The following is a 72,089-nucleotide window of genomic DNA, read 5'->3' as shown; positions in this document are numbered from 1 at the left end:
TTTTTATAAATTGGTTTTGGATTTTTAAACTGTTTCCTGTGTTTTATTTAATTACTGTTTTGTCATATTTGAATGCTTTACACTTTGTCTCCTAAGTTAAGCCTTGACGCTCGTTGCCAAGCTACCAAGGGTTGAGCTGGGATTAATTTACTGAGACCTAACTGTACCTATGTGGAGGTTAGTGGCTTGTTGCTAGGTGTAGGTACCTACCTGCCCTACCAATAACCCATTTTCCAACATAATTGGAAGCAGCGACGGGATCCTGTACTTGTGTTCAATATCACGTTACAGTTTTAGGTAAAACAAATTAAAAATCCTTTAAATTGTCCTAGTGCAAAAATTGTTTTTAATTTTAAATTTGGATTAATTTCAATTATTGCATTTTTGTAATTTTTCTAAATTCTTGTTTCCAATTTTTGCAAAAAGTTTTTGTTGACACAAAACTAGGGAACCATGGAGCTTGATCTGGCTAGCCTACCCACACTGACAGTAGTCCAGCTTAGGGGGTTGTGTATTGAAAGAGGGTTGCCTGCAACCACTGATCTCAGGAAGCAAATCCTGATCCCATCCCTGACAGCATGGGCTGAGGCCCAAGAGGTAGAGTCAGAAGAAGCTCCAGAGGAGGGAGAAAGAAGGGAGGATGCAAGCGCTAACCACTCAGGGGAGGGAAGGCATCTGAGCCCAAGTGAGGATGAGGAAGAACGGTCCTCAGTAAATACAGTCACTAGGGGCAGATCCAAAGCTAGTGGTGGGAAGGGGGTCCTTTCAGGAGGAGAGAACCCATCCATCAGAGAAAGAGAGCTGGAGGCCCAGCTAGCATACACAGCTTTGGAAGCAGAGAAGCTGGCCCTAGAAAAGAAAAAGTGGGCATACAAAGAGAAAAGAGATGGAAGCAGCGATAAAGAAGCTGAGGTGTCCATGGGTGGGGGAGTTTGCCCCAGATTACCCAAAGGGGTGGTTCCTGCCTATGTAGAGGGGGATGACATAGATACGTGGCTAGGGGCCTTTGAGAGGGCACTCCAAATGAGAAGGGTTAGGCCTCAATACTGGGGTTCCCTTTTGTGGGAGTTGGTCCCCAACTCAGGGAGGGATAGGCTTCTGACCTTAAGGGGGGAGGAGGCAGATTCATACCCTAGTATGAAGAGGTGCTTAGCCAAGAAGTTTGGTCTGACCCCAGAGCAATATAGAATGAAGTTCGGGGACACCCAGAAGGTCAGTACCCAGTCTTGGGTTGACTTTGTGGACATTTCACTAAAGGCACTAGAGGGCTGGATTATTGGTAACAAAGTAGATACTTATGAGGGGTTATACAATCTGATCATGAGAGAGCACATCTTGACTGTTGGACTTTTGCTTATGCAGGGTCATCCCCAGTCTTTTTTCGCCTCCTGCCTCCTATTTTTTTCTGACATGTTGTTGTTGGCTTTTCAACTCTGAGCACTTTACCACTGCTAACCAGTGCTAAAGTGCATATGCTCTCCTGTTTAAATTGTATGTAAGTGGTTTATCCATGATTGGCATATTTGAATTACTAGTAAGTCCCTAGTAAGGTGCACTAGAGGTGCCAGGGCCTGTAAATCAAATGCTACTAGGGGGCCTGCAGCACTGGTTGTGCCACCCACATAAGTAGCTCTGTAATCATGTCTCAGACCTGCCCCTGCAGTGTCTGTATGTGTATTATTACACTGTAAATTCGACTTGGCAAGTGTACCCACTTGCCAGGCCTAAACCTTCCCTTTCCTTACATGTAAGGCACCCCTAAGGTAGGCCCTAGGTAGCCCCAAGGGCAGGGTGCAGTGTATGGATAAGGTAGGACATATAGTAATGTGGTTTATATGTCCTGACAGTGAAATACTGCCAATTTCGTTTTCACTGTTGCAAGGTCTGTCTCTCTCTCATAGGATAATATGGGGGCTACCTTTAAATATGATTAAAGTGTAGATTCCCCTAGAGAGTAGATGGACATGTGGAGTTTGGGATCCCTGAACTCACAATTTAAAAATACATCTTTTAGTAAAGTTAATTTTAAGATTGTGCGTTTGGAAATGCCACTTTTAGAAAGTGAGCATTTTCTTGCTTAAACCATTCTGTGACTCTGCCTTGTTTGTGGATTCCCTGTCTGGGTCAGTTTGACAGTTGGGTTGTTTTTCACCTCACACCAGACAGTGACACAAAGGGAGCTGGGGTGTGATCTGCATTTCCTGATTAGCCATCTCTGCTAGGAGGGAGGGGTGGAGTGGTCACTCTCATCTGAAAGGACTGTGCCTGCCTCTGACAATGCTGTCTCCAGCCCCCTGGTGTGTGTCTGAGGCCTTGCCTGGGCAAGGCAGGATTTCACAAGAAGGTGTGAGTCCCCTTTGAAGAAAGGTGACTTCAAAGACTAAAATGGGTATAAGAAGGGCACCCAAACTTACAAACTTCAGAAACACTTCTGGAACCAAGAGGAACCTCTGCCTGGAGAAGAGCTGATAGCTGAGGAAAACGTGCTGCCCTGCCTGTGACTGTGCTTTGTGGAGCTTTCCTGCAGTGCTGCTTCTGCCAGAGTAAGAGGGCAAAGACTGGACTTTGTGTGCCTTCCATCTTGAAGAAGAAATCTCCAAGGGCTTGATGTAGAGCTTGCCTCCTGTTGTTGAAGTCTCAGGGATAGCAAAGACTTCTTCCTGCCAGCACCTGGAGTCTCTGGAGAGACCCCTACTCTGCTCTGTGGTGCCCTTCCAGTTCCTGGGACCCTGAAAGGAGAGGCTGGCAGCCTAAGGACAAAAATACACGCACCGAGCGCCGTGCGGAGAAAAGATCGACGCGAATCCGATCGCGGCTGAGAAAACGACGCGACGCCGGTTCCGCAGCTGAGAAACGACGCCGCAGGAAACGCGACCGAAAAACCGACGCCCGGAGCAGGAGAAACGACGCGCAGCATCGCTGACGGAGGCTGAGAGATCGCACCCTGCGCCGCGGGACTTTCGGATCGTCGTGTGGCTGGCTTTTTCAACACGCACCGCCGTGCCGAGTTGTTTTCGACGCACACAGCCGTGCAGGGTTACTTTCGACGCACACCGCCCGTGCGGGGTTATTTTTGACGCAAACCAGGTACATTTACACGCTAGCAGCGCTAGTGTGTTGTTACAACTACCTAAAGACTCTTTTTATTTTAAACCTTTAAAAAATCATAACTTGACTTGTGTATGTTGGATTTTTGTCGTTTTGGTCTTGTTTTGTCTAGATAAATATTTCCTATTTTTCTAAACTGGTGTTGTGTCATTTTGTAGTGTTTTCATTAAGTTACTGTGTGTGTTGGTACAAATACTTTACACCTAGCACTCTGAGGTTAAGCCTACTGCTCTGCCAAGCTACCAAGGGGGTAAGCAGGGGTTAGCTGAGGGTGATTCTCTTTTATCCTAACTAGAGTGAGGGTCCTTGCTTGAACAGGGGGTAACCAGACTGTCAACCAAAGACCCCATTTCTAACATTGGTGACCAGCGGTCGGGATTGGACTTGTATTTGTACTTGACATACAGTAATTAAGTGTACACTACTGTTTTGATCTCAGACCACTACGTGACCACATACTACTTGTTTGGTGATCTTTTGATTTTTCTCTTAAGGACTCTTTTTATTCTACTTCCATGATTTTGCTGATCCCTTGACTGATTCTTTTTACTTCATTGGGAAATTATTTTTTTCTGCCTTTTGGAACTTTGCACTTGTGACCATCATGTCTCAATCTGGAGATGCAACAGCTGGAGCTGTGTTTGAAATGGAGAAACTGAAGGAGTAATCAGTTACTCAATTGAAAGAGTTCCTTAAAGATCTTGACTGTCCCACTGAGAGCTCCACCAGGGAGGGGGAGCTGCAACAGGCACAGAGGGCTTGGGTGACAATCAAGAAGGCTGGAGGGCACACAGAGGAGGAGAATATGGGTGGGGAAGTGCAGAGGATACACAGTGGTGTAGTGGAGGAACCTGTTACGCCTGGGGGGAGGGTCCCCAGGAGGGATGGCAGGGTGTCACCCAAGGGTCTGACTCCTGAAGAGTTACAGGACAGACAGGCAGAGAGGGAGTACCAATGGGAGCTGAAAAAGCTCGATTGGGAGTTGGAAGAAAGGAGGAGGAACTTAGAGATTAAAAAAATGATTTATGCTTACGAGCTTAAATTGAAAGAGCTGGAAGTCATGAGGGCTGAGTCCAGCTGGAATGGTGGCAGCAACAATTGTATATCCAGTGATGCTGCAGAAGTGCACATGCCCAGAGAGGTGGTGCCCTACTTGAAGGAGGGAGTTAACACACGCCAGGAGGTTCAGGGGTATGAGGTAGCTCCAGTGATGCACAGGGTCCCTGAGGTGGATTGGGGAACTGGCATGGGGAGTCATATTCCTACTGGTGGGAGGGACACTCTACTGACTCTAGGTGAGAGTGACAGGGAGAGGGGTTCCCCCCAGGTAGAAGTCCTGGTTATGGAGTGTGAAGACATCCCAGAAGAGTGTGGGTTGAGTGTCAGGGACAGTCAGGTACTGTCTCACCAGTCTCCGGAGGGTGATGTGGGGTGCTTTGTCAAAGCAGAGTCACTGGATGGTTGGGTGAAGGGTACTTTGGTTAATTCATGTGAGGGGCTGAGTGATGTAATTGCTGGAGAGCATATGTCTAGTCCTTATTTTCCAGAGCTATGCCAACACCAGGTGGAGTGTGAGTTCTCTGACCCCAGGGAGCTTACAATGGAGGCAGACTTCTGGGTGAGTACCAGAGAGTCTGAAGAGGCATTTGGGGGTGCTCCTGAGAGGAGTGGTCTAGGTAGTTCCCAACCAGGTGAGGTAGGGAAGGATTGTAGTGTCCCAGGTAGGTCCCAGTGTAGTGGGATGGGTGAGGGACCCCATGTCCAGTCTCAGAGGAGAGGGAATGGGGATGGGTTGAGGCCCAAGGTGCCCGAGATCCGGTCCCAGGTCCTGGAGGGTTCCCTGCGGGAACACCAGGAGGGGAGCCTAGCCTGTACCATAGGGCCATCTGTTGAGGGAGCCCCCACAGTGTCAGGAGAACTTGGGGGGGCGGCTGTAGCCAGCGTCCCACCAGTTCCGGTGTCTGGCAGTACCACTCCTAGTGAGGGGGTGCAGAAGTCCAGACAGAGGGTTGAGGGGGGGTTGCGGACCCCAGTGGAGAACCTGGAGGGTCAGGGGTCAGCTCTGAGAGCAGAGCCCCCCATGAATGACCTTGGTGAGACCATTTCTGGGTTGGGGGGAATCCAGACTCTGTCAGATGGGCAGAGGTCAGGGGACCTGCACCAGCCAGACTCTTGTGTGGCCCTTCGGGACAGTGTGTCCCTTGAGGGGGGTAAGTGTGCCCCCCTGGAAGTCCTGGTGTGCCAGGCAGTGGTTCAACCGCAGGGTGGTGACCCTAGGTTGGATGACCAGGTTCAGAGGGTAAACTCTGACCTGGTAGGGGGTAGGTATGCCCCCCAGGAAGTCCTGGTTTGCCAGGCAGTGATCCAGTCTGTGGGTACAGACCCTGGATTGGGAGGCCAGGTTAAGGGTGTCCCCCCTGACCTGGAGGAAGGGGCTACTGCTAACAGTGCCCCTACCATGTTGTCTTCTGGGGGGGCCACTCCTAGTTGGGTGGTTCAGGACCCCAGAAGAGAGGGCAGGGGGAGGGAAGCCTCACCCCTGGCCCTGGTCCAACCTGAAGGTACAGACCCCAGGTTGGAGGATCAGTTGCAGGTTAACATCCCTGCACTGGTGGAAGAATTGTGCAGGACTGCTTCTACAAGCACCCTGACAGTTTTTGACTCTGGGGGTGCCGCTTCTGCAGGGAGGGTACAGAGCCCCAGAGGGGAGGACCAGGGTCAGGTTGTCATCCCTGACCTGGTGGAAGAGAGAGTGGTCAAAGGGTGCCAGGCACCTGGGGCTACCACCCCCCACTCTCCACAGTCACAGTGGTTAGAGAGGCCTGAGGTCGGGCTCTCATCCCTGACAGTTGTCTGGGGCCACTGTGGCTTGCTGTCCTGGTGGACAGAGTTGCCCCTGGGGGGGGGAGGACGAGAGTCACACCCCGGGGGTGGAGTGGGCAACACCACTGTGTTGGCCCTGGTGGTACTATCTGCCCATTGCAATACATCTGTGAGCAAAGTAAAGTTAGGTGTTGCACAGATGGTGTCTGTAGATGTGGAGAAGGGTTCCCCATGGGTTAGCTTAGTGGGCCCTGAGAGTATGGACAGAGGGATCCAACTGGAGTCAGGAAGGCGTAGAACTGGAACATGCCCCTGCTGTTGTGGGCCTGGGTCCCTGTTCTATCGCCCCAATCAGGGAAGTACATCAAGGTATTGATTGTTCTCCCCTGGCTTTAGGCTGGTAGGGGGTCGTGTTGGACTTTTGCTTATGCAGGGTCATCCCCAGTCTTTTTTCGCCTCCTGCCTCCTATTTTTTTCTGACATGTTGTTGTTGGCTTTTCAACTCTGAGCACTTTACCACTGCTAACCAGTGCTAAAGTGCATATGCTCTCCTGTTTAAATTGTATGTAAGTGGTTTATCCATGATTGGCATATTTGAATTACTAGTAAGTCCTAGTAAGGTGCACTAGAGGTGCCAGGGCCTGTAAATCAAATGCTACTAGGGGGCCTGCAGCACTGGTTGTGCCACCCACATAAGTAGCTCTGTAATCATGTCTCAGACCTGCCCCTGCAGTGTCTGTATGTGTATTATTACACTGTAAATTCGACTTGGCAAGTGTACCCACTTGCCAGGCCTAAACCTTCCCTTTCCTTACATGTAAGGCACCCCTAAGGTAGGCCCTAGGTAGCCCCAAGGGCAGGGTGCAGTGTATGGATAAGGTAGGACATATAGTAATGTGGTTTATATGTCCTGACAGTGAAATACTGCCAATTTCGTTTTCACTGTTGCAAGGTCTGTCTCTCTCTCATAGGATAATATGGGGGCTACCTTTAAATATGATTAAAGTGTAGATTCCCCTAGAGAGTAGATGGACATGTGGAGTTTGGGATCCCTGAACTCACAATTTAAAAATACATCTTTTAGTAAAGTTAATTTTAAGATTGTGCGTTTGGAAATGCCACTTTTAGAAAGTGAGCATTTTCTTGCTTAAACCATTCTGTGACTCTGCCTTGTTTGTGGATTCCCTGTCTGGGTCAGTTTGACAGTTGGGTTGTTTTTCACCTCACACCAGACAGTGACACAAAGGGAGCTGGGGTGTGATCTGCATTTCCTGATTAGCCATCTCTGCTAGGAGGGAGGGGTGGAGTGGTCACTCTCATCTGAAAGGACTGTGCCTGCCTCTGACAATGCTGTCTCCAGCCCCCTGGTGTGTGTCTGAGGCCTTGCCTGGGCAAGGCAGGATTTCACAAGAAGGTGTGAGTCCCCTTTGAAGAAAGGTGACTTCAAAGACTAAAATGGGTATAAGAAGGGCACCCAAACTTACAATCTTCAGAAACACTTCTGGAACCAAGAGGAACCTCTGCCTGGAGAAGAGCTGATAGCTGAGGAAAACGTGCTGCCCTGCCTGTGACTGTGCTTTGTGGAGCTTTCCTGCAGTGCTGCTTCTGCCAGAGTAAGAGGGCAAAGACTGGACTTTGTGTGCCTTCCATCTTGAAGAAGAAATCTCCAAGGGCTTGATGTAGAGCTTGCCTCCTGTTGTTGAAGTCTCAGGGATAGCAAAGACTTCTTCCTGCCAGCACCTGGAGTCTCTGGAGAGACCCCTACTCTGCTCTGTGGTGCCCTTCCAGTTCCTGGGACCCTGAAAGGAGAGGCTGGCAGCCTAAGGACAAAAATAGACCAGCCTGCACACACCTCAACACCCAAGGGAAGCTCATCCAGACATAAGCACCACACATCACACAAGCATTCACACCAGCAACATCCACATGCAGACATACCAACAGCCACTGCCTCCACTGTGTCCCCCTCCTCCTCGTCTCCCTCCTCCCTCCCTGTGACGTCTCCACTCACACTTGCATGCACAACATCTTCAGCCACTACGTCCATCACCAGCACACCCACCAGAACACTCGTGCAGTCACCACCCCCACTACCATTTACACGTCCCCTGTGTCCTCTCCCAGTGTGTCTGTCACCCCTCTTCCAAACTACACAAACGCAGGCAGCCACCCACCTAACAGCCATCCACCTTACAACAGCCTCCAGCCCAAGCACCTGCACCCAAAGACACCAGACTTCACACTCCTACAACCACATCCTCTTCCTCCACTCCCATACCCACTACACCTACCCGTCCCTCTCTTTCCAAATTGCTTTTTCTTGCCAACCTTAACCTCTTTCCAACAACTCCCCCACCCCGTCCATCTCATAAGACTCCAATCAGCACCTCAGCCACCACAAAACCGGGACCTGTGAAGACTGTTGTCCATGGACTGTGGAGTCCCCCACCCTCAAGGGCATCCAGTTCAGCTAGGAGCCAAGGCACGGCCAGCCCACCACTGGAAAAGCATCCTTAGATTGCCAGTGCCCGGCGCGAGCGACCAAAGACCCCAGGGACAAAAATCCCTACATTGGCTCCGGCAGGAAGTCGGGTGGCACACCGCCAAAGGTGGGAAAGGGCCCCAAGCGTGCAGGGAAGGGTGGGAAGGGTAGCACGCCTGACAAGTCCGGCAGCAGGCCAGCTGGCCAGGAGGGCCCCACCAGCCCCATCCCAGGTGTGCAGGAGGACACCCACAGGCCCGGTACTGCAGCCCAGGAGATCCCCGCAAGCCACGTCCCAGGTGGGCAGGAGGACACCCAGAGTCCGAGAACTGCAGCCTAGGAGGGCCCCGCAAGCCACCAGACAGATGGGCAGGAAGGCCGCGCCAGCCACATGTCAGGTGGCGAGTGACATCCATGCCTGGGCCGGATCCACTGACCAGGACACTCATCTCAAGCACCGCTCCGCTGGGCACCGCCATCTCAAGCACCGCTGAACTGGGCCCTTCATCTCAAGCACCGCTCCGCTGGGCACCGCCGTCTCAAGAACCGCTGAACTGGGCCCTTCATCTCAAGCACCGCTGAACAGGGCACCGCCGTCTCAAGCACTGCTGAACAGGGCACCGCCGTCTCAAGCACCGCTGAACAGGGCACCGCCGTCTCAAGCACTGCTGAACAGGGCACCGCCGTCTCAAGCACCGCTGAACAGGGCACCGCCGTCTCAAGCACCGCTCCGCTGGGCACCGCCATCTCAAGAACCGCTGAACTGGGCCCTTCATCTCAAGCACCGCTGAACTGGGCCCTTCATCTCAAGCACCGCTGAACAGGGCACCGCCGTCTCAAGCACCGCTGAACTGGGCCCTTCATCTCAAGCACCGCTGAACAGGGCACTGCCGTCTCAAGCTCCGCTGAACTGGGCCCTTCATCTCAAGCACCGCTGAACAGGGCACCGCTGTCTCAAGCACCGCTGAACAGGGCCCTTCATCTCAAGCACCGCTCCGCTGGGCACCGCTGTCTCAGGAACCGCTGAACTGGGCCCTTCATCTCAAGCACCGCTGAACTGGGCACCGCCGTCTCAAGCACCGCTGAACAGGGCACCGCCGTCTCAAGCACCGCTGAACTGGGCCCTTCATCTCAAGCACTGCTGAACTGGGCCCTTCATCTCAAGCACTGCACCGCTGGGCACCACCGTCTCAAGCAAAGCTGAACTGGGCCCTTCATCTCAAGCACCGCTGAACAGGGCACCGCCATCTCAAGTACCGCTGAACAGGGCCCTTCATCTCAAGCACCGCTCCGCTGGGCCCTTCATCTCAAGCACTGCTCCGCTGGGCACCGCCGTCTCAAGCACCGCTGAACTGGGCCCTTCATCTCAAGCACCGCTGGCCCATTGGCGGAAGCGGCAGGCCCGCATCTGTGTCGGACAGGGCTGCACGAAGCACTCTGGGCACTAGTCCCCCTCCAGTACCAGTGGAGACTGTTATCCACTTGAGAGACTGTGGCTTTGCACTCCCCAGGATGGCACAGTGGGCAACCCACCCACTGTAAAGACTTGAGAGACTGTGGCTTTGCACTCCCCATGATATGGCAGTGGGCAAGCCACCCACTGTAGAGACTTGAGAGACTGTGGCTTTGCACTCCCCAGGATGGCACAGTGGGCACCCCACCCACTGTAGAGACTTGAGAGACTGTGGCTTTGCACTTCCCAGGATGGCACAGTGGGCAACCCACCCACTGTAGAGGCTTGTGAGACTGTGGCTTTGCACTCCCCAGGATGGCACAGTGGCCATGGAGGTCCCTCGTGGATCTGGCGTCGTGGACTCATCTGGCTGAGGTGCCCCCCCTTCCCTTCCCCCTGAGGTGCCTGTAGTTTTCCTATCTGATGCCCCTGCAGTGTTCTCTCCGTTTGAGGCAGGTATCCTGTGTGGGCTTTGCCCATGTTTTTTGGCCCAGTGGGCCACGAACAATGGCTGATAGACATATCGGACTGGACAATTTATGTATATAAAGTTATAGATGTGTGATATATTTTATACTCAGTCTTACAATATAATTCTATATTTATAATCATTTCCTTTTGCCTTTGCATTCTTCCGGGGGGCTTGGGGGTGTAACTGTGATGTGTTGCTATGCATTGATGTGTGTGTTGTAGTGGTTGAGGGTGAGGGTGGGTGTGTCGCATATGTGTGTCCCCGTAATTTTTTTACCTCCCCCTCCCCTGTGTCGTAGGTGCAGTACTCACCGTTGTCTTCTGCGCCGGCATTCGTGCTCCTGGTAGAGGAGCAGGAAGACAATGGCTCGTAGGATGTGTAGTTCGGGTTCCATGTTGTCCAGATTCCTCGTGGGGTGTATGGAGGTGAGCGTTTTCCGTTTGAAATGGCTGTTTCCGCCGTGTTTTTATCGGTGGGGCTACCGCCCCGGAAAAGGTGGCGGATTGGTGGGTTGTGATAGGGTGGGCGGTACATTGTCTCCTGCCTGTCTGTTGGCGGTGACTGCCGCGCTGTTTGTTTGTCCCGCCGTGGCGGGCGGTGTGTTAAAGAGGCGGTCTCTGTTGGCGGTTTCCGCCAGGGTCGGAATTGCATTTTTTTTACCGCCAGCCTGTTGGCGGTTTGACCGCCGCTTTAACACCGACCGCCAGGGTTGGAATGACCCCCAAAGTGTGCAAAATCACCATGGTATGCTGCATTTTACACAACATAGCCCTGCAACAGAACATTCTATACATTGCAGAGAAGGGAGACCTTGATGAGTCACCTGGTGAGGATGTTGAAATGCCAAATAAAGATGATAGCGGTAAAGAGGAAGGAATAGACTTATGTCAAGATGAGTGTAAGTATACATTTACATATATTACATTAAGGGCCTCAATACCAGTTTTTTTTTTTTTTGGAGAGTTCACTGCTGCCGCAAAAAAACCACCAGAGTTGTGGCTACCAAAAGATCACAAGTGTTGGCAGTATTCCACCCTCCGTACTAAGAGTCCTCAATGAAGACCACCAAAAAACAGCCACAAATCTGACACCCCAGGACACTGGCGGGCGGGAAAGATGTGGTTCCACCACCAGCACCACCACGCCTACAACATTCCGTCCACCATAGTACGATCTACAAATCAGCAATACGGTCCTTCAATGGCAGAAAACCATTGGCGGCCAAACCTGGGCAGACACAACACACTCCTTTAAGAACAAACCCCACATTGGACAGTACGAAGACCCCACACCTGACACACATACACACACTCACTAACAGCACTATATAGCACACCCACACACAACCCACAAGCCTTTTTGACTAAAACCACTGATCGAGAGTCGAGAGAGGCCACAATCGCTAAGCTAGCACCTACACAAAAGAGGCACATATACACTTCACACTCACCACACAACTACACAACCAACACAATACACACATCACAACTACACACAAACACCACAACCTACCAGCAATCACAAACACCCCCACACAACCAAGCATCCTACACTGCACCCTACACACACAACACACCCCCCACCCACAACACAAGTGCCATGTCACATCAAAAACACCCATGCTTCACTGACGACGAGTTGAGGGTAATGGTGGATGAAATCATCACAGTAGAGCCACAACTCTTAGGAGCATAGGTACAACAAACCTCCATAGCCAGGAAAATGGGGTTATGGCAGAGAATAGTTGATAGGGTGAACTCAGTGGGCAACCATCCACGCACAAGGAAGGACATCAGAAAGAGCTGGAACGACCTAGGAGGGAAGGTGTATTTCATGGCATCCAGGTACAAGCTGGCGTACTGAAGACTGGCGGTGGGCCCCCACCTCCTCCCACAGAGTTCACATCATGGGAGGATAAAGTCTTGGACATACTGATGGCCTGACTAGAGTACCCAGAGGACTGGGCTCAGGTAAGTAACTAATACTCTCCTGCCACTAATTCGTCCTGTCAAGCATGCTTCCTCACCAACCAAACACTCCCCAAATCAGCCCATCTCCCACATCACCCACCTAGTTAACAAATGCCCCTCTCTTGCATGCCACCCCACCACCCACCCCCATTGCCCACATACACCCTGCCAAGTGCACGGATGGCACTGCCAAGTACTATTACTATGACTCCCACAATGCACTAACTCATTCACAACAAAATTTGCAATGTGCATGTCACATCACACCTCATGCATGTATGACTATTGCGCAAGCAACAACAACTGGACGCTCCAACTGAAGACCACTACATGGCAATGACAGCAATGCAATGGCACAACACAATCACAAACTAGTCCAAACACAGACAAAGCACTGGTACCAATCCTAAGGGCCAATAATCCAGGTCTACTACCCTGAAATTGACTAATCTTGACCTTCAAAGTAAGAAGGTATACTCCATGTACAACAGGCACAGACAGGACAAACTACCTTTCACACAGATACCCTCCTTCCATTAGTACACCATGCTGCAATGTACAGCCATTCCCACTCCCATATACCAAGCCAGAATGCCCACCAGCTAAAGTGATCAAGCCTGATTCACCACAACCCGAAGGAGCATGGTACACATGCCAATATTTACCAACCACAAACAGTGTCAGCTGTGCTGCACCTGTCAATGCCATTGCTGGAAATCAAGTCAAGCCACTGTATGCATCTGACTCACAGACAACCCTACATTCCTTCAACATTTAATTCTCTCTCATTCCATCCACAGATACCCCTGCCACAGCCACAATGGAGACGTTACCAGAGACAGCTAGCCTTCCTCAGGGTGAAGGCCCCAGTGCGGATAATGCCGACACCATTGCAAGAGACAGTAACCCGTCCAGCATGGCATTTCCCAGCACCTCCTCCACCCCTCTTCCCAAAACACATAAACGCCGCACTCACCCATCCAACAGACACCCAGCACACACAAGCATTCCATGCAGACACCTGCACCCAAGACACCCACAAAGATACATCTAACCTCCACTCTGAAACTCTTTTGCCATGACTGCCCGTATGCCAAAAGAAACGTTTTCTATATGAGTTTTCCCTGTTCCTTACCCCTCTCTAACATCCCCTGAGTGTTCTGTGTCCCTCCCCAAGCCGAGCCCTTCCACCTCCAAGTCCTTCCATGACACCCCTGCAAGTAACCATGCCCCTCCCACTGCCAAAACATCGACTCCCCCCAAGGCCAAGGACCCTCCTCCCAAGGCAAAACCCAAGGACCCCCATCCCAAGCCCAAACCCAACCCACCCCTCCTAAGCCAAAACCCAAACCCTAGGACGTCCCTCCCAAGCCCAAGCCCCCCACCCCTCCACTCACCACTGAGGTGCCTGCCTGCCCCCTTGATGCCCCTACTCTGTGGAGATCAATTTGCAGACAGGAGTCAAGTTGGGGCACAGTGAGATGCCTGATGTGCCTTTGGCCTATGGCCAATGTTGTACATAGTTCAGATTTATTTCTTTATTTGCTCAATTTAATAAATCTGGGCCAACAAGATATTGGCATCCATCGAACACTACTTTTCCTACCTTTCTTTCTTCATGTCGGATTTGTGTTTGTGGTCCTTAGTTTGTGGCCTGCATGTACGTGAGGCCCAGCCATCAGTCCTGCTGTGATGGGTGTGTATTGTGTGTGGGGTGCGGTTGTGTAGTTTCATGCATATGTGTAGCTATATTGTGTATTGTTTCTGCTGCGATGTGCTGTGGTGGTGTTGTGTGCCATTGTGCGGTTGTTGTGTGTGTACCCGTGTGTGTGGTGAAAGCTATGTCATATGCGTTGCGTGTTCTCTGGGCGTAGTGTGACATATGGTACGTTGTGTTGGTGTGTAATGGTGTTGATTGGTTGTGAGTTGTCATTCCGTGTTGTTGTCAGTATTTGTTGTCATGTGTAGGTGTGCAGTGCATTGGCTTGCCAACGCGTTTGTGTAGTTGTGGTCATGATGTCATTGTGTGACATACGGTATTGTGTATGTGTGTGTTAGCCAGTGGCACTGATGTGTGTGTGCGGGATGGTGTGTGGTTGGCATGTGTGTGTTGGCCGTAGTGTGTTATTTTTGGCGTGCATGTGTGTAGTTTGTGTATGCACGTGTGTATATAGCTGTGTGTGGGTGTTGGTATGGGTGTGTGGTTGCGTGGGTGTGGCCATTGATGGCTGTCCCGGCTGTGTGTGTTTTGTGTGCATGTGTTCTAATGGCTTTTCCCCCAGTGTGTGCTAGGTGGGTGTACTCACGGTTGTCTTCATAGTCGATTGTTCTGGATTCATAGTGGGAAGACAGGAGCAGTGGGAGAACTTCGAGTTCTGGTTCCAGGGCGGCTCTGAATGTGTCTGTATTCCTGAAGGTGAGTGTCTCCTTTTATTGAGTTTGTTTCCACCAGGGTTTTAGTGGTGGTGCGACCACGACTGAAACCCTGGTAGTGTACAGCCTTCTAATGTGTCCGGTAGAAACATGGTCCCCACCGGTCTGAAGGTTCCTACCGCCGTCAGTGACGGCCGAACCTCACTGGCGGTACTGGCGGTGTATTGGTTGTAAACTGTTGGCAAGACTGCCATGATCATAATTTGGCGGTCTTCAATGCTGGGCCGACAGCGGGGCGACCGCCATCGCCAACATAGCGGTCGGGTACCACCAAATTCGGAATGAGACCCTAAATGTTAAACCAACTTTTATTCTAATGAGGGCAAAAGTCTGTGCTGGACATTTTTTCAAAAGAGCAAAATATAAAAAATCCGGGGCAAAGATGTTTGTTGTTCAAAGTTTTGATACATTGACTGCTATGTTAATTTACAGTGTTTATCTTTGACTGACCTAATGTAATAAATAAAAGAAAAACTATTTTGTTTTAATCTGTTATAGGTTCCTTCCCCTTGTCATCCTCATTTGGGCTTTTCAAAGTTGTTTTATTTATTCATGAGTTGACCATATTGTTTTTTTACATTTGGAAATGCATGATGAAGGAAGACAAATGGACAAAAGTAAGTAATACAACACCAGTCTTGGACTTTGTTATTTTTTTGTTGCAAACATCAAAATCAATTAATGTAAAACAGAATGAAGGCTGAAAACCAAACAAAAAAAGCAATCATGGTGAAGTGAACTATTATAGAACCAAAAGTGTTATAAATCCAATGTACAAAATACAACTCACATCAAAAAGGTAAATGTGTTCAGAAAGTACACAGTGTGAATGGTAGTCACAATCTGGAGGAAATTAGGTTCTGTGTGTCTTGCTGGTGGTCCGGATGAACGATCCTTCCTGGTGGGGGCTGGTGGATCCACAGTTGCAGAGACTGAGGTGGGTGCAGGTGTTTTCTCTTGTGGCAGGACCTCTCTTTCTGTGGCTGAGGCAGATGTAGTTGACCCAAATGCTATTAGACCATAGAAAGGAGAAATGTTTGCTGGAATAGCACTGCCAATATGAGTAAAACAATCATGTAGCACCCCAGCCAGGGTGCCCAGATTGAATTTTAGATTTTCCTTCTGTACATTGTGCTCCCTCTGCAACTGTTTCATCTAACAGAACTCTCAAAGGACCTGAGCCATCATGTCATGGACCTGATGGAGGGATCCCAAGGCTTGTTCCATGATTTATTGAATGACAATGAACCCAGTGGCCTCACTTGGCTGTCTCGCAGATTGCCTCCCACAAACCCTACCCCTATTACCCTGTGCGCTTGACCCAGTGTGCCCCATCCCACTAGGCCCTAGCTGAACTGGAGATGGTGATGGATCAACAGCAGCCAGGACAAAGGGGCACAAGATTTGGGTGATGTTCCTTTGAACACAGGAAGTGGAGTTATCCTGAGGCTGAGATGTGGTAACGACTAGGGTGGGATATGTAGGTGTGGATCAAGGGAGGCTCAATGGAGCTGTCTCCCCAAGCAGACCAGAGGGACCGGGCTGCTCCCCATCATCCGATCTTGCAGCAGTGGAGTCCTCATTGAGGGCTTGTTCCTGTCTGGAGTGGAGGTATCCTCAGTAATAGTGACAGATGGGTTCTACGTACTCTGGATGATGGACCCATTACTAATTACAAACAACATTGTAAACATCTTGATTATACATAAAATGAGTTTGGAGGCAACAATGAACCAACCTAAAGGGAAAATGAAAACAAATACGATGATTCTACCTTTCAGAGGTATTAGTATAAATCACAAAAACATTTTAAATTACACACAAAACTACTTTGAAAAACAGGTTGAAATATGTCCTGAAATGAAAAACATAATTAGAAATTATACATAAAATATGTTGAGCATTCAACACAACAAAGTAGAGAGGAGATATGTCAAATAAAACATTCCAAGGCCTAGTATGCTACAATTCTGACAATTGATCAACTTATAAGGATAAATAGCACGGTCCTCACATCCACATTGCAAAGTACATTTCTTATCAATACAACTTATATTCAACATACAACATGACTTACATTACATTTTTTGATGCAACATACTTTGAATTGTGAAAAAAATACATTCATTCAATACAATAATAGGAAACTGACAGCATACAATATTAACCTCAACCATGACATTTTTGAACATAGCATAAAATACAGATTGAAAACTACATAACACTTTTAAATTAGTGAATATATGAAAGAAAGGAGAGCATGATCAACATTGCATTGAAATATTCTATTCACAAAATAAAAACAAGGCATCATGGAAGTTGTAGAATTTTCAAATTTGACATTAAGAACACTTGCAAAATGGTAAGATGAATATGCCTGGTAAAAATATGCAATGGAAATGAACAGACATTTGCAATATAATACACCTATCTGTATTATGTTATTAGGTGAAACAACACAACATAATTGCATGTGGCATTATAATGGAGATTGAAACCTGAAATATTAATTACAACAAAATAACATTCAAGCTAACAAACAGACAAGGCAAATACAACAAATAACACATGAATAAAAAACACATTTTAACAACACATGTTGACCATTAGTAAACGAGAGATAGAACAATGATGCTATGCATTTCCTTTGAAACATTGATAAATAAATTTAAATATGGATTTGTATGTTTCAAAAAGTTTCAAATCACATTATCAACAGCTAAATTAAGAGCAAAAATGACATTTAGGTTTAGTGACACATTCAAAAGTATAACCAATCAGTCTCCACTCCACCAGGGATTCCTGTAAGACCCTCTCCTTCCAGGGATAAAATTGTGACGGGGCTGGGTTAAACTATTACCAGTCTTCTCGGCTTCTAAGTGACACTTGGAGGTCAGAGAGCACACCTCCCCCTGACGGTCGCTCCACCTCTTCCTTATTTCCACCTGTTTGCACAGGTTTTTTGCTTCAGCATTCACTCTTTCAACTTCTGGATTACATTTGCCTTTTCGGAGCTCCAGTTGTATCTTGTCTCCAAACTATTGTAGCTCTACTCTACTAATTTCATCCAACATGGCTGACAATTTTTTGTGAAATGTGGATTTCTCCTCCCTTCCATAATATGGAAATTAAATTAAATAATTTTGGATACCCACAAGTTTAAATAAAGAAATGTTAAATGAACAAGAAACAGAGGGAGCAAAAAAAAAACGGTATTCTCTGACAACCTTTTCCAGGAAAATGTTGTACTGCAGTGGAACTGCAAAGAATTATGGTCTGAAATGGAGTGTGTTTTATATTGTGTTATGCAGGTTTAACCAATTTACCAAGACACATCAGGTGTGTGTGGCTAGCATCAATTGAAAAGCCACAGGCATGATACAATGTTGAACGTGTCCTGGGATGGAATCCTGCCATCAGAAATCTGCTGCTAGAACACCCCAGCACAACTGTGAAATTTAAATATGCTCTGCTCAATCTTGCCACCATGACAGCAATGGAGTAACAGTAGCAAGCAGAGGAGTCCACCGCATCGGCGACAGTGTGCCACTTACGTGACGGAAAACACTCTGTCAATGTGAATGGATGTTCAGCTGGCTTACATCTAAATAGGGCCCTTAGACTCTGTCTAAAATCCTTTCTAAAAGACTTCACCCTTACATGCAAAATATAATTTCACCATTTCCCCAGAACAAACTGCATTTATGACTGAGCAGTCTACTTCTGATAACCTTTGGACTTCCTTGCATTAACACAGCAAGTGGACCCTGACTTTCTTATTGTTGCAATATTGCTGTATGACTAAAATGCATTTGAACCCCTCTCATGGGCCTATCTTTTAGAAATATTATCCCACAGCTGATTTGGAAACAGTCTCATGGGATGGATTTGGTTGCTTTACACTCTACCCACAGCAAGACTATGAATTAATGAGCTCCTTTATCCTCCACATGCTATAACATGGGACATGTGTGAGGGATGCCCCCTATCGCCACTTCGATTTGCTATAACAACAAAACCTATAATCAGTATAATGAAAAGTAACCACTGACAATGGGGAAGTTATGGAGCAGGAATAAACTACCTTATGTCTCTGTATGCGGATGGTACAATATTGTGCACTAAACACCCCACTATGAATCTCAGTCTTGTCATAAGAGAAATAATTAAATTTGGCCAATCCTCTGGACGAGATAAATTGGAATAAATATTTGGTGGTCCACTTAACTGCCTCTACCACCCATTCAACAATTGAATTCTCCCTTATATGGAGCAAAACTCCGACAGGGTATCTGGAGATACAGCTATAATGAGACCAATTCCGGTATTGCTAAATAAATGATGATTTAGTAGTCAATACATTTAGACAACAAGTGCAACACTGGACTCTCCCCATCCCTTCATTGTCTGGCCGTTTTGCTGTATTAAAAATGGTCTTCCTCCTGAGGCTATTTTACTCATTGATAAATATCCCATTACTACCTACTAAATGTGTTTTCAAGCTATTTGTTCCATTTTCATCGGTTTCCTCTGAGCCAATAAGCAACCCAGGATAAGATGGGCTACATTGACACAACCATACTCAAATGGTGGATTGGAGGCTTTCATCCCAGAGTGTTACTAACTGGTGGCTCAATCTAAATATTTTCTTCACTGGATATACCCAGCCTTTTGCCACCTGTCCAGTGATGGCCGAGCCTGTGGTCTAGGTAGGGAGCCATGTCTTCTGTTTTGAATGTAACTCAAGGACTAAGGAACCATATCTGATGTGTAGGTCATTCCAGACTTTGAGGATTAGGGGCCTGATTAGACGTTCGGTGGACAGGTTTCACCATCCACCGAACCTCCCATGGGGAGGTTGCTGCCACACTGGCTACCTCCCCGCCGGATCCATTAAGAGTTTTCCGCTAGGCTGGCTGGTGGAAACCTAGGTTTCCGCCAACTAGCCTACTGGGAAAGACACTACAGCATTGCCTCCGGCTCGTAATTGAGCCGGCAGAAATGCTGTAGCCAGCACCCTCGCAATGGTCACTGTCTGCAAAAGAGACAGTGAACATTGTGACGGTGTTGGGCAGGGACGCCCCTGCACCTGTTCTCTGCCAGCCTTTTTATGGCGATTTAGCGCCACAAAAAGCTGGTGGAGAACGAGGTCAGGATCTGCAGGGCATGCAGCGCTGCCCTGGCATGTTAGGATCTCCGCCAATGCCAGACCACCGGGATCCAAGATTGTGGCAGAGCTGGCGGTTCCCTGGTGTTCGGACCACCTGAGTTATTACATAGGTGGTCCAGACTGTCACCACGGGTATGGCGGTCGTAAGACCACCACACTAGTAATGAGTCCCTAGGTATGAAAAAGCACAATCACCGGCTCTGATGTAGGAGAAATGACAAATTTCCATTGCACATAATTTTACATAATTTTCTCAGTTTTGCAGAGTTACATGAATATTGCACACTTGTGTATATGCACTCAAATATGGCAAACATTAGAACACTTTAAATATATCTACAAGTAAGCAATAGACACAAAAGGTTCAAATATAACTTTTTATAAAAATCCAAATAAAAAGGGTAAACAAAAATCTTCTTGCATCGGGTTGACTGAAGTCTTTAAAAAACAATTTAAATCAAAGTCCTGGTTTGGGGAAAAAATGTTGTCCTTTCAAAGTCTGAATTTTAGACTTGAGGCTTGTCTGCCTATACATCGTATTTTCAGTGTTCTCCTAAAGGGGCTTTCCATTCATCTAGAGCAGATGTATGTCTGAGCACCTCCTTTATGGGATGCAGTGAGGTTTTCTGAAATTTTTAGGGGGGCAGGGCTAGAGGGTTCTGAGTAGAAATTACATTGAGAAAGGTGAGGTTTTTGGTTTGGGAGTGTTTTGGGGTATGGTATGAGTTCTGGACAAATGGAGTTTTGGAGGGAGGAGGGGAAATTGGACCAGCAGGAGACTTTAGGGTGGACTTTGAAATAGGCTAAGGGCTTTGAATGGGGGCAAGTGGTGAAGAATTGGTAGGGCTTGGAATGGGGGCAGAAGGAGTGTGTGTTCCAGAAGCACAGGCATTAGTGAGGCACTGACAGAACTATGATCTCTGTGACAGGCAGAAAAATCAGAGTGTTTGACATCAATAATGTCAATAACTTGAATGAGTTGCTGACTGATACTCTGGAGAACAATGTTGTCTGCACCACAGAGAGGTTCTTTTGAACATCCACTGCCTCCACTGACACCAATGCCGGCGGGATTGGAAAATTGATAGAGGTTCCCAAAGCAAATAAGCTCCAGTGCATTAAAGGACTGGGTGTTGGCTTAGTAGTGGAGAAAAATAAGTAAGGGTGGTGCTGACCACAAGAACAGGTTTTGTGAATGTGTTGTTTAGGCTGCAACCAGGAGGAACTGGCCAGAGTCAGAGACCTCAGATTCTGATATGCACACATCAGTTGTATACTACAAAGATCAAGTGCAAAAGGTTCACACATCAGAGAAGTCCAAGGCTTAGACATTTTAGCATGCTAATCTCAATCTCAATTAAGGTTACACAATGTAACATCACATCATAAAGGGAATGATTTTGATTTTGGCAGACAAGGTGCTCCATCACAAATACCATGGATATTTCTATGCCTTACTATAATATTATCAACATTATATTACATAGCACTTGTAATAAGGTGTATTGGATATCTGTCACTTTTGTGAAAGACTATCAATATGCAAACTCAAAAGTCATGCACATTACCTGTAAATATACTTATGTCAGATTAACCTAATATTCCCTTAGTAAGCACCATCATCATCCGAACTTATAGGTTGAGTTGCATATATACACTCCATCACAAATATGGCATACGTTTTGGCCAACACATTATAAGATAAAACTCAATTTTTAGACACACAATGTGCATAAAAATGTGCATTAAAAAATTGTTTAGCAGTTTGTTAGACCTGGCATCCTTGCTGTGTTTTCCCCTGTCTTTTTGCCTCTGCTTCCTGTATTTTGGACAGTGGGCTACACTTCATTTTTGCTGGTTTTGGTACTCTTGGCACTTTACCACTGCTGACCAGTGCTCTCTATCTAAATTGTGATTATGATTGGTTTATCCATGATTGGCATTTTTGATTTACTGGTAAGTCCCTAGTAAAGTGCACTATGGGTGCAGCGTCACTTTCCTTGCACCCCTTAGCGCTCCCCTATCCCCACCATGTGTGCACCGTATTTAAAATACAGAGCATCATGTTGCAGGGTAGGGGGCAATAGCATATTTGTTTTTATGCTATTGATGTACTATCTAGGAGTAGCGCCAAAATGTTGGCACTACTCCTACAGAGTATATACGGGCCCATTATAAATAATGGTATGTTCCCTGTTAACGTCTGTTCTGAGCAAGCATTATAAGTGCCGAAAAAATGGAGCATTAGATGTCTTTGTGCCATTTTTTCACCCCCTAATGGGGGAACGCCCATCTTGCATACATTATGCCTGGCACTGGCATAATGTGGTGCAAGGGTTTACAAAGTGGAGCAATGCATGCATTGCGCCACTCTGTAAATATGGCACGGGGAAAATGCCACTTTAGTGCCACCTTAGTGTAACATAAATTACACTATGGCGATGCTAAGGTGGTGCTAGGGGTTCTTAAATATGCCCCTATGTGTGCCCAGGGCATGTAAATCAAAAGCTGCTACTGGGCCTGCAGCACTACTCGTGCCACCCACATGAGTATCCCTGTAAACATGTCTCAGACCTGCCACTGCAGTGTCTGCAGTTTTAAACTGCCATGTAGACCTGGCAAGTGCACCCATTTGCAGTCCCAAACCTTTCTTCTTAGTACATGTAAGGCACCCCTAAGGTAGGCCTTAGGTTTCCCCATGGGCAGGATGCAGTGTACTTAAAAGGTAGGGCATGCACTGGTGTGATTTACATGTCCTGATAGTGAAATACTGCCAAATTCCGGTTTCACTACTGCAAGGCCTACCTGTCCCATAGGTTAACATGGGGATAGCCTTTAAATATCTTTTAAGTGCAGCAGTCGCGGCAGGGGCAGTGACGCACATGGAGAGGGGAGGACAAAACAAAGGTAAACACATTTTAAAAAATATATACCTGACTCCCCGCTGCCGTACTTCTGGCTCCACTTCAAGGCACAGGCTCCCAGTCTGCCCTGTGACCAATTCTAACACTGCCCTCATGCTGCTGGCAACATGAAAGCAACATTAGGATTGGCCGTAGCACCCTGGCTTTATGCTCCAAGGCAGGCTGGGAGACTGGGCCTGCTGTCTCCAACCCAGCAACACAGTGTTGGGTGGAGAGAGCCCAGTGTGCATGTGTGTTTGGCCAGCTCAAAATGTCCGGTCAAACATACATGCACACTGAGGGGAGTGCACAGCACTCCCCCTCCGTCCCTGTCATCACCTATCGTCTGCCCCTTCAAAAATAAAATGATAATAAAGGTTGTTTATTATCATTTTAGTTTTAAAGGTTTGCAGCTGCTGCTGCTGACGGGGGTGGGGTGTCGCTTCTCAGCCATAGTGGAGGAGCTACTGCTGAAGTGCAGTTTCCCATTTGGAGCAGATAGGGCTATGGAGTCTGGGGTCTCTAAACTCATATTTTAAAAATACATCTTTTGGTAAAGTTGGGTTTTAGATTGTCCGCTTGAAAATACCACTATTTGAAAGTGGGCATTTTCTTGCTTAGCCATTCTGTGCCTCTGCTTGGCTGCTGAATCCATGACTGGGTCAGACTGACAATTGAGCTGTTTGTGAATTCACTCTAGACAGTGACACAAAGGGAGCTGAGGTGCATCCTGCATATCCTGATGAGTCTTCCTGGGCTAGAGTGGGAGGGAGGAACTGCACTTGAAAGGGCTGTGCCTGACCTCAGACTATAGAGTCTCCAACCCCTAGAGTGTGGCTGGGGCAGAGCAAGGAAGAGGCAGGGTATTGTGCCTCTGAACACAAAGACTTCCCTCTGAACTTTGCCTACTTCAAAGGCAGAAATTAGTATAAGTAGCACACCAGAAAACCCAGACTTTAAGAACACTTTAGGATCAAGAGGAACCTCAGCCATCGAGAAGTGCTGAAGAGCTGTGAAAAGGAGTACTGCCCCTTTGCTTTGCTGGGTTGGCGTGCAGTTGCTGCTTCTGCTTTGGAGAGGACAAATACTTGACTGTGCTGTGTATCCTGCTTGTGACATTTCTCCAAGGGTTTGGACTGAGATTACCTCCTGTTAGGAAGTCTCAGGGACTTCAAAGACTTCATCTGCCAGCACCTGGGTTCTCTTGCTGAGACCCTTTGACTTGCCAAGTGGTGCCACATTCAGTCCCTGGGCTCCTGGAAGGAGAAACTGGTAGAATCAGAGAGAAAATCCATGCACATGAGCCCAGCAGCAGAAAAATAGATGCTGCGCCGGCGAAGTTGACACATTGCAAGCTCACCGTGGATACATTGCTGCCATATGCCTGGTCTTTCCACACATCGTCCCTGGATGTCAAATCTTCAACATCACCGCACGGACCAAAGGCTCCTTGTCCAGAAATCAATGTATCCCTTCCCTGCGAGGAAAGAATCAAAGCAATACTTATCCTTCAGAGAAAGAATTAAAGCACAGCCTCACTTGCGAGTTAGGAATCAACTTAACGCTTGCTTGTCTAATGCAACACTGCCCCTGCAGCTTTATTTTTGATGCATATCAGCTACTTTGTGCTAAAACAACTCATCCATTGATTCTTATGGATGAAGACTCTTTTTACTTTACAATTTGAAATCTTTACTTGTGTATGTTGGATATTTGTCAATTTGGTCTTGTTCGACTTAAATAAATATTGGCTACTTCTCTAAGCTGGTGTGGGGTTCTTTTGTGGTGTTTTCACTGTTTCACTGTGTGCGTATGTACACATACTTTACACTTTGCCTCTAATATAAGCCTGACTGCTGGTGCCAAGCCACCCGGGGGCGAGCAGGGGTTATCTGAGCTGTGTATCTTCCTTAACCTGACTAGAGTGAGGGTCCCTACTTGGACTGGGTGTAAACTGACTGCCCACTTGTTATGCCATTAATTGTGTTTGACCACTGACTTTGTGTTTTACCACTGCGCATATTAGTTGTTCAATGTTCACCAGTAGCACATTACATGTTGTATTCAGTTTAGCTGCTTATTGGCTTTAACATGGCATTAGACATTACATTTTCTATTTAGGTTAGCTGCCTATTGGCTTTAATGTGTCATTAGACATTACATTCTGTATTCAGTTTAGCTGCCTATGGGCTTAATAGTGGTGTTAGACATTGCAGTTGAGACATTGCAGATGAGCTGTGTTTTTCCACATGGTAGACCAAGCTGTGTTTTTCTTATTTTGTTCACACCAAACCCTAGCGTGATAAGAAAGCGCATATTTTGTGTTTTTCTCTCTACCCAGCCTTGCGAAGGTGCGAGGTTTGGAGACTTGGCCACTCTCCAGCTTGTTCTTTTCCGGCCGTGATTAGAGGAAAGGACCTGTTAGCAGGCTTTTTCAGTATAAGGAGTGTCCCTGGGCAGCAGCGAGGGAGAATTTTCCAAGACTTCAGTCAGGAGCAGACGTCAGGTGCCTGACCTCCTGTTTGGGTGGAAAATCTCTTTCTTGCAGTTCAACAGGAGTCATTAACTTGCAGGCATGAGAAAGATGACAAGCAGTGATAGGCCCTACGGTGATGAATTTTGACTTTTATTCTTTGCTTTGATGTTATGCTATAATATAATCACATGTATTTGCTTTGTACATTGCAATTGAGAATCACTTTGATATATTTGCTGTGACTACTTTTATTCGTGTGCTTCCAACCTACTAATCGCTTCTTTCAGGAACCTTGTGGGGAAGTAATAATGAATATCTTTTTTATACTAAGGAGTGCATTCCAGAGATTGTTTTCAGCTCGGTCCTTAATGAAAGTAAAACAACACTTGAGACCCCATTTCTAACACAGTTATTTATGTGTAAAGCACGATTTGCCTGGTCATAGGGAGACACACTATTTCAACATTGTGGATGTGATGTTTAATACATTATGTTCAGAGTGCCAATTCAGTCACAATATTCTTAATAATTAAATAGATATAAATGTAAGTGATTTTCATATATATGGCTTGCTTGACTCTCTGCTGGCCCATATAGTTGGCTGTAGCTTGTCAGAGCCCCCTTCAAAAGTATTCCAACTTCACAGAGTGAATCTGGGGGCCCTATTGCTTGCTTTTTCAGCCATGGTGGGTTCCAGCCAAGGTAAAAAAGCATGAACCCTTGAGAAGGTCTGCCACAGTTGACGATATGGAGACAAGTGACATAATGGGCTCAATAAACGTGAATGTCTTTGCGTCAGAATTTGAGTCAATGCACACTTATATGATGGATGATGAATTCCATCAATCCCAGGCCAATATGACCAAAGCAAAAGTGAAGACACTGCAAAATATAAGTACAGACTGCACTTAGTAGTCCATCATACATGATGGATATTTCAGGCATTTGTCATGTTAGGTCCACCATCAAAACCTAACATAGTCAGCATAGGACATACCTGACATTATTGCGGACAAGAGTACATTATTGACAGAAGCATAAATCACCTGTGATGGCAGTTCTGCTAATAGCAAAAACATAATCATTACAAATAGAAATACACCTTCTGCCATGTAACTTAAGCCAAGCATGCCAGATGTTTCAAAAAGTTAGATATGTACATAAAAATAAATCAATATACATTTCCACCAGTCAAACATTATATTCACAATTTTAAAAATGAGTATGTAATTGCTTACTTAACTAAGTTTTAATTTTCCATTTTGGTTGAGTTTTGAAAACTTTTATTAATTGCAATACTCATTTTTTTTTAAATGTATTGTACATAACACACTATACCAATTATTTACATTCTTTAAAGATTATACATGTCTATTTAGATGTGTCTAATTGTAATATTTTTGGAATATACCCATCGGACATTTGTAAACCTATATGCTTATGTGGCTGTTGTGTCCATCAATATCCCCTGGCAAGAAGAAGAAGGATGCAGAAAAGCACATCATTGAAATGACTGGCTAAACCGTTCAATCTTTCTATCTGAATGCTTGCCGGCCATAGGAAATCCAACTAGTATCCAACCTAGTGACCTATTTAAACTAAATTGAAAGTCAAATAAAAATGTGAATTTTAAATACTTTTATGATAAAGAGCTCATTCTTATCAATATTTGTATTCATTCACTCACTATTTTAATGACATAAGTTTTAGATTATCTTAAAATAAGTTAATTTGAATGTTTAGTGGTAGTGGGGCTGCACAGGTGCCAGATGCCTCTATGTGCAATAGTATCCAGATTTCTATGAAAATGCTAGCTGTAGATGTTTCTGGGACCAACCTGGCATCAGATGGTGATTGACCATGGAAAGATGCAGCTAAATCAGATATGTTTGCAGACAATGCTCTGCAGCCATCCTGCAACACCCAAGAATGTTAGATTTGACATTCAGTTGGTGCTCCAGGAGGGGAACTCCATTCTGGGCACTAATGAGCCCCTTCTGGACTGTTAGATGTTCAATTTTCTAGCCCAGCCGGTCCTCCTGCCACGGAGCTGTGCCCATGAGTCTACTTATAGTGTTGACATTGGAGACCCTATCCTGAGCCTCCCTCCCCACAGCTGGTACTAACTCAGCCCCTTCAAAACTTACTTGTGGCCTTGAATGGGTAACTTCAAGTGTAGTGTGTCCTGGCTGCACAGCAGATTTTATGGCGTTGGTTCTCAGAGGAGCAAGGACGGGGTGTGGGGTGTGTGGCCACAGGGCTCTTTTGGCACTGATGTCAGTAACGGGGGCAGGAATCTGCTGGATCGCGTAGAACTTGTGACCTGGGGGAGAGGGACAGGCACAGGTTGAACACACACACATGATTAATACAGCTTTTCTTAACATCATCCTTATTGGGCAGGAATGCTTGTCCCTCTGAAAGCTGGTGTTCTTTGTCCTCAGGCACATTAGCCAAGGCAGTTGTGGCTGATGACTAAGGTCTTGATGCTTCTCCATGGTTAAAAGATGTAACCTTTACTGCAATGATAGTTGATTACAATTTTCTCATTTTGTTTTCAAAAAACCATTACAGTTGACATTTATTGATGTTTATAATTTCAAACTGGTTATAATTGTGTTTGTATCATGACTGAATGAATTGAGGATCCAGAAAATACTTTAATTCATGTTACAAATAATAATTTTGTGAACCTTTGATATATAGTCAAAGAAAGTTATCTGGGTTCAGGTCAGGACATGGCTAATATGTGAGCCTCGAAACTAGGGTGTTTGGTTCTTGTGTTCCAGGATCCATCATGCTATGCTGTAGCAACACTGTGTAAAGCAGTGCACCTCTAAGACTTGGACATCAGTATTAGTAATGTTGAACAATCCTAACCTTCTTCTAGCAGACCACACAGCTCTCTCAGATTGCAACATAGAAGGTAATGGCCATTTAAATAATATAGATTTACAATTAATCCTTTTGATTATTACTCAAATTACCATTTTATTTGAATTTTTAATCAAGTGACCATCTTTTACATTGTATTCCACTAGCTATTTGCCCCTAAACTTTTGTACCCCTGACACGCTGGAGCCAGGGAAGAGAGACTGAAATTCCAAACACCTCTGGGGGTAGAACCCTCTAGAATTGTTTCCACTTCAAATCTGGCACCAGTGATAAATATTGGACCCACAGATCCAACTCCTCAGCACACCTTTGGACCTTGGAAGACTCACAAGGACTGCTGTGGTGCTCTGAAAGAAGGACGGCTACTCTGTTACCCCACTGCCCTGCTGCCTGAGTGAGGAGGAATGGGCATGCATCGTGACCCCAGGACCAGCAGAGTCACTCTAAGAGCTAGTTGTCTGGTCTCCTGATCAGAGCCTCAAAACAGAAAAGGCTACAAACACCTTGAACCCAGCACCTGGACTCTGTCTGCTGTGAGTCTTATGGCCCCAGAAAGAAATTTGTATTCAGCAAGCGGAATTAGAGAATTTTGGCTACTCTGTGTTACTCTTATAATATAAGGTTCCTGATAAAATCTGCCAATTGCTGCAAGGTGTTTTTTCCCCATTTGAGCAATGCAATGACAACAGGAACAATGCAAGACTTCTGAATGCGAGATGGTGAGTGGAAGTGAAATTTGCCATCCTCTAACATGGTTTCCAGTCACTAGGAGGATTTACAGAGAGATTTTCTTAATGTGAGCAGTCGAGGCAAGAGTGCTGCTTCCACTCAAGCAGCAGCAAATCAACATGAAACCAGCTTTTCAAGGTGGTGTTTATGGAGCAGACTGGATAACATGACCGCGTGGTGCCAAACATGCTGATTTTTAGTGCAGAATACCAACAGAGCAACTTGCATTTTCCACCCATTGGGAAAGTGTTTATGTAACTCCACATGATTCAGTGAACTGAAATTATGCATGTTACAACCAGGCATAGATTCTTTCCCCAAGTGGTTTCACCCTAGGAGCCCAGATGCAGTCCTGTGAGGAGAACTGATGTAGTATAAGGCTTCTCCTCAAAGCTGCTTCAGAATCACCACCACATGATGAATCTCTGACTTTGAACCTCACATTGCAGCTTTGAGTCTCCTCTGTACCACCTTGGAGCAATACGTCCTTGACACAGGCCTTCACATCACAAGTCCCTTGTTGATGTCATCCTTAATGACAACACAGGAGTCAACATCACATGCTTGCAGCTTCCTCAGAACTGCTGCGTGAAGCAACCTTGATGCAGTATCACACTTTTTCTGATGTTCCAGTGGCACAATGTCTTGCTCCATATTTACAAAAAGCTGTTAAGCCACTTTTTGTGGCTTAACCTCACCTGGTAAATACAGCCCTTTTACAGGCATCACTTTGCCTGAAAGGCACGTGAAATGGGTGTGGATGTGGGCATTCCATCACACCACAGACTGCATTTTGTCACTGCTCCAGATTTACAAGAAATCATAAACCTGAGGCATCACCAAACACTAATGCCACACAAGGGGTGGCATTAGAGTGGCACAAGGAGAAATACTTTTATTTCTCCTCATTTTTGCTTTTTCATTCTGCAGCACACATAGAAAGAGCAATACGCCATTAATGATTGTTTATGTGCAGGGAGGTGTCCCTTCCTACACATAAACAATCATTAAATAATGATGATTTGTTACTTCTATGTCTGCTGCACAATGCAGCACACATAGAACTAGCAAATTGCAATTAATGCTTCTTTATGTGCAGGAAGGGACACCTTCCTGCGCATGAACAATCATTCCCTGCAATGCAGGTAGCCAAGGGGACTAAGTTCGCTCTAGGCAGTTAATGTTAGTGCTGTAGTAAATCTGGTGTATCCCAGGGTTTCTGAAATGATACAGCATGGAGCTGCAAAATTTGCAAAAGCATCATACTGCGCAGTTTCTTTGTAAAGGAGGCTTGTGAGTTTTGTCTAGTGTGGCCAGATAACCACAGTTGGTGCTTCATGCTTCTAGGCACTATTTTTACTTAAATCTTTAAAATTGCTCATCTCCGGTACTACTAATTGCAATTTTGTTGTTTTTGGTGTGAACTATTTTTGTTTTTAATTTGCTAATATTTTTCTAAATTGGTGTAAGATTTTTCTTGTGTTATATTTTCACTTTATTGCTTTTTTAAGTGCTCAATAAATTCTTTGTTCATTGTTTGTAAGTTAAGCCTTACTGCTTTTTGTGCCAAGCAACCAGTGGGTTAAATACAGGTTAGTTCAAAGTCTGCTTGTGACTTCATTCTGACGAGAATTGTGATCTGTGCTTGAGCAGGGTGTCACTCCCCTCAACTAGCAACCCAATTTCCTACAGTAAAAAATGAATTCCAACAGTATGATCTTGACCCCTGTATCTCATAGGTAATCCATTGTGGTCAGCCTTTACTTTTAACTTTTATCCCATCTAGCATGACCAGATACACACAGATGACGCTTAACACTTTTTAAACTCATAATTAAAAATTACTCTTATCCTCAATTCTGTCATTTGGATTCATATCACTTTGATGGCATTTTATTTATTAGAGTGACTTTTGTTTTGTACTGTTTTCACTTTATTACTATTTGAGCATTGCATACACGCTGTACACATTGCTTCTAAGTTAACCCTGGCTGCTCTGTGCCATAGTTACCTGGAGGTTGTGTAATTATTTATTTAGTGACCTTTGTTATTCACCCTGATAAGGATTGTGAATAATATTAGAGTTGGGCTCTCAACCCCTCAAATAATACTCCAGTGTATTACAAATGCTACAATGTAGTATTGGTGTGATTCGAAGACATCTATGTTAGATGATTACCTGTAACTCTTCCATCCCCCTTTTATAGGCTTGGGTCCACGTCTCTCCCTTCTGCTACAGGGCGAATAACCAGCGAGTTTTTGGACTTCAAATCCACTAGGTTGTTAGAGCTCTATTTCGATGGTATCACAGAGCCGAGCGATAGGAAGCTCTTTATGCAATTGCAATTTGGCTGCCTTCCCCTTAATATATTAACTTCTAGATGGCAGAACAGTGCTTTCCCCAACTCGCACTGTGTCAGCTGTAATTTATGCCAGGAGTCCACTGCTCATGTTTTCTTCGCATGCCCTTCCTATGTTTCCCCCGTAGGAAATGGCTTTCTCCACCTTGGAAATGGTTTGGGACCCGTGATCATGCAGTAGCTATGAGGATTTTAAAATCGTGTTCCAGCTTACCTATTGCTATTGCTAAGTTCCTCGGAGGCATGTGATGTATTAGAAGGACGCTGGTCAAGTTTCCTTAGCCTCTCATTTTTTCTCTGCAGTTGCACCCGCACTTTCTAGTTTTCACTTTATAACTTATGAACCGTGGGCTGTACTGTACTGTTGCCCTTGTAACGTTTTTATTCATTTTATAAGAATATTTTTATGAAGTTTGATATTTATTGTTATGTTGTGTGACTTTCATGGTACTGGATTGTGAAATAAAGTATTTATTTAGACTTCGGTCCATTAGCTAAATACACAAAGTAGGTGCAGCACTGCATCTCATTTCTTCCATACTACCTATGTCTGTTTTTCCTACAGACTAACAAACAATCTTTGGAATCAGGTGGCAATGGAGTCCTGTCCACTGACAATCTGTTGTTAGCAGACGTATGTTGTGCGACAGCTGAGTGAGACAGCTGGACCACTCTAGTCCACAGAAGTGATGACATATATACAACACTGTATTTCAACTACAATGTAAATGAGCCGCTGGATGTGTGTTTATTTTTAGAATAAAAACTAGCAGTCCTTACATATTTCAAGGTCCAACCCACTCAATGGTATGTGTGAGGAGAACATCAAAGTAGAGTGTTACTTGAATGATAAAATAGGTCAACTGAATATGACTCAACATTTCCATTCCGTAGTTTTTATGTATCATTTCAATTCTGAGTCTGTTGAATAGTCAATATAAAATAATTTAAAAAAAACCTTCAGAAATGCTGTATCATGATAATTCAATATTCAGAAATGGAACAGATCTGTCTTGGTAACATGAATAAACTGGCTCCAAATCACAATTTGTATATTATAGCAGGTCAAGAGAGATAGTATGTGTTATGTGAATATGGTAAGAGTGGGTACATTACATTGTTATGAGAAATGTTAATTATGTTGTTGACACACACCTGGCAGGATTTGTTGTCCAAATGTAAGGTCACAACTGCTTTACTGTGTTTCCTAGTTGGGTTAATGAGATTGTTGTGCCACAGTGAATAAATGTTAGATTATGAATACATAGAAATTGTAGTAAACTACAAAAGGTAGTAGGTAGCCTGCTTATGTTAATAATTTGTCATTTGTGTAGAGATTTATGTACAGGATTTGGGAGGGTGAGAGTGGGAAAAGGATGAATTAGTTCTTGTGAGAGAGGTGGGGTTTGCATTTATAAGTCTCAATTCCATCTGCAATTCCTACAATGTCTTCGGTGCAAAGTATAAACAACAGTTTCTTCTCCCTGGGCAGGAGGTTGCAGGGCATTGGAGACCCTCTACCAATTGTCATGACCACTTGGTATACCCCGGAAGAGAGGGAACAAAATCCCCCCCCAAGTCATTTAACCACTTGCAAATGTCATCCTGTGCGTATCTGGTGCTGGAGATCACATTCATCTTAACCTTGATTCTGGCCCACATTTCCCATTGCTTGCTCATAGTTGTCTGGACCAACTCTCCAAACAACTGTGGCTAAACCCTATAAGTAGTAGAAGAAGTAGGACTGCTTTCAGTGCTTCGTGCTGTAAGTGGTAAATTGTTTGTGTAGTTTGAGTACAGTCTTTTGTAGTGGGACCTACAGGTGTTGTTGTTCAGTAGATTTCGATCAGGTGTGTGTTGATGTACACACCCACTGTAATAAACTCTGTCATTGCGGAGCTCTGTAATGTGGGTGCCTCCTTCCCACACTGTTGCCGGACAACTTTAAATATGGTGGACAAGAGTCCGCATGCCAGCATTGACGGATCGGTGTCAATCAGTGGTAGACGGGGAGCCGATGAATCAGAATGAAATGTATCTAATGAGCTGCCTAAAATTAGTATTATAAGTTCAGGCTAGAGATCAACCTGAAGACCATTTGTTAGAACATTTCTCTTTCTGGACCTTTTACAGGGTGCAGTGTGTTAGTGCTGTTATCGAGTTCCTTCACAGCTTAATCCCTAGATTTGGTTAATATGAAAACTAGTTGACAGTCAGTGCCTGGTGGACTCATCTCTTTTGCAGATTTGTGCGGAAACCCATCCTTTACAAAAAGAGTTTGAAAAAGCTTTCTGTAGCAAACTGAGTACATAACGACATATACAGATGATATGCTTTAGTGTATCTGAGCAGACCCAACCTCTGCAACACTGACAATTCTTGTACCATAGATGACTTGGACAATATTTCAGAGGCAAGAGGAACTGAAAGGAACTCATACACCTAGCTGAGTGTTTCAGGTTCATTTCCATGTAACGCTGAGAATCAGGCAAGATACAGGATGGTAAGAGTAATGGCCCACAAGACATTTCAGAAAATTCCTAAATTATTTTATAATTTGATAGCCAAGTAGCAGCTTTTCTTGTAGTGATGTTATATGCACTATATTGTGAATTGCTTTAACATTCTTCCATCACACCCATTGAAAGTAAAATTCTGCACGAATTGGTGATTCTGTTAGTGGTGTGTAGATTATTTTGCTAAACTATTTCAGTCCAAATGCATATTTTAAGGTTCTTGCTTCTGAACTCCTCAGCCTTAAAACGTGCTTTGTGTAAGGCTAAAAAACATTCAGTTAGCAGGAACAAAAGATTTTGTTCAAAACTGTGTTTAACCCTATGTTGAAAACCCTAATAGGATTGCCAGATGAATTTGGCTATAATTAGTTCAAGTATTAAGGTATTAAAGTGGCTATGTAAATTGCAATTTAATTTCCTCAAGTTATATTGTAAGAACCTTGCTCAATGACATATGACCATAAGATGAGTTTTGTAACTGAGTGTCTGGTCCTGCCACTTCCGTAGGTACAAGCATGATTCAGCTTGTATAATTTTTCTTTCACCATTCGACCAACAGTATGCCCCTGGAATTTCCCAAGCTGTACAATCTTTGTTTTCCCAAGTTCAGTTTAAAATCATTTTCTTTATTCTACTGTTGCAAGAATGTCAAAGCTCATTGTAATCCAACTGGGGTTGTAAACTAGCAGCACAGTATCATCCACATAGTGGAGGGCAGGAATATGAGTGGAACTTAGTTTAGTAGGGACAACTCTTTCCTTTATCTGAGTTGTTACTAGACAGCTCTGTAAAAATTGAAAAGTGGAGATGTAAATATGCAGCACTTCTTCAAATCCCTTTTGAATAGATTTTGTTGTTTACCATTCCACTGTACCAGTCTTCATCCTTGCCCATGTCTCAGTAGGAAGCATGTGAATTTCTCTGAACAATGTTGATGAAATTCATTAAGTTGACAATTTTCCCAATAGTACTCCTCTCTTCACACTGTCAAATGTGACACTAAAGTCCAAGTAGCGGGCGTAAAGTGCCTTTTTGAAAGCTTTACATGCAAGTAGGTCAATCACTATAAGGTAATACATTATCTCAGATCTTTTCTGGAACCCTGTCACGTTCAAGAGTAGTATAGTATAAGAGGAGATTCTTTCTTAAAGTTCTTCTAGGACACATTTTTTTGCATCTCTACCTAGAACAGCTATTGTACTAAAGTTTTTGGGATTCCTTAGCTACACTTTTTTATGAGTAGAATGTAATATAAAAATCTTTCCAAGACTCTGGCACTGTCTCCAACTCCATCATCCCTGTAAAAAGTTAAAATTATAGGGCCCTTCCAAGTTTCCAAATTTGATTTAAATGCTGAGACAGTTACATCATTTGGGCCTGGCACACTGTTACCTCTAAAGGAGTAAAGTGCCCCGCGAACCACTTTATCATACCCATGATACCCATTGAGATGGTAGACACCCCTTCTTTGTCATCCATTCTTGCTACCTCACGAGTAACCAAAGGCTCCTCAGTAGTAGATCAAAGAGCACCTTACTCCACTGATGGCCTTTCGTGGCCCTCTTTCACCATGGGGTCGAAGTACAATTCATTCAAATAGATCCTCTAAGTTGCTGCTTCAGTTATGTTAGGTACTGGGGATGTTTGTTCAAGATTGAGAATTACACCCAAAATCTTTTAGCATTATATGTTGTGGTCCAACTAGTAATATTATGCCAGCACTTTGCTTTGAAAAACACTTTTGCATTCCAGCACTCTGCTTTGTATGCAATTCAGTGTAAAATCAGCTCACGACGGGCCATCGATGTATGAGACCAGAAAAAGCACCTTAATAACCACTTATGCTGATTCTTCGTGTCTCTAAGAGATATGTGTTTATTGTGTGGGTGATTAGCTGAATCTGATTTTTAGCTTGTGGTTCACCTTCCAAGTTATAGTATTACACAAGTAAGCTCAGAGTGGACTCCCACTTAGATATTAATTTGTTACTGTTATCCTTCCCAAAACAGCTACAATTTCTGATTTTGTGTAGTTCTCCAGCTTTTTCCCACATTATTGGTCCATCTAAGTTCAAGATAACTGGTGTTGTCATCCGTCTTGGTGACTGTCTGCATCTGCTCATAGGATCTGAGCATAATTTTGGTTGTTTGTTGGAAATTATCACTTACTGAGTGAAATAATTTGCTCAAGTAGGGCCGGAGTGACAAGCATATATCGTTTTCTGCTAGAACAGTGAGTTGGAGCTGCTGGTATGTCAAGAGTTACATCCCCATTTAAATAGATTACAGGAATACTGAACATTTATTCTTCAAGAAGTTAGTGTTGTTCTTCCCTCTGGGTCTTTGAGCTACTACCATATTATGAATTCTCCAATACTTAAGGAGTTCTTCCAAAGGGTCTAGGATAAGTCAGAGTGGATTCATGCTGAATACCTGGCTCTTCCTATAAGCACCTTGGGACCACACTCCTACACACTTTGTCCAGGAGCCTGGACACCTTCTCTGGTGATTAGTGTGCTATGCAACTCAACATAACATAGCATAACTTTAAGATCCCCAGTCAGGAACATGTTTATAGTCACCCTGAAATGTAGAGTCAATATATGTTTAAGTAGGGTATTTCCTATAATTTGTTTATTCTTTGTATCTGATGGATTATATATGGCATTCAGAACAACTACCTGTTGGGTACTGTCTCAACTCCTGGTTAACTTAAAAAAATAGTACATAATTCTAATCTATTGTTATTTCTACTTGTGTTATCTCCATAGTAGTATTTACAAAGTACATCAATCCTCTTGTTAGGCAACCTTTGTCTGACAATTTTACTGCCTATGTTAGTAATTTAGTTTTGCACAAAAAACATTCTATAAACAATGTTTCTTGTAGGCAAATGATATGGTGTAAGGTTATAAACTTTCAAAGCTCTGTTAACTTTCTCAGTTTCATAATCCCTTATATGTTCTATGACAGTAGGAGCATCATGTTTGCTATATTGCTGGTTTCTGCTTGGACTATATTTCTGACTTGCTATTGATTTTGTGTCCATATGTCTATTCGGCGTGGAAACCAGCCTCAGTCATCTCTAGTGTGAAAAACAATGTCAGCAGGCCCTTTTTAGGGTCAAGCCTGCAAAAGCCTGTTCTAGTGCATGTACTCTCGCTTGACAGACTCTTGTATCTAATATTGGGCTTAGAACCCACCCATAGCTTTACCATTTGCTGCATAAATGTTGCTGTTTTTTGCAGCCTTTTCACTGGGCCATGCTGGCCATGTGTAACTTCCTATTCTCTCCATGGTGCACGGATGAAGTACAGATTAATTAACTTAATTACTGTCCCTCCACTCACCATCTCTTCTTGGGCTGTGAATAAGGTACTCTTTCTTTTTCTTGTGTATTTCATTAGCTCTCCACACGTTCCTGTTGTTTACAGTTGCTCATTTCGACTCCTTTTCTTGCTGACTGTTAGAAATGGGGTTTTTGGTTGGCAGTCAGGTTACCCTCTGTCCAAGCAAAAGCCCTCACTCTAGTCAGGGTAAGTCACACACTATCCAAGATTATCCTGTGCCCACCCTCTGGTAGCTTGGCACTAGCAGTCAGGCTTAACTTAGAAGGCAATGTGTAAAGTATTTGTGCAATAAGTCATACAATACCACCATATAACACCACAAAAATACACCACACAGTGTTTAGAAAAATATATAATATTTATCAAGATAATTGTAGGTCAAAAAGAATAAAGATGCAATGGAAAATTGTAGAACTATCACAGGAACGTGATATAAAGTGTCTTAAGTCTTTAGAATGCAATACAGTGTCTTTCAAGCACAAAGTACCTGGTTTCTGGTGGAAAATCTCCTCAGAGGGCCACAGGAAAAGGGATGCGTGGAAAAAGGGTGTGTGCGTCGATTTCTCCTCAGCACACAAAGACTTGCGTCGTTCTTTTCCACGCGGGGAAGTCGGGCGTCGTTTTCCGGCGCGCAGACAGTCTCTTTTCGTGGATCGCGGGGATTACCAGATGTCCCGGGTCTGTGCGTGGATTCTCCTACTTGTTTTCCGGCTGCGCGTGGTTCTGCGGGACTGCGCGTCGAAGTTTCGATCTCACGGCAGGCGTCGCGTCGATTTCTCCTTGGAAGTCGGGCGGCGTTGTCCTTGCGAGGCCGTGCGTCGAAATTTTGGTCTCACGGCAGGCGTCGCGTCGATTTCTCCTCGGAAGTCGGGCGGCGTTGTCCTTGCGAGGCCGTGCGTCAAAGTTTCGCGTTCACGGTAGGCGTAGCGTCAATTTCTCCTGGAAAGTCGGGCAGCGTTGTCCTTGCGAGGTTGTGCGTCGAAGTCTCGATCGTCCCGAGAGCGTCGCGTTGATCAGCGTCGGTGTGCGGCGTTTTTCTCGCCGCGAAACAAGCTGTGCGTCGAAATTTTCGGCACACGGAGCGTCCAAGTGAAAGGAAGAAGTCTTTTTGGTCCTGAGACTTCAAGGAACAGGAGGCAAGCTCTATCCAAGCCCTTGGAGAGCACTTTCACAGCCAGACAAGAGTTCAGCAAGGCAGCAGGGCAACAGCAAGGCAGCAGTCCTTTGTAGAAAGCAGACAGGTGAGTCCTTTGAGCAGCCAGGCAGTTCTTCTTGGCAGGATGTAGTTTCTGGTTCCGGTTTCTTCTCCAGCAAGTGTCTGATGAGGTAGGGCAGAGGCCCTGTTTTATACCCAAATGTGCCTTTGAAGTGGGGGAGACTTCAAAGAGTGGCTAAGAAGTGCACCAGGTCCCCTTTCAGTTCAATCCTGTCTGCCAGGGTCCCAGTAGGGGGTGTGGCAGTCCTTTGTGTGAGGGTAGGCCCTCCACCCTCCCAGCCCAGGAAGACCCATTCAAAATGCAGATGTATGCAAGTGAGGCTGAGTACCCTGTGTTTGGGGTGTGTCTGAGTGAATGCACAAGGAGCTGTCAACTAAACCTAGCCAGACGTGGATTGTAAGGCACAGAAGGATTTAAGTGCAAAGAAATGCTCACTTTCTAAAAGTGGCATTTCTAGAATAGTAATATTAAATCCGACTTCACCAGTCAGTAGGATTTTGTATTACCATTCTGGCCATACTAAATATGACCTCCCTGCTCCTTTCAGATCAGCAGCTGCCACTTCAACAGTGTATGAGGGCAGCCCCAATGTTAGCCTATGAAGGGAGCAGGTCTCACAGTAGTGCAAAAACGAATTGAGGTTTTTTTTTACACTACCAGGACATATAACTACACAGGTACATGTCCTGCCTTTTACCTACACAGCACCCTGCTCTAGGGGATACCCAGGGCACACATTAAGGGTGACTTATATGTAGAAAAAGGGGAGCTCTATGCTTGGCAGGTACTTTTAAATGCCAAGTCGAGGTGGCAGTGAAACTGCCCACACAGGCCTAGCAATGGTAGGCCTGAGACAAGGAAAAGGGGCTACTTAAGTGGGTGGCACAATCCGTGCTGCAGGTCCACTAGTAGCATTTAATCTATAGGCCCTAGGCACCTGGAGTGCACATTACTGGGGACTTATAAGTAGATTAAATAGTTCAATCAGGTATGATCCAAAGTTACCATGTTTACAGAGAGAGAGCATATGCACTTTAGCACTGGTTAGCAGTGGTAAAGTGCGCAGAGTCTAAAAACCAGCAAAAACAGTATCCAAAAAGTGGAGGGAGGCAGGCAAAAAGTTAGGGGTGACTACCCTAAGGCTGTCAGGTCTAACATGTGTCCCCCCCAGCTGAAAGTGGGGAGAGCTACCCGACCTCTTGGGAGCTCTCATCGCTAAGGCGGAAGTACCTGGAGAGACCATCAGCATTGGCGTGGTCAACCCCTGGGCGATGTTCCACCGTAAAGTCCATCCCCTGTAGGGAAATGGACCACCTCAAGAGTTTTGGATTCTCACCCCTCATCTGCATGAGCCATCTGAGGGGCCTGTGGTCTGTCTGAACTAGGAAGTGAGTCCCAAACAGGTAGGGCCTCAGCTTCTTCAGTGCCCAGACCACAGCAAAAGCTTCTCTTTCAATAGCACTCCACCTCTGTTCCTGTGGTAATAGTCTTCTGCTAATAAAGACTACCGGTTGATCTCTGCCCTCCTCATTTAGCTGTGCTAGAACTGCCCCTATGCCATGCTCTGAAGCGTCTGTCTGCACGATAAATTCCTGGGAGTAGTCAGGGGCCTTGAGCACGGGGGCCGTGCACATGGCTTCCTTCAGGGCGTCAAAGGCTTTCTGACAAGCCTCTGTCCAATTCACCAACCTAGGTTGCTTCTTGGACGTGAGTTCTGTCAAGGGGGACACAATGGTACCATAGCCCTTGACAAACCTGCGGTAGTATCCGGTGAGGCCTAAAAAGGCTCTCACCTCAGTCTGGGTTCGAGGTGGTTGCCAGGCCTTGATAGTTTCGATCTTGGCCTGGAGTGGCTGCACCTTGCCACCTCCTACTAGGTGTCCCAAGTACACCATGGAACCCTGCCCAATCTGGCACTTACTAGCCTTGATGGTCAGGCCTGCCTGTTGCAGGGCCTGAAGCACCTCCTTGAGGTGGAGCAGGTGTTCCTCCCAGCTGGAACTGTAGACAGCTATGTCATCCAGGTAGGCTGCACAGAAGGCATCCTTGCCAGCCAGGACCCCGTTAACCAACCGTTGGAAGGTAGCGGGGGCATTTTTCAATCCAAACGGCATCACCCGGAACTGGTAATGGCCGTCAGGGGTGGAAAAGGCGGACCTTTCCTTAGCCCCCTCAGTCAGGGCGATCTGCCAGTACCCTGAAGTAAGATCAAACGTACTCAGGAACTTGGCAGCGCCTAGCCTGTCCACGAGCTCATCAGCTCGGGGGATGGGGTGAGCATCAGTCCGTGTGACTGAGTTGAGACCCCGGTAGTCCACGCAGAACCGGAGTTCTGGCTTCGCGCCTGGGGCAGTAGCCTTAGGGACCAACACCACTGGGCTGGCCCAGGGACTACTGGACTTCTCAATAACCCCTAGCGTCAACATCTTGGAGACCTCCTCCTTGATGCTGGCCTTCACCTTATCTGACAACCTGTAAATTTTGTTCTTCACAGGGAGACTGTCACCGGTGTCAATATCATGAACACAGAGGTGGGTCAGTCCAGGAGTAAGGGAGAAGAGGGGGGAGAACTGCTCCAACAGCTCATAGCAGTCTCCTTTCTGGTTTAGAGTCAGGGAGTCAGACAGAATGACCCCGCTTACGGACCCATCACCTTCTTGGGCAGAGAGGAGGTCAGGGAGAGGTTCACTCTCCTCTTCCATTCCTTCATCTGTGACCAGAAGCATGTTGATCTCCGACCTCTCAAAATGAGCTTTTAGTCGGTTCACGTGGAGCACCCTTAGGGGGTTCCTAGGGGTTTGGAGGTCCACTAGGTAAGTGGCCTCCCCTTTCCGCTCCTTTATTTCAAATGGGCCAGACCAGCGGTCCTGGAGAGCTCTGGGCTCTACTGGCTCCATTACCCACACTTTGTCTCCAGGTTGAAACTCTACCAGAGTGGCCTTCTGGTCATACCATTGTTTCATCACCTCTTGACTGGCCTCCAGGTTACTTTGGGCCTCTTTCCAGAAGCGGGTCATCTGGTTGCGGAGGGCCAACATGTAGCTGACCACGTCCTGAGGGGGTGTCTTTGGAGCGTTCTCCAATCCCTCCTTGACAATGCTTAAGGGTCCCCTGACGGGGTACCCATAGAGAAGCTCAAAGGGACTGAACCCTACCCCCCTCTAGGGGACCTCTCTGTAAGCAAAGAGAAGGCATGGTAAGAGGACGTCCCATTTACGCCTCATGGCCTCAGGGAGGCCCCCAATCATGCCTTTCAGGGTCTTGTTGAATCTCTCCACAAGCTCATTAGACTGGGGGTGATAGGGTGTGGTGAACTTGTAGGTTACACCACACGCATCCCACAGATGCTTCATGTACGCGGACATGAAGTTAGTGCCTCTGTCAGACTCTATCTCCTTGGGGAATCCCACACGGGTAAATATCCCCATCAGGGTTCTGGCTACCACCGATGCAGTTACGGTCCTCAGAGGGATTGCCTCTGGGTACCGGGTGGCATAGTCCACCAAAACCAGGATAAACCTGTTGCCTAAGGCAGTTTTGGGGTCCAAGGGGCCAACAATGTCGACGCCCACCCTTTCAAAGGGGGTGCCAATGACAGGAAGTGGAATCAGGGGGGTTTTAACCCTCTTTCCTGCTTTACCACTAGCCTGGCAGGTAGGACAAGCCCTGCAGAATTTGTCTGAGTGTGTCCTCATTTTGGGCCAGTGAAAGTGGGTGACAAGCCGGTTGAAGGTCTTGTCTTGTCCCAAATGTCCTGCCAGGGGAATGTCGTGAGCCAGACCCAGTAGGAAGGCTGGGTAACATTGGGGGACCACCAGCACACGTGCTGCCCCAAAGACCGGAACCCTAGGCTCACTGTAGAGGAGATCATTCTCCCAATATAGGTGGTGATTGCCAGAGGCGTCACCTGCTGCCTGGTTTAAGGCTTGTTTCCTCAACCCTTCTAGAGTGGGACACTCTTTCTGCGCCTTGCAGAATTCCTCCCTGGTGGGTCCACCCTCAACTTGCCAGCCAGCAAGCTCAGGTAAGTCACCTAGGGTGGCAATGTCTTCCCCAGTTGGCTCGGGAGTCTCCTCCTCAGGAGCCCCGTCAGCCACTGTGGGAACTTCTGGGGCCGGTTTCCCGCGCCCCTCGTCCCTCCTCTTGGCAGCTCTCTGGGCCATCGTTCCAGGCTCCAGATGCCCTTGACTTCCCTCTCGGTCAGCCATGGACCGGGTGGTCATGCAGACCCACTCAGGTAACCCTAACATCTCCAGGTGAGATCTGAGCTCTACTTCTTTCCAAGCAGTATGCTCTAGATCATTGCCTAACAGACAATCTACAGGCATGGCAGGACTCACAGCTACTTTCAGAATACCAGAGACCCCCCCCCACTCAAAGGGAACCCGAGCCACCGGTAGGTGACTCTCGCGATTGTCAGCGACTATGACCTGGTGGAATGTATTAGGGATTATCTGCTCTGTGGACACCAGCTGACTCTTGATAGTAGTCATACTGGCTCCAGTGTCACGCAGAGCCTCCACCTTCTGCCCATCAATGAGGACCCACTGCCGGTACTTGGAAGTATTTTTAGGCATGTGGACCTTGGACATCATTTCTCCTTCTCCCAGGGACACTAGGGAAATCTCTACCTGTCCCCCACAGCTATCTAGGTCCATCTCCCCCCGAGCGCTACACTAGTCAACCCAGGGACCTGTCCAGTAGTGGACGGTGCCCTCTTGGGGCACTGTGGATCGCCTTTATAGTGACCATACTGGTAACACTCCATGCATTTGGGGCTAGATTTTCCTGACCTGTCAAATGTCCCTGGCTTTTTCCCAAATTTGGAAAAGGAAGGGTTGCCACCCCCTCCCTGGGAATTCTTTTGGGGGCCTTTAGAGAGTTCCTTATCTGTAAGTTTATCTCCCCCCTCTTTCTTCTGTTGGGAACCCTGACCACCTTTGTGGGAGTCCCCCCCAGGTACCTTTTTGGACACTCTGGTGCTAGCCCAGAGGTCCGCCTCCTCAGCAAGCTTCCTGGGATCAGTCAGCTTACTATCCACTAGGTGCTGGCGCAAATCGGTATAAGTAACATTAAGCATATGCTCTCTCAGGATCAAGTCATATAAACCTTTATAATCTGCTACTTTGTTGCCCCGCACCCATCCATTCAGTGCCTTACTAGAGAAATCAAAGAAATCTACCCATGTTTGTGTGGTTTGTTTGGTGCTGTCCCTGAACCTCTGACGGTATCCCTCAGGGGTCAGCCCAAACTTGGCAAGTAAAGTGGCTTTCTGGAGTGGGTATGTGTTTTGATCCGGTGGATCCAATGTGAGAAGTGTGTCCCTCCCCAGTGGCGGCACATAACCCCACATAGCTACCCCCCATTGCCCTTCAGGAACCTCATGAGCCCTTAGTGCAACTTCATAAGCAGCTAACCATTTATCTATGTCATCTCCCACCACAAAACTGGGCACCACATTTTTGGGTATACGAACCTTCTTTTCTCCAGCAGGTCCTGTCTGTATGCTGCCACCATTATTGCTGGATTCAGACTGTCTTGCCTTGATCTCCAGCTCCTTGAGACTCAGTTCATGAGCCAACAATAGTTTCTTTTCAGCCAAAGCTCTTTCAGCTTCCACTTGTTTGGCTGTTCTTTCAGCTTCTGCTTGTTTGGCTGTTCTTTCAGCTTCAATCTGTTTGGCTGCTCTTTCAGCCTCAGCTTGTTTGGCTTCTCTTTCTGCCCTCCTCTCCTCCTGTTGTGCCTCAATTTTCAGTTTTGCCATTTGCAATTGGAACTCCCTTTCCTCTCTCCTTTCCTCTGCGGTCAGGCTTTGCATGGAGACACTGCTCCCTGGTCTGGAAGGGTGCACAATTGCAGTGGTAACACCATCCATAGATAGTAAAAATCCTTCTGAGGGGCCATTATCTGGCTCCTCTTCCTCATCATCCTCTAAATGGGCTTCTGCCCAGGCCCTCAGCGCCACTTGAAAGTCCTCCTTTCTGGAGGCCCCTTGGGTGGGTACCCTTAATGCCCTGCAGAATCCTCTTAGTTGTTTGACCGTGTATGTATCCAACTGGACTAGGTCAAAGTCCCCTGTCTGAGACCCAGTCAGAGACATGTTGAGTGAGGATTTAGTTTTTGAAAATTGTCAGGAAAAAACGGATTTTCAAAAAGAGATAAAAACCAAGTTGACCTTCAACTGTGGGTAGGTAGTGAAATACTTAGCTACTGTATGTCACTGCACAAATACAAGTCCTATCCTCACCGCTGATCACCAATGTTAGAAATGGGGTTTTTGGTTGGCAGTCAGGTTACCCTCTGTCCAAGCAAAAGCCCTCACTCTAGTCAGGGTAAGTCACACACTATCCAAGATTATCCTGTGCCCACCCTCTGGTAGCTTGGCACGAGCAGTCAGGCTTAACTTAGAAGGCAATGTGTAAAGTATTTGTGCAATAAGTCATACAATACCACCATATAACACCACAAAAATACACCACACAGTGTTTAGAAAAATATATAATATTTATCAAGATAATTGTAGGTCAAAAAGAATAAAGATGCAATGGAAAATTGTAGAACTATCACAGGAAAGTGATATAAAGTGTCTTAAGTCTTTAGAATGTAATACAGTGTCTTTCAAGCACAAAGTACCTGGTTTCTGGTGGAAAATCTCCTCAGAGGGCCACAGGAAAAGGGATGCGTGGAAAAAGGGTGTGTGCGTCGATTTCTCCTCAGCACACAAAGACTTGCGTCGTTCTTTTCCACGCGGGGAAGTCGGGCGTCGTTTTCCGGCGCGCAGACAGTCTCTTTTCGTGGATCGCGGGGATTACCAGATGTCCCGGGTCTGTGCGTGGATTCTCCTACTTGTTTTCCGGCTGCGCGTCGTTCTGCGGGACTGCGCGTCGAAGTTTCGATCTCACGGCAGACGTCGCGTCGATTTCTCCTTGGAAGTCGGGCGGCGTTGTCCTTGCGAGGCCGTGCGTCGAAATTTTGGTCTCACGGCAGGCGTCGCGTCGATTTCTCCTCGGAAGTCGGGCGGCGTTGTCCTTGCGAGGCCGTGCGTCAAAGTTTCGCGTTCACGGTAGGCGTCGCGTCGATTTCTCCTGGAAAGTCGGGCGGCGTTGTCCTTGCGAGGTTGTGCGTCGAAGTCTCGATCGTTCCGAGAGCGTCGCGTTGATCAGCGTCGGTGTGCGGCGTTTTTCTCGCCGCGAAACAAGCTGTGCGTCGAAATTTTCGGCGCACGGAGCGTCCAAGTGAAAGGAAGAAGTCTTTTTGGTCCTGAGACTTCAAGGAACAGGAGGCAAGCTCTATCCAAGCCCTTGGAGAGCACTTTCACAGCCAGACAAGAGTTCAGCAAGGCAGCAGGGCAACAGCAAGGCAGCAGTCCTTTGTAGAAAGCAGACAGGTGAGTCCTTTGAGCAGCCAGGCAGTTCTTCTTGGCAGGATGTAGTTTCTGGTTCCGGTTTCTTCTCCAGCAAGTGTCTGATGAGGTAGGGCAGAGGCCCTGTTTTATACCCAAATGTGCCTTTGAAGTGGGGGAGACTTCAAAGAGTGGCTAAGAAGTGCACCAGGTCCCCTTTCAGTTCAATCCTGTCTGCCAGGGTCCCAGTAGGGGGTGTGGCAGTCCTTTGTGTGAGGGTAGGCCCTCCACCCTCCCAGCCCAGGAAGACCCATTCAAAATGCAGATGTATGCAAGTGAGGCTGAGTACCCTGTGTTTGGGGTGTGTCTGAGTGAATGCACAAGGAGCTGTCAACTAAACCTAGCCAGACGTGGATTGTAAGGCACAGAAGGATTTAAGTGCAAAGAAATGCTCACTTTCTAAAAGTGGCATTTCTAGAATAGTAATATTAAATCCGACTTCACCAGTCAGTAGGATTTTGTATTACCATTCTGGCCATACTAAATATGACCTCCCTGCTCCTTTCAGATCAGCAGCTGCCACTTCAACAGTGTATGAGGGCAGCCCCAATGTTAGCCTATGAAGGGAGCAGGTCTCACAGTAGTGCAAAAACAAATTGAGGGTTTTTTTTACACTACCAGGACATATAACTACACAGGTACATGTCCTGCCTTTTACCTACACAGCACCCTGCTCTAGGGGATACCCAGGGCACACATTAAGGGTGACTTATATGTAGAAAAAGGGGAGCTCTATGCTTGGCAGGTACTTTTAAATGCCAAGTCGAGGTGGCAGTGAAACTGCCCACACAGGCCTAGCAATGGTAGGCCTGAGACAAGGAAAAGGGGCTACTTAAGTGGGTGGCACAATCCGTGCTGCAGGTCCACTAGTAGCATTTAATCTATAGGCCCTAGGCACCTGGAGTGCACATTACTGGGGACTTATAAGTAGATTAAATAGTTCAATCAGGTATGATCCAAAGTTACCATGTTTACAGAGAGAGAGCATATGCACTTTAGCACTGGTTAGCAGTGGTAAAGTGCGCAGAGTCTAAAAACCAGCAAAAACAGTATCCAAAAAGTGGAGGGAGGCAGGCAAAAAGTTAGGGGTGACTACCCTAAGGCTGTCAGGTCTAACACTGACATTTTTCTCTCCACGTATGTATCCTTGTTTCAAATTTCACAGAACTCTCCATGCAAATTTGTTTCAGTGCTTGTCAACTCCTTTGTTTTCCTCATTGCACTTTTCTCTCCACGTTTGTTAACCTCATTTTAAATTTCACAGAACTCTCCATGCAACTTGAATTTGCATAAATAATTAGATGTTTACAATAACATCCTTTCAACTATTATGATTGAAAAAAAACACTTACTTATTGGACACTTACAAATGACAAAGTTACATTGGTACTGCATTTATTCTTTCTGAAGAGCTGCAACCCTCATTGTACAGCTTTACACATTAGCGTACTATTTTGAGTCACCAAATTCGCCGTGTGCTTGATGTACTGTTCCCTCCCATTTTTACGATTATCCTTTGTTGAACTTCTTTTTTATCTTAAGCACCGCATTTCAGATGTTTACACTACCTCCAAGTTTCCAAATGCATTGATGTTTGAAACAAGGGTAAGGTATCGCTAGCGCGCCCAGTCCTTAATAAGTAAACTTACAAGGGGACGCGTATAGGTCAATTAACCTTTTGATTCACATGGAGTATCCTAGCTATGTAGTAACCAATGACCATCAGCAATTAATACATAAATCAATAATCATTAAGCAAGTCATTAACCAGCAGTTAAAAGGGTCAAACATTTCATGAATAACCACAACACAATATACATTTTAACAATTTTATTTCCCTATTAGTTACAATACTAATTCAGGAGATTAATTCAAACTTTGTTCAATAAGCTCAAGATTAATTCATTAGTGACCACTAATAACATAATCTAATCAGAATTTGAGAAAACATACATTCTAACGCTACAACATAAGCCAACATATGAATCAAAGATGAATATGTCAACATCAGTAGCAGAGTTCAGCAAATCAGTCCGTCAATCATTTGTCACTGTATATGTCAACGTCTCAGAATAGGAACATTACCTAACCCAGATTAGCATTAGCATGTGGGACTTCATGCAAAAACAGTTTAGAACGCAAATTTGGAAAACATCTAACTAAAAGACAAACTATTCAGACAGTGCAGTTGGTACTTAGAAGGAAAAGGCACAAAAGGTAATTCAGTCGCATTGTGATAGCTACCTATGATTCAGCAAAAAAGTCAGTCTTCGTCTTCAGGTCATCAATCAATCAGCATTGCATCAGGTTCACAAGAGCATGAACCCAATGACACAATCTTGAATCGCCTTAGCATCTCTCTCTATCCGTCTCATCACCATCTGTTTTGTAGTTTTCCCCCTCTGTCACAACATTATATCAAAGTCACCCAGGCTATCCCCCAATTCCTAATTGGTCAATTAATCACCAGTTATGACTCTATCCAATAATCTTAATTTTCCAAATCTACGAATTCTAATATTACACAGTTCTCAAGATTTCGATTGGTTCATTGTACGATGTCCTCCTCGTCTGACTCGTCAGATATCAAAAATGTTGCATCTTCTTCTCCAGTCATTGTCTCCATTGTTCAAGTCCTGGGAAAGTACATCCAGTCTGCTTTACACAGCCCTTGATACAAAATTGATTCCATCATCTCCTGTCTGTCGGTTCATCGCAGAGAATGTTGGCTGAGCAGATTTTATTAAACAATGAGTGGTTCATGGTCAGTCCAGCACATTAGCTTTTCTACATTGCGTGTCAATTTTCGGCTTCTGCACGAGGCCTGGTAAAACTAGGCCACAACTTTGGCTATGTTAGCTCTACAATGTAATGCAAAACATACATTGTCTCTCTCAATATGACATATTACTACATCATTTTTATGCATTTTCAACATTTCACATGTTTTAGTCACTTTTTAATATAATTTGTGAGTGATTGCAACCACTCTTCGAGGGCACATTTTCAAACATACACATTATTTTTCTTCGTTAATCACTAAAACTACTTAAACATGTACTAATAGTTTCTGATTAATATAGCAGTATTATCAGTAGGCAGAGTGAAAAAAAACAAATAAAAAGAGAGATAAATAAATGCTTGCACATACAATTCATAAAATGAAGTTGTGAAGAAACAAGTAGAAAGTTGATGAATCATCTGTGTGATGTCCCACTGGACATATAGCTAGACATATGATATGTGTCCACCTCACCACAGGATGCGAAGTTGCCATATGCCTAAAGTGCTTCTTATGTACACTCACCAATACTGTTGAGAACTGGTGTCAGTGGTGTTTGGGGTTATATTGCCCTGACAAATATAGCAGGGGTGTACATTTGAGCTCTACTTAAATTTTCGTTTAATTACTTACTTTTTTTTAATAGTGAATCATATTGCACCTATGCTGTTTCGTAACTCTGTAAATAACACCTGCAGATCGATCGAAGGCTGAGTCTGCCTTATCGGGATTCATACTCATATCTGCATACAGCACATTCATCAGCGGTGAGCATTCAACTCACTGAGGCATCCTGCCTGCTTTTGGTCATGCAATGCTAAGTGAGGTTAGTGTGCCATCTAATAAAGCACAGTAGTGCTTAGCACAGAAGGTTGATGCATAATGTGTTGACTTTGGCATTCCATTAAGAGGCATAAAGAAGACAGGAGGTAGGAATATTTTCCAGTGTAATATGATATTGAGCCAGGGGTCTTTGTCTGGTCACAGGTATTATGAGGCATTTACTGAAATTGTAACCACTGGTTGTATATAGTTGTTGTCTTGCTCATGGTAAAGAAGTGGTAGTGTTGCATCAGTGAACATTTTTTGGATTCAGTTATGCCATAAAGTTGTGCTTTCCATTCTGTCTGACCACCTGGGCCTGACTCGTGCCTTACGCTAATCTCTGTCAATACTGTCTCCCAGACACATTACAAATGACTGCCACAAAAAGCATAACGCTTTGATAATGCAGTTAATGAATGTTTACTGCTTGTTTAACCTCACACGAGCCTATTGTACTTGGAATTTCCTTTCACACTCCTTGGGCCTGCTGCAGGTCATACTGTCAAATGAATGGTCCAGGAGGTGGCCTTCCTATTTCTTGGGTGATGGTAGTATTCTTTGTATGACAAATATGCATTATTTTGTCTGTCCGAAGACCTGAGGCCATAATTTTAAACAAATATACAGTAAGAAGTTCATAGAGAGAGTACGCTTTTTGACTGTCCCTTCAACTATTGGCTTTTCTGTGGTTTTCATGGACTGTCAATGCTCGTTCCCGCTTGACCTCACATCCAGAGTCTTTTTTTAAATGTATGGATTTATTTTTTGGAGGGGAGGACAGGTTCCGAATTTCTGCCAGCCCCTCCACCTTAAAAAACACTCTTGCACTACTTTTTTATTGTGTAATTTGCTGCTTTATCTCAGGCTGATAAGTGAAAAAGGTAACAACACCATTTGTAGATGTGCGTGTGGAACAAGGCATGCACATGCGTCATCACCCATTCATGCTGCTACAAAATGAAACAGCTGTATCTTTGTGCGTTTTTAATAAGTTTTTGGCTATGCTGCACATCATCTTCACTGTGCCTTACATCATCACGTAAGGGTATTGGGGAAACTAATAAGTGCCAAAGGCGAGACCTATGGGCTTTTCCAATGCTTGTTAAGATGGCAGTCCCGTCCATTGCAGAAGACTGTAATGTTGCTTGTTTTGTCTCTTTCTAATTTAGCTCCTTGTGGATTTTTTAATATTGAGGTGGTTGTTCTCGGCGTTTCTCGGCTTTTATGCACACATATGTTTTGACTTTGCAGGTGAGATGGATAATTATGCTGTATGTGTTGCACTAATTTGGTGCCCCAGTCAAAAAAGCAGTTACTATATTCCATGATTACAGCTGCCACTGATAGAGAAATACCGATCTTTCTGGTTAGAGTCATTGTACATTTTTTCAAATAAAGTTATTTTAGTCATAAAGTCAATTGATTCAATGTCCTTTGATAAAAATTTTAATTGAGAAGGTTCAGAGACAAATAACCGTAGAAGAGTGCATTGTTAAGAATATCATATGGCTCTTCACTGTGATACAGAGGATTACAAATATTGGAATGATTTTCGTTGATTTTTGTAGGCGCTCGACTTTTGGACTCCGAACTTACATTAATTAGCCGAGGTCCGTCTGGGTGTCTGCCATGATCAATCCCTTTTATGGTTCATACAGCTTTGCATGTCATCATATGATCTAAAACACTATTTTCTGCTCTCTGAAGATCTGTCTCTGATGCTACGGTATGCATTGGTATGGGAAACAGCATTCACAATGCGACCTGAACCTTGCATGCCATTGCATCGCGTTACAATGACTGCGTCTTTAACACGAATTCCTTTACCATGCATATTTTACAGCCACATGCCTTAGGCAAAGCGGTGTTGGATTTCAAGTTCCAACGCTTTTCCTACTGATGCCCAGACTGGAGTTGGAATAGTAAATTATACATCTCCATGCATGTCCTTGTAACAATAAATGTGGTAAAGGAATGCATGGTAAAGACGCATTTCTTGTAATGTCTGCGATGTAACGATGTAAGGGAGTGTATGGTAAAGCCATGTGTTTCTCAGACATACAAACGTGCCAAAGATTTTCTTATTCACAAGACATGGTTCTCTGAATTCAGAGGAGTTTAGTTAATGTCCTCTGTACTCACATTTTTGGAAAGTTGCTGGTGGTGCTTGGTATGCGTATTTCTCAGATTTCCCTCATTATTATTTTTTGTTTTTACCTTCACTAGGCCTAGTAAAGCATTAATTCCAAAGTAATTCATCAGGCTCTTATTTTTAGTGCTGTTATTCTTTATTATTTTTTTTCAGCCTTTTGTTATTGTTTCTGGTCAGGTCTTGGGTAGATGGTCTCTAGAACTGAAGCCTCTGTAGACTGATAAGTGAAGTTTAATGGCTTACAAGTTCATTGTAAGTCCCCTACTGATCTTTTCATCTTGAAATTCAAGTTTTTCAAGTTTTATTATTATCATGATTTGGAACTCCGAAGAGGTCCACATGTATAATGATACAGAGCCATATAAATACACAATAAAAATGATACACTTTTCTAAGAAAGGGAAACAGGACCATTTAAATACATAATAAAAAAAAATACACTTTTAAAACACAAAAGATCAAAATATCTGCTGAAAAGTTTGAAAAAATTTAAAAATCCTATAACAGAATCTTTCATAAGGGGACGTATAACATAAGACTAAGGCCTCTCTAAATGATCTAATATTTAGCAGCACAAAGAGGGGTTTCAACCATATTTTCCTTTGAGCTGCTAAAGTGGGACAGACAAATAAAACATGTTTGAGGTTCTGTACCCCACCTTGGCACAAATCACAGGAGTTAGTAGAACCATCCCACTTGGAAGTGAGGTCCCTCAATGGTATTATATCTAGTCTGATCAAGATATAAAATCACCTCACACCATGTGGTAGATTCCAGGAAAGGTATGGTTGCACCATTTTCATAGATACAGAATTGATTAACATTCTTGAGACCTCTTCTGTGGCGACATGCTTCAAGATCCATTAAAAAGCCATTGGACCATGTCACTTCCATCAAGATTTTTTTTAAAGTAATAAAATGTATTGAATGAGTGAGGTCGGAGTCTAGATCTAAGAGGCGAATAGCATTCATGTGATTTCTGAAAAAAAATTGATTTTTCTCTCAAATTGTTAAAGATTTCATTGAAGGCCAGGTTTCTCAGCGTGGATTCCTCACTATAGATGAGGCAATGTGCCCTTCTTATCACGGCCGCAAGGCCTTGCATGAAGGTATTCTTGATGCCTAATTCAAGTCTTAGCACTACTCCTGAGGCTGAGTGATTACAAGAGGTCATGCGTCTTAGGATACGGCCTTCTATCTTGTCGAGGAACTCCCATTTGTTTATATCTAGGCATTCTATCACATATAAGAGTGTAGCTGGTATCTTAACCTGATAGGCAGACAATAAGTGCAGGAGTGACGTTTACCATTTGCATTATAGAAAGCCGTTAAACCTTGGGCGTGTGAAATAGCCTTATTAAAATGATTGCAAATATGGTCTTAAACATTTATTGAGGCAGAAAAGATCTTGCCCAAAAACCGATAAGTGTCAATCTGTTCCGACTTATGTTGACCCAGAACCCAGAGGGTACAGATTTTCCTTCAGTTTTTTTTCTATGAGAAGCATACAACCTGAGACTTTGATGTATTGATTTTTAAGTAGTGCTTCTCCCAGTAAAGATTTAACGCAGCCAGGCGTTGATTTAGGTCTTTTGGGGTGAGATCAAACACGACTATGTCATCCGCATATAATAAGCATGCGATTGGCCGACCACCCACCACGGGGGCGCAGCAACAAGTACTCCTAATATTTTTAGGGAGGTCAAGAACATAAATGGAGAAAAGCAGTGGGGCCAATAAACAGCCCTGTTTTAGGCAATTTTTTGTTGCAAATTTTGAAAACAATCCCTGCTCGCCACACAAGAGGATTTTACACCAGGTCAAAGAGTGCAGGGCGATCACCAATCGCAGGAGACAAGGTGGGACCCCAAATTCCCGAAGTTTCTGCCACAGGATTTTCCGATCCACTTTGTCAAATGCTGTGGGATGTTTAAGAAATGCGTCATACAATGTTACCCAAAAGTCTGAACATATTTGTCAATTATAGTTTGCAATATGAGAATATTATCTAAAGTATTGTGGGCCTTTCTGAAGCCTGCCTGTTCCAATGGGAGAATACCATTTTCTTCTACCCAATCGTTTAATTGCAGTAAGATGCTTTTCGCAAATATCTTTCCTGTTGTGTCTAATAAGGCAATTTGCCTGTACTTTGACGGTACTGTTCTATCTCTCTTTTTATGTAGGGGAAGTATTATACTAACCATCCATGATTTTGGGATTTTGCCATGGGCATAGCAGACGCCAAATACTGGATGAAGAAGTTTTGCCCAAAGCAAAGGCTCCCTTTTCATTAGAGTCATCAGAACCTCGTAGGGGCCCATGGCGCCAGATGAGCGCATTGAATTTATAATCTCCTCTAATTTAGCCACAGTAGGAGCACCCGTATTGTCCATTTCTCCTCCTCCATTTAATGCTATCACCTCTCTCCCAGGGTCGGCACACCGGTTTTCAGAGTATAGGATTTGGTTATACAACTTCCAGTCTTGCTCTGCTATCGGGGGGGGTGAATGGGTGTAGGAGTCTGGCCTGGCTTGTAGTGGGTACCAGGGGGTACTTACACTCTGTGCAAGGTCCAGTTATCCCTTATTAGTGTAGAAGAGGTGTTTCTAGCAGCTTAGGCTGATAGAAGGTAGCTATAGCAGAGCAGCTTAGGCCGAACTAGGAGACATGCAAAGCTCCTACTATACCACTGGTGTCATATGCACAATATCATAAGAAAACACAATACACAGATATACTAAAAATAAAGGTACTTGATTTTTATGACAATATGCCAAAAGTATCTCAGTGAGTACCCTCAGTATGAGGATGCCAAATATACACAAGATATATGTACACAATACCAAAAATATGCAGTAATAGCAAAAGGAAGTAATGCAAGCAATGTAAAGTTACAGTAGATTACAATAGGAGCACATAGGTACATGGGCAACACAAACCATATACTCCAAAAGTGGAATGCGAACCACGAATGGACCCCAAACCTATGTGAGCTTGTAGAGGGTCGCTGGGACTGTAAGAAAACAGTGAGGGTTAGAAAAATAGCCCACCCCAGGACCCTGAAAAGTAGGTGTAAAGTGCACCTATGACCCCCAGAGAGCACAGAAGTCGTGATAGGGGGTTTCTGCAAGGAGGACCAACACCAGCAAAGCAACAACAGTGGATTTCTGGACCTGAGTAACTGTGGAACAAGGGGACCAAGTCCTAGAGTCGCGACAATGTCGAGAGTGGGCAGATGCCCAGGAAATGCCAGCTGAGGGTGCAAAGAAGCTGCCACCGGATGGTAGAAGCTGTGGATTCTGCAAGAACGAAGAGGACTAGGAACTTCCCCTTTGGAGGATGGATGTCCCACGTCATGAAGAAGCTTGCAGAGGTGTTCCCACACAGAAAGACCGCAAACAAGCCTTGCTAGCTGCAAGGGTCGCGGTTAGGGTTTTTGAGTGCTGCTGTGGCCCAGGAGGGACCGGGATATTGCCACTTGGGTGAGGAGACAGAGGGTGTGCCCTGCAAGTCAGGGAGCCCTCACAGAAGCAGGCAGCACCCGCAGAAGTACCAGAACAGGCACTTGGAAGAGGAGTGAACCGGAGTCCAGCCGAAGTCACAAAAGGGAGTCCCACGACGCCGGAGGACAACTCAGAAGGTTGTGCACTGCAGGTTAGAGTGCCAGGGACCCAGGCTTGGCTGTGCACAAAAGGAAATCCTAGAAGAGTGCACAGGAGCCGGAGCAGCTGCAAATCACACGGTACCTAGCAATGCAGTCTAGCGTGGGGAGGGAAGGACTTACCTCCACCAAACTTGGACTGAAGAGTCACTGGACTGTGGGAGTCACTTGGACAGAGTTGCTGAGTTCCAGGGACCAAGCTCGTTGTGCTGAGAGGGGACCCAGAGGACTGGTGATGCAGTCTTTTGTTGCCTGCGGTTGCAGGGGGAAGATTCCGTTGACCCACGGGAGATTTCTTCAGAGCTCCTGGTGCAAGAAGGAGGCAGGCTACCCCCAGAGCATGCACCACCAGGAAACAGGCGAGAAAGCAGTCAGGATGAAGCGATACGAGGTTGCAGTAGTCATCTTTGCTACTTTTTTTGCGGTTTTGCAGGCGTCCTGAGCAGTCAGCGGTCGATCCTTTGGCAGAAGGTGAAGAGGGAAATGCAGAGGAACTCTGATGAGCTCTTGCATTCGGTATCTGAAGAATTCCCCAAAGCAGAGACCCTAAATAGCCAGAAAAGGAGATTTGGCTACCTAGGAAGGAGGATAGGCTAGTAAGAAAGGTAAAAGCCTATCAGAAGGAGCCTCTGACGTCACCTGCTGGCCCTGGCCACTCAGAGCAGTCCAGTGTGCCAGCACACCTCTGAATCCAAGATGGCAGAGGTCTGGGGCATGCTGGAGGAGCTCTGGGCACCTCGCCTGGGAGGTGCAGGTCAGGGGAGTGGTCACTCCCCTTTCCTTTGTCCAGTTTCGCGCCAGAGCAGGGCTGAGGGGTCCCTGAACCGGTGTAGACTGGCTTATGCAGAGATGGGCACCATCTGTGCCCATCAAAGCATTTCCAAAGGCTGGGGGAGGCTAATCCTCCCCAGCCCTAACACCTTTTTCCAAAGGGAGAGGGTGTAACACCCTCTCTCTGAGGAAGTCCTTTGTTCTGCCTTCCTGGGCCAGGCCTGGCTGGACCCCAGGAGGGCAGAAACCTGTCTGAGGGGTTGGCAGCAGCTGCAGTGAAACCCCGGGAAAGGCAGATTGGCAGTACCCGGGTTCTGTGCTAGAGACCCGGGGGATCTCCCAAATGCCAGAATGGCATTGGGGTGACAATTCCATGATCTTAGACATGTTACATGGCCATGTTCAGAGTTACCATTGTGATGCTATACATAGGTAGTGACCTATGTATAGTGCACGCGTGAAATGGTGTCCCCGCAATCACAAAGTCCGGGGAATTTGCCCTGAACAATGTGGGGGCACCTTGGCTAGTTCCAGGGTGCCCACACACTAAGTAACTTAGCACCCAACCTTCACCAGGTGAAGGTTAGACATATAGGTGACTTACAAGTTACTTAAGTGCAGTGGTAAATGGCTGTGAAACAACGTGGACGTTATTTCACTCAGGCTGCACTGGCAGGCCTGTGTAAGAATTGTCAGATCTCCCTATGGGTGGCAAAAGAAATGCTGCAGCCCATAGGGATCTCCTGGAACCCCAATACCCTGGGTACCTCAGTACCATATACTAGGGAATTATAAGGGTGTTCCAGTATGCCAATGTGAATTGGTAAAATTGGTCACTAGCCTGTTAGTGACAATTTGTAAAGCAGAGAGAGCATAACCACTGAGGTTCTGGTTAGCAGAGCCTCAGTGAGACAGTTAGGCATCACACAGGAACACATACACATAGGACACAAACTTTATGAGCACTGGGGTCCTGGCTAGCAGGGTCCCAGTGACACATAACAAACATACTGACAACATAGAGTTTTCACTATGAGCACTGGGCCCTGGCTAGCAGGATCTCAGTGAGACAGTGAAAACACCCTGACATATACTCACAAACAGGCCAAAAGTGGGGGTAATAAGGCTAGAAAGAGGCTACTTTCTCACAATGGGGTTTTACAATTTCCGCACCCCTCTGAGATGATAGCCCAGAATTTACTGGGATTTCTCTTTACAGCTGCTTCCCTCCGTACGATCCACCGATCATCCTCATCTTTTCTTCGGATCGCCAGTTTCAGCCGTTTTCTTTTTCTCTTAAGTGTTGTCAATTTCCTATTCATTTCCTTAGTCTTATGCTCCAACTGTCGCCTTACTAACTTATTTATTTCTCTATTCAGATTCATGAAAGATGGCGGAGCTTTTTTGATTCCAGTTATCCTACTTTTAAGCTGCTTACGCGTATTAATGAAGCTTATGAAGTTAGAAAAATGTGTTAGAGCGTCTTTCCCCCAAACCTCCCTATTTCCCACAAAGTTTTCCAACAATGACTTGATCGATATTATTTTAGCTGTTGACCAAAACATTCTCCTATTTTTTCAGTTAATTCTGGGATTTGTGCCTTTTATAGACCATGAGTCTCTGGCCCCTAACTGCAATTTTAAGGTTAGTTTTAAAAACATGTGGTCAGTGTAAAGGGAGTCTATTATTTCCATATCCTCGACTCTTTGAGCGACGTTGTACGAGGTACAGATATAGTCTATAATGGAGTTATTCTTGATGGACTTATGTGTGAAAGCTGTGGGTGAATCCGAACAGAAGCACCCATTCAAAATAATACTGCAACAAGACCTCAAACCTTTAAAAAAATGAGCCCTCTTTTGTCTGTCCTAATTCTAGGAAGTAATAGAATAGGTGGAATATTCAGTGCTTTTTCCCTGTCTGGATCGCAAAAAAATGACGAGCGGAGAGTTAGAAATTTTACAATTTAAGTCCCCCATTATAATTAAGTTGGCAGAATTTCTTACAGCACAGACTTGTTTGAGCAATTGTTGCAGGATATTGTTGAATTCCATTCTAGGGGGTATATCTGCATGTACAATAATCAAGGGAAATCTTTCACCCTTCTCCCCCCAACATGAACTCGCACTATTTGAAAAAAGTTTGTAGTCTCAGGGAGGCTATCAAATTCCCAGTTATATCTGTCACTTAAAAGCATGGCTATACCCCCCTTAGCATGCCCTTTTTTTGAGTGGAGTGCTTTTTTACTTGTACCGTGTGACCCGGGCATGAAAAGTCATTTAAACACCAGGTCTCTTGAATGCAAATCAGGTTGATCATCATTGAATACAGTACATTTAATTTACCTTGATCTTTCCCTAGCCCTGCAGCATTCCATGAGACCAATGAGAAGTTGGTGTTAGTAACTTGACTATAACAGCTTACCCTTCGACTGAGATCAATTCAGGGCCCCGCTAACCAATTCCAGTTTTCCTGATTGGGACTGGAGCCCTGATAAATGAGACCTTTCGAAACATTCACAACCCTTGTACCCTGGAATAGGGAAACTAGTACAACTTCGCCTGAGGTGAAAAAGTGTTTCCCTCCCCAGTTCACAATAGTATTTGTGGAGTCAGAACCATGAATAGTGTACTGCCCGCCAGGTTAGGATGACTTCTCCCGAGCAGGTATAACATCTATACCCCTGCATTGGAGTTGGGCACAGTTAACCAGAATTAGTTTTCAAATAGTTTTAGAGGAAAACCATACCTTTGCCTTACGCCCCCTTAACTGTGGTCGAGAAAGACCCTCACAATATCAGTGCTCTCAATTAGATTGAGTTCTTCTATTTCCAAAAAGCATGACAGTAGAAAGGAACAATTTAGGCATATATTTGTGTCAAATATGGACAAGAATTCCAAGCAGTCCGGTAACTCTGTATGCCTAACAAAGGCATTAGCTCTTTTGAATTTTTCTCCCGTTTTCTGAGTAATTGATCTAGGGCAAATGTCCATTCCTCTTAACGGGGCAGTCTTAGGCGTGATTACATTGATGTAATCAGATATAACGCTAGGTGTCACCGAAAGATCTGTCTGTCCATGATCTCGTCAGTCCTGTTCTGAGAGTTCTCGAGTGAGGGGACCTGTTCAAACACGACCGTAGGTTTCACCTGTTCCCTTTCCTCAAACTTAACCTTCCTTGCTTTCTCTTTGGAAAGTCGCTGGTTCCTTTTTTCCCCGTCTTTTTCCCTCTTGTTTTAATTGCTCTACTAGCCTTTTCCATGTCGATTTCATTTTGTTCCGTCAACTTTAGAGATGAATGATCTTTAGGAAGAAAGATTGGAAATGGAGCTGCACGAAGATTTAGGACGGGTTCCTTTTTCTGGACATCATGGGCCGATGGTGAAATATTGTGCGCTGAATTTGTACTATTTGTATTAGTTTCTTCAGAACCAAATTCGCTAGTGTGGTGACTACTTCATCCAAGTGTGGTTTTCCTGCTTGGGTTCCTTTATTGGAGTGGGAGAACTTATCCTCTATGTACGTCAAGTCTTCGGCAATTGGGACCTGCAAACAGGTAGCATTTATATTTAGACCCAAACCTTTACATACCTCCTTTTTGGTTCTCTTGGCTGACTCGTCAGGAGAGTTGCGCACATTTTGATTTACTAGTAAGACTTTTAAAATGGAAATGAGAATATCTTGAGTGTGATCAGAATTTTTTATGGATTTTTCAAGAAGTTTCAAAATAGACGATAGTATTCTTTCAAGGCACTTAAAAGATTCAGAAAGGACTATGTGTTGTTCTGGTGGACACACCAAGTTCGGAGTTTCTGAAGATCTTAAATCAGAAAGAAAGTGGTCAGAAGGAGTACTACTAAAGAGCTTTAGCATAGGGGAATTGATATTAGATTGAGCTAAAACGGTCGTTATTGGGGTGGTTGGAGAGACAATTCTACGGGCGGGCACCTCGTCCAGATAAATATCTGAAAGGGTAAATTCCATAATTTTGGCTTGGTTGAGCCTACTCGGGAGGAGGGAGGGGGGAGGTGATAAGAACAGCTGATCCCTCCCTGACAGTAGTGTCATCATCCGTAAAGGTATTTGAGTCATTACCCTGGGCAGAACTCTGGGAGGAACCTTGAGGGATAGTATTGTTGACGCTGGATGTATTTCCTGCCTTGACCATTGTATTCTCGCAAGAGTCCTTTAGAAGAAATGAGAGGATAGAGTTCAAACTTTTTAAATTTAGATGTTGCACCCCTTTTTCCTTTTGAGGGTTTGATATGGTTTTTTTGCAGGCCCGACTAAGGAATGACCTACTCCTTCTCGTGCATTTAGAAGTCATTTTTATTTGTTCCTTATCTTTTCACTCCCTTTCTACTCTAATCTGCTTTTATTCTGGATCCACTCTCCCAGCAAGCCAATTTTCCTGTCAAGAGTGTTGTTAATGCTCCCCGGGACCCAGTATGTTTCTGGTATGTTTCTGGCTGCGATTTTCCTGGTACGCCTTTGTAATTCACTCTAAAATGTGTGCACACTCAGTTAAAAGGTACTTGATCCACAAGCAGTCTACAGTTCACCGACTTTACGTAGCCATAGTATCACAATTGCAGACAGGCTAAGGATCAACAAAATAGGGCAAAGCGGAGCAGGTCAAGGTGAGTCAAAACCAGACCAGAGGTAAGAAATAATAAGTATGAGGTCAGCAGTAGATCACAGTACCTTAGTGTCCAGTGACGGGCCCCCATTCAGTTCACAACTCAACAAGCTCTCAGCCAGGCCCGCAGCTCTTCACTGCCTGCTAGCCTCATTCCTCTGTGCCTGATTCCTCTGCAGCTAGCTCTTAGATGCTTACTCACTGTTCAGGCAATTTCCTTGGTAGTTTGGGGGGGATTTCTTTCTTTTTTCCCCACTCACACGGTCTTTCTTGCTGCCAAAAGCTCTGCTAAGCTTCCAAGCTATCATGGTTCAGGGGTAGGGAAGAGTGGCGTAAGGAGTGAGTGACTTTCCTATGACTTTTCTTGCAGTGACTCTTGATGTCTTTACTCTGCCGCTCCCACTACAGCCGCTTTATGTTTCCTGAAGTGAAAGAAGAGGGAGGCCCACCTTCCCACGACGTTTTCAGTCATTTTATTCAAATAAAACTCGTACTGCTACTGCTGCTGTATTTCTGCTAGTAATTCTGCTGGTACTGCTACTGCAGTCTTCTGCCTCCACCTCCCTTCCTGCACTATCGCTGTGTTATACACTCCCCTGGGGAGAGGCGGGAGTGTGGAGAGGAGCGGGAACAGGGTAATAAGCGGGGCAGCTTTGCAGTGTCACAATCACTTCTTGATGTTTTTTCCCGCACTGCCGCTGTTCTGTGGGCTCCCTAAGGCGAGAGTGTCACTTTCACTTTTCCAAGAGCTCCTCGTAGCTTGCGCTGCCATCTGCTGCATGATGGTTCTTAACTTGTGTCGACTTTGTCCAAATTTGTCCTCCTGGGAGCAGGGAACAGCTTCCCCTTAGCTCCCCTTAGCTTGTGCCGTCCGCAGCGCTGTTTCTCGCCCTGCGGTGCAAGGTGTGAGCGGAAGCAGGCTCCTCGTTGCTTGCAGCGACTTTGTCCCCCTGGGAGCGGGGAACAGCCTCCCCTTAGCTTACGCCGCCCGCGGTGTGGCTTCTTGCCTCGCAGTGCGAGCTGAAGCAGGCTCCTCGTTGGTTGCAGCGACTTTGTCCACCATGGGAGCAGGAGCGGGGAACAGCCCCCCGTAGTTCGCGCCGCCAGCAGTGCGGATTCTTGCCTCGCTGCGACATGAGTAAAGAGGCACGGCACAGTGGCACGGCAGCGCAGTACCTCCTAACTTGCGGCACTTACCTTGCCCTCGCCACAGCGGGGTGCCTTGCTCCCCTTGATCCCTTGGAGAGCCTGGCTCCCTGTCCAACAATCCTCTCCACTGCTGTCGCTGTCGCGTTGAGTTGTAGCATCACTTTCTTCCTGAGCGCTTGAATTCCGCAATCGCATCTTGAACTTTATGTTGGTGTAACTGCTAGGTAGCTCAGATTCACAATTCTCTAGGGACTTTTCAAGTAGGAGGTTCATGTTCTGCATGTCTGGTTCAAATGTTTGATCCATCCAAGACTGGCTTTTGTTAAGTTCCCCTTTTTGGCACTCAGAACTTTTATCATCAAAGAGTCTTTTATACAACTTTACACATATGATGAATGTAATAAATGTGGTTATTAGTTGTCCAGGATGGGAGGCCTGTGCAAGTAATAGGTTCACAATTTCCCCTTGCTGGAAACCAAGCACCCCATTGCTGTGCTTGACTCTCTCAAGGGTAGGGAAGCAGTGCAGCCCAAGTCCTACTCAGTGGAGGTGGTGTAGGCTGACAGTCACCATTCACTGGCACAAAGTATTAATACTCAATAAATGATTGTCCAGCCTGTGCTTTCTCTTTACAAAATGAAAAGTACATTTATCACATACATAATACTAAGCACTACACAATAAATTTACAAATGTATACATCATTAAATATCTTTTAAACACTCTAACGTCACATTTGACCCCTAAAGGGTGATGACCCCCCGATCACAGTACCCCCTACCTATATCAATTTGGATCATCGCAACAAAGGGGTGTATAACTTTAAATAAAGCAATCACCACACCAGCATATTTGGCAAGCCTTTTAGCTTTGTCTGAGGACATCACAACAACATATAATGTCAGCCTTTTGGCTTTGTCTCGGAGTCACAACCTGAAAAAGACCATTAACCAAAAGTTGAAACCGCCATCATTTCACTGTTATCAACAAACTTGAGTAAATGTAATAATTAATTTCAATAAAGCAATTAAACATTAATCAAAAATTATTTTCAGCATTATACAAACAATGAAAGCATTTTGAAATTAACATAACATGTGTCTGTGTCTTTTTTATTCACCTTTGGGTCACATATAATACAGCCATAGAACTAACCCCTAGAGAGTATTGCATTCCCAGCTGAAGAGTAAAAACGCCAGCGTTAGGAATGTTTTTAAACCCCCCACAGGGCAATTATAGGGAGCAATGAATATTTCATTAGTGATTCCAGCCCCGTTGTGACTTGTTTTGGGTACGATATATGTTATTATGCCATTGAATGAACTGTACAAAGATTGATTATTGAATGTTAATTATCTCATCAAATTAAGGGACGGTATTCAACAAATAATTATTCATCTGTAACCATAACACTTTTCGGTGGAGAATATGTGTAGTGGAATTAGGGATTGTTTCATAATAATTTTCTTTTCACCTTAACTTGCATTCTCTTAAATGTACTCTTTTCTTTCCTCTGATTGGTTCTTTAATATTAAAAAAAAATCAAATTTTCTTCTTATTTACTTTAGAAACAACTGTTTGTTGTCATGGTATAAATAAATGGGGCAGTGATGTAAAGGAGTGTTGATTACACATTATTGCATGGTTGAATGGTTATTTAAATTTAAACAATGAGTTGTGTAGGATTTTGTTTTTATTAGGTTTTATTTGCAATGTTTGTTTGATAATGAAGAGGGAGGTATAGTCCCTTTTTCATGTAGAATGATAGATTAATAGTCCATCGTTTATTTCGGCGGAGCAGTGTATATTCGGGAAGACTAACTGGCGGTTGTAGTCCTTTGTTTATGTTTAATGTAACACAAGGGGAGTGGTCCTTTCTCTATTTTGTGGAGGGCTGATATTTCAATGGCTGATTATGGACACGCCGTGCACGGCGTCAACGTGTTTACTGGTAACAACACACGGGAGTGTGTTTGTCTGCGTTCGATCGGCCTTTTGATGTCTGGGAATAAGGTATGCGGTAAGGCATTTTTTGATGCGGATTAGTGATATGCCACATCTTCGTTGACGTGACTGTCTCTGAGTAATTCGTGAAGATATATTTACTCCAGTTGGTATTTGAACACCGTGGGCATAAAATGGTAATAGGCGGTCCTTTACGGACACGGTTTAGTGACAACTCTTAGGAATATGAATGGGGAAGCGTATATTTAATTTTTGCTGATTTGATGCATCAATAAGAGTTTGGTCACGACGGGCTAGAAAGTTATGGCTTACAAAAACCCTTTTCTTACAGGTTATTTCTTTGTGAGCTACGCTTTGGTCGAGTGGAAAGGCAGTTTGCAGACTAATTTTGACTGCGGGTGTGCAATTTGTTTGGAAAATTACTAAGTTTGTATTGTGGAATTTTTGGAGGTAAAATACGATTGGCTTGAATCTTTCGGGTTATTTTTTGTCTATATTGGGTGTATTCGTTTGTCTATTTGTAACGTGACAACAAATGGGCTATAGCTTAATTTTAAATTCTCTCTTTCTTTGGTATCGTCATTTAATAGAATTATATAAAGTATAAATACCTTGTTTATTTTCTACTCCACGACACTGTGACTTTGAGTGCATGATAAGGGGAGTCACCTTTTGGGTGTTTTCACGAACTAATACTTGAATAATCTTGGATCATGTTTGGATTATTTGATACTAATTCATCCACAATTCGTCTGGACATTGGTATTCACAATGGCACTAGTATTTTACGTATTTGTGAATGAACTCATTACAATTAGATTGAATATATTTTATGTCTTTATGATGACTCTTGGGTTCCAGAAAAACTTATAAAGAGAAGCGACTATATTCCAGCCCTGAGGAAGTCAAGTGACGAAATACGTGTTGGCTGTGAGGTCGTTGCAAGGAATTTGGACATTTTGTTTTACTTTGGATCTCTACTCGAACTAGAGGAGATGAAAAGGATTACAGGAACATTTGTGTTTGAATTAAATGGACCTTGGAAATCAATGGAACAATTTTAGTTTATCCAGTTTACTTGGAAGGAAATGGACTGGTGATGTTGGATTTTCGAAATAACCAATTAACATTTTGGGGGAATCTTGCATGTTTGAGTGAATATTAAAAAGTAAATAGTAAAAATAATAAGGAATTCATGGTATGTGATATTTCTAATGAAGTGTATATCAAATAGTTACTGAATTTCTATAGTTGTTGCTCTATGTACACTTATAGTAACACATCCGAATAATAGAAACAATAGTTTTTTTAGGGAATGTACTTCAGGTCAACGGGTGCCTCAGCATTTGCATAGGAATATTGACTGTTTGTTACAGTCAACATTTGGGGTTAGGATGTATTCCCATAGTAGTGCACCGTTGTAGACATTTTGGCCAGTTTTAACTCAATGTTGGTAAATTTTCCATGGTGTGCCATGTCTCCCCTCTAAATACACCTCCCTTGTGTACCGTTATTTACAAACATACAGCCTTGAGCCACATGCCTTTTTCATTAAAATTTGTTGAGGCTCGTTACCACACAGCCAAGTCAGCTCCTGGCTCAGACAGCACTGTCTTCACCAGTGTGGGAGCCAGCGATCTCCTTCTCCCTGCCGGCTCTGAGTGGGCAGCTCTGTTTAGCTGTGGTGCCGTCCTTACTACTCCTAGTCATGGACACAGAGAGTGGGGTTGAGGCCACCGCCACTGGGGGGGCATGATGGCACCCTGCCTTTCTCTATGTCTCAGGCCCGGGGTTTGGGGTTCCAGGCCTCCTTTTGTGTGTTACCCACCAAGGAGATAGAGGTCAACCTAGGGCACTTTGGACCATGACTGAAGAGGATCCTGCACATGCCCACTTCCCCCAAATTAGTAAATTTCAAGCCTTCACGGACCATTGGGCCCTGGCCCACCCTGAAAGTAATACTCTGAACAGGCAGGGGAGCCCCATGTACTCTTCTTTCAGGGGGGATCAAAGGTCATATAGCCTTAAATGAGCATATCTTGGGCCTGAATGGGCCAAATTGGAACATCTTGCTAATTTTTCTCAAGGTGGAGTTTCAGCAGGCCTCCTGATCAAGCAAGGGCACACATTAAGGGAGGTGGTTCCACTGGCTCGCTGCATCATCCTTTCTCGTTTTTCTTATGCTGTGATGCTTCTTTCTTCTTGCTTAGGTACAGCAGTCCAGATCTTCCCCCAAATGGTCCATAGGGGATGTAATGGAACTAGCTTCCCAAGTCCTGGAGAGATCCACAGTTTCTAAGGTCAACTCTAGGCAGGCTCCTTAGTTTATTAAGGTAACAGGGGGGCTTGCCCTTTCAGTTGTCCATGGCTGCTGTCACAGTCAAGGTCCAGATTTCAACATATAATAACAATAACTCTCTCTCCCTTGTGCAAATGTTTCTAAATAGGGTGGAAGGTTCTAGATGCCAGGCAGTCCTGGCCAATTCTAGGGCCATATCACCTCTCCACCCCTGTCACAACCCTCCTACACACCATGTGGCAACAATTTAAGATGGCACCATCAAGAAGTCACTGTTGACATCTTATCTAGGGGCCTCAGCTCCATCCCTGACTGACATCACTTCCAGGGACTTTCTTACCAAAACATCACAGGGGCGCCCCCTCCTTTGTTGGCCCAATTGCCTAAGCTTCCTCCTTTGTTCAGTGGGTTGGGCCTTCCTAACCCTGTTATAATATGTCAGCTAATTCATAGATGCTGATTCTCTTCTCCTTTCCTAACTCCTCAGGAGCTGAGTGAAGTACTATTGAATACTCCTTTTCTGTATGGCCACCCTTGTTACCCCTCTGGGAAAGCAGAGTAATTAACATGGCTCAGCAGGTTGGCAAAATGTCTGGACTCTGATACTGTGCTGAGCCAGAGAAAAATGAAAAATCTGGATGACCCATAAAGTGTACATGTAGGATTTGGGGACCTGCATGATCAAACTGGGTGAACAGGTTTCACCCCAGTGTCATACCTTACAGGACTTTGTTGACCTAAGGTAAGCAAAAATCAGCTTCAAGGCAAATGTTCCCCTATGTGTACTATACTGAGTCACTGCAGATTTTACCGGAAAACATACTGACTTTACCTATGAGCACTTACTGATATTAGGCCTATCTCATGTCAACATCTATCCTTCTAGAGTCCTCTCTGCACAAAACTACTTGTGCACAGGCTGAGCATAAAGGTAATCTGATACATGCAGCTTGCAATTGTGTGCACACTTGTACACATGCAACCTGCCAAGTGCCCCTTGCCCTACCTGCAGCGTAGTGACCTTTATTAAAAGGTGGGCACTGGTGGTAAACATGTGCAGTTAATTTAACATGTGATTGCCATAGGTGAGACAAAGAACGAGGCTCACCCACAGTAAAATGTCCAAAACCGGGTGACCAAAATAGCAAAAAATCTGGGCATACTAAATGGGCAGAACCCAATTGCAACAATTAATCATTACTAACCTGCCCTGCTCATCCTATTGTGTGATCAAGCATATCATATTTAACCTTTTTCAAGAGTTTATCATTGTCACAATTACACCAGGTAATGTTCCTAATTTTTCATTGATTTCACTGAAAAAAGCAATGGTTCTGAATACTTGATTGATTGCTAATATCATCAGTTGAATGAACAGATTTTATCATAATCCATTGGCTGTAAGCCTAAGCAGAACTTCAATCTGAGAGTCCTTTTTTGCAATTGAATATTGAGACACTCAGAAGTGGCACCATCAACATAGGAGTTACTGCTAGTGGGCCCATTTTTTTCTCTATTTCTGTGTCAAAGAGGTTATTTTGCGGTTTCACTTGTGGTGCATCTGTTAGTGCACCCTTGGTTTACTTAATTAATCATGATAGTAGTAAGCGGCCACAACTATAAGGTCTATAAACCTTTTGACTTGTTTAAATTAATATTGTTAAGTGTCACATAAGACAACATAATTAAATAATAACAATCACCAAAGAGTCAGTAAAAGAACGCACCATGACCAATTTGGCCACGAATACCCACGCCTTTCAGGATCAATTAAAATGTTTATTTCCCTATATTAACAACGCTAAAGTCACGAAAAGTAGTCTCAACACCAACTGTACAAGTAAAGAAACATTACAGGCTGTCCAAATCTCCTAAAGAATCCTAATTTAGGCAAAGTAATGAGAACGACAATAGCAAAATCACTAATCAATTACAGCAATATTTGAGCAAGAGAAATAATATACATTTCTTTAGCAAACAAATAACATCAGATCATTGTTATAGAGAAAACACCTTACTAACTTCAGATTAGCTTTAACATGTTGGGCATCATGCACAGTTTTAGTAACATTCATTTAGAAAGAAATCTAGCTATGGCGCTATCAAAAATAGCAGCAGTATTAAAATATTAGCAGTTGGTACCTGGAAACAAAAGACAAATAACAATAATAGACAGATTATACATTTACCTAACCTCAAGGTAATCAGCGAAAAATTCTACTTCATCGGGGGCTCATCAGCGCCAGCCTCAGGACAGGGAAAGGGGGATGGTTTAGAATTTGGACTACAAGATTACTAAACCATCAGATCATTAGTTCAGCATTGAACAGGCATAATAAAGTCAGAAAATAATAAAACACCAGAATGTCAGTAGACTGACCCGCAAAGTGTCAAAATGACAGGTCACAAATAAATTACGAAGTGAAGTTTCTGAAAACCAGAAAGCAATGACTCAATGATGACTGATCCTCAAAAATTAATTTAAACTTGTTAAACATTTGTTATTGGCTGAAAATATCAGGCAAAGAAAGAATATTCAATTACAAAAACATTAGATATCGGCAATACATGAAATGTTAACTTGGAAAGCGTTGATTGGGTTCTTGCATATTTTATGTAACTCCAAACTATACTAAATGCATCTTGTGCGCCTCTTCTTCCATCTCTGATCTGTGGGCTCTTCGTTTGGCACATTCCAAAAAAGCTGTTGCTGGACAGTAGTTACAAAGCTATGGAAACAGTTTTGCTGCACCATTTCCCTCGAGAGAAGTACAAGAGTTAGAAACATAACTACAGATAAATATGCAAATTCAATTAATGGAGTCGGTTAAACAACAAACATGAAAACATACAAATGTATCAACAGTAAGAACACCGAGAGTTAGTTAACTTTCCACTGTGATCTTGTCTGCTTGAGGCCCAGCAGAAAACAAGAAATACTCATATTATTTCAGCATTTAATTTAGCAGAGAACATGCTCTTAAAGCGAAAAAAAATGTAATTGCCGCGTTAATGCATTATTTATAAAAACATGTGAAGGCCTTGCATTTGATGGTGGCCAATAAAAAAGGCACATTCTGTGTCAACATAAATTTTTATCATTAAATCATTTCACACATTAGTACATAAGTATGATTACGTAAAAGATAATTATTCACGCAAAATTTCGTTTCTCACACATCCACTGAAGTCCCAACTGAACTGAAAAAAATAAACAATTTGGGGGTTCCATCAATGCCCTTGCATCCTGCTATTTCAGTTTGAAAAGCAAAATTGTTCAGTGATTGAAGATTTGTCTTTGAGGCTTATTAGAAATCTAATCTTTTTTATTCTGTTGGACTATTTTGAGGTCCTAAATTGATTTTGAGGGGACTATTTTTAGGATAGAAAAGTGTCATTAGGGTTTGAAATTAGTTTGTGAGTGTTTTTACCTATAATTATTTTATTATACACTTTCATGGTTGATTTGTGAGCAGTACACAGATTATTAGTGCCACAATTATCCCTCATCAGTTCACGTTGACTAAGGACAGAGTTGTCATTCAGTGGGAGTATGGTGTGGACATGGACCCTCTACCACATTAATTTGAGTACACAATCTTTCATGCAGAGACATGTTTTGGTTAATGCTGACACAAATAATGAAATTAGAAGGGAATTGCCAAGATTACCATAGCTCTGAGTCTCCTTCAGTTGTGTGCAATTGTGCCTTACCAAGGCTCTTCTTTACAATGAGCTTTACAATGTCTGAGCCACCCATTTACATACTGTCGTATGTTGAGGCAAACTGTTAGGGGAAACAACTTCATCCATTAGCTGGATCACCAGGGAGCTATTTGCTTGATCCTTGACCTCATCTACATCACTATCGACATTACTCAATGGTTCCCGGGGGGTGCACCCTAACAAGGGATGATGACTTCTTTTCTTTGACTCAGCAGGTAACAGGGCTTCTTGGACTGCCTCCAGATTTTGTTGGTTCAACCAAAAGTAGTATTGAGTTGACTTCCTTATCAAACTGAGGCTTTCTGTAATATCGGTACTAGCAGTACATTTCCAGTATTGTTTGAGTTAAACTTTCCATTTTTCCCTATGGCATGTGTCTGGCTCTTTCGAAGATGTGCCCTCTCCTGGGTTTGTCTCACATCTATAATGCCTTCCCCAAAATGGCAACTCCTAATATCACCACTGGTCACAGGGATATTACTAAGTTGATCTGCATTTGCATTTGTTTTTTTACATGCGGCTCAGACAATGCCTCTTACTGATGTTACAATCCAGGCCACTTTCTGGCCATTTTCAATCTGATTATTTAGGGCCCTGAGGGTCTGCGAATGTTTAAATTTGGGAGCTCTGCAAGCACTGTATCTCCTTAGAATTCCTTACATCTTTTCAAATGTTATGGCTTGCAGTGGCTCGCCTCGCTCTCCCTCACTCGACTGCCTCAAGCTGCACCAGTGCTGCCTTCATGGCAGCCACCCTCTGGACCCCCTTACTCAGCCCACACTCCCCACCACTACCACTTGCAATCTGGACCAGCTCACCTTCTCCTGTTGGATCTTAGGCAGAAAGGAGCGACCTTGTTCCCACTGTGGCTTACATGGGTCAGAACCAGACAGCAGGAATGGAACAAAGGCCATAAGAACCAGGGCACGTGCAAAATACCGCTTATCTGCTTACATGTGGAGCAGCCAAAGTCCTTGCTTCACACTCTCCTACCTTGGAGTCCACAGGGCCAAGTATACCCTGTATCTGTGGCAGTAGCTGTGGCTGTAGCAATAGCCAAGGTACGAGCAAACATGTGTGGGGGTCTCTTGGGAGTGGGAGCAGATGCAAATAGCAGTGGCTCACGCTCCCACCATTTCATCCTCTTCTACCATCTCTTCTACCATCTTCCTCTGCTACTGGAATGGTGTTAGTCAACTCCATGCGCCTCGGTTGCTGCACACTGCTGCACCAGCCCTGATCACTGCAGACTCCACTGTCTGCGTCTCATTCTGTGAAATGAGTTGCCTGCTGTAGCAATGCAAAACAGCATATATAATTGAAAGAATTTGTGGCAAGGCTAAAGACTCTTTTCCTGAAATATGACACAGCCAGCTCAAATAATTGTACAGCCATTAGTTCTACTCAATACAGAGCAGCCTTTCTTATATTTATAGAAGGATTTGGCATAGAAACACGTCAAAAACCTTTATAAAGCAAAACTAAGTAAGAGTCTTAAAAGGGAGAAACTAAGACTAAGGTCTCCAATAATTGAATATGAAGATAACTATGTAAAGGCATCGTAAAACGAGTATCTCTGTCAAACAAATTAAAAAGTGGCAAGCAAAAACAAAAACAAAAAGATTATTAATAACTAACTCTGAAAATAATACAAACTATAGATCTTTGATTATTTTTGCATAGTTTTATAACAACGAAATGTTATTCTTTATTTTTTTATGTGCATATAAAAAAGTAGCTGAGCCTTAAAGTGCAGTTAGGGACTCATTATGGTGGCAAGGCTTCATATGCCATTAGTAACAGATTATAATTGTTAATGTGCTCTCATAATCTCAATGAATCCAAAGGCAATATGAACTACTTGGGACTAAGGGGCATATTTATATTTGTTTTGCGCCAAATTTGCATCATTTCTTTACGCAAATTCAGTGCAAAACTAACTCCATATATTATACTTTGGAGCTAGAACCATCTAGCCCCAAAATTGTGGACTTAAATTCATTTTTTGGAGGTATAAACTTGCCTTGTGTCAATGAGATACAAGGTAGGCGTTCCCGTGCAAAAAAGGACTCTATGGCCTTAGCGCCTTATTTATACTCGTGCTAAAATCACGCACGGGGGAGGAGAGGTCAAATAATGGTGCAAAGTTTGCTTTGCACCATTATTTAACGCGTGGGTCAAGGAAGGCATTAGGGGAACTGTGGGCCTATTTCCATGGTGGAATAAGCCCCCAGGTGCCCTCCCCAGGCCCCAGGGACACGCTCACCCACACGAGATGGACAGCGGAGGATGGGGGACCCCATTTCAGGTAATTATAGGTAAGTATAGGTAATTATTTTATTTTATTTTTTAAAGTGTCATTG

This window comes from Pleurodeles waltl, chromosome 11, assembly GCF_031143425.1.
Source record: "Pleurodeles waltl isolate 20211129_DDA chromosome 11, aPleWal1.hap1.20221129, whole genome shotgun sequence".
NCBI lineage: Eukaryota > Metazoa > Chordata > Amphibia > Caudata > Salamandridae > Pleurodeles > Pleurodeles waltl.
The sequence above is the reverse complement of the archived record's forward strand: the minus strand, read 5'-3'. Positions refer to the sequence as shown.